General features: G+C 36.8%; 1 protein-coding gene across 1 annotated transcript; it reads right to left on the bottom strand.

Annotated features, from left to right (window-relative positions):
* Positions 1-41,680: 41,680 nt before the first annotated feature.
* On the bottom strand, positions 41,681-64,272 carry LOC140163736 (peroxisomal acyl-coenzyme A oxidase 3-like). The gene is given in 16 exon segments (XM_072187052.1): positions 41,681-41,806; positions 42,443-42,597; positions 44,416-44,494; positions 44,496-44,552; positions 44,752-44,906; positions 45,238-45,348; positions 46,791-46,913; positions 47,699-47,819; positions 50,943-51,065; positions 53,406-53,588; positions 54,733-54,829; positions 57,977-58,209; positions 60,816-60,905; positions 61,621-61,695; positions 63,454-63,684; positions 64,069-64,272. Coding segments are annotated over 16 exon segments (2,163 nt in total).
* Between the last annotated feature and the right edge of the window lie 7,817 nt (positions 64,273-72,089).

Below are 72,089 nucleotides of genomic sequence, written 5' to 3'. Positions count from 1 at the left end.
AGACTTTATTGTGTTTATAGCCCGAGCGGAGTTGAAATAAGCTCATGGTTAGTCAAGGGTTAAATTTTACTGCTCATGCATTACATTTGACATATTTTTTTACATCATATTGAAGATGCTAAGTGTAAGATGGGTGTAATACGAGGGGGAGTCAGTATGTTTTAAGAGTTGACTCGTGACGTCTTTTGTGTATCGTTTTCATGGCATTTCTCAATGATTACATAAACACTGTACCTTTGTCTTTCAAACAACACATGTAAAAATTCTATCACACACATGATTACGTAACAGCATTAGCATAAAATCGATGGTCTAGAGTCACCTGGTGAAATTGCGGCGTTTTTGTTCAGGGAAATAAGAGGCTGAAATGAGGTATTGTTGTATTTTCTATATTTTCTCGAGAATTAAAGAATGGAGAATGCTGCCTTTTGGAACAGTAATAGAAAACAAACTATCAGTTCATTAAACCATGTTTGTTGGGCTGTAAAGGTTAACATTTTTTTAAATGCGTGGTCAAATATGTCTTATTTTTGACAAAAACAGGGCTTTTCGTGCTTTAATAATCTTGATATTGCCAAAAATAGCAAACGTGGAAATTAAAATTTTGTTGCCAGCTATGTTGACTAATCTCCAAACATTTAAACGGGTGTTCTCCCTAGAAAATATTTGAATCCGTGAGTAAAATATAACTGTTATTGTACCATTGTTACATTTGTACAAAAAGTAGTGGTACAAAGAGAGAGGCTATCGTTTGAATGAGAAATTTATTTTTAAAACTTTTCTGTTCATTTCAGGTTGAGATCATCCATAAAAATTCATATGAATATTTAAATTACAATTTTCATAGCATTTTGTAATATTTTAGGCCCTATTTACATGGAATTTAGCAATTTTCGTGCATTTCCACCATGTTGTATCGGTCATCCCACCTGCGCATGCGCAGATTGTTGTTTCATTTGCACCAGTTATCATCGCACTGAGTACCAGCTCTCACACGGGACCAGTCATTATATTTTAGTCTGTTTCATTTTGGAGATCATTACTGTCATTTGTAATAACTGCTTTTTCATTTTCGCCATTTTTGCAGAATAATGTTGCTTCCATTCAAGCCCTAAAGTTTCCAGACGTCCCATTTCCACCAACGTTTAATGGCAAGTCTCATATTTTACCAAATGCAAACGGAGGACCTAGTGTTTATTCCTGCCCAAAACTAGCCATATGCACCTTGTACTTTTGCTGTTTTCGGACATTGTAAACACGTGTATTTTCTGTAATTTAAAAGGCCCGCCTTTTTGCGTGATTTGGCAGTGTCCCTAGTATATTGATTTTATGCTAATGCTGTTACGTAATCATGTGTATGATATAATTTTTACATGTGTTGTTTGAAAGACAAAGGTACAGTGTTTATGTAATCATTGAGGAATGCCATGAAAACAATCCACATATGACGTCACGATTCAACTCTTAAAACATACTGACTGCCCCTCGTATAAGTAGTTCATAAGTGAACAGCCATTTATGAATGATACATTACCTTTCTAACATGAAAAAAAATACTGTTTTTCTCTGAAACCTGCTTTCACCTCATCTCGCCTTTCTACATCTGATATAGAGGTTTGTTGGCCTGAGGGTATAACTTACAATGCTCGTTTGTCCTCACCAGACACTGGTATCAGCTTATCACCCAGTTCTATTTATCTATGAAGACAAGCCATGCTAACAGTCAATATAAAATGACAGGATTTTTGGAAAACCTTGAAGCAGACGATCAACTTCAAATTGAGTAACTATAATTATTATTTATAAGTGTATTACTATTACTATTACTATTTACTAATAGCAAATACAATAACAAGTAGTTGCGTGTTTGACTTGGGCAATGGGGAACAGGCTTGGATGCGAGGAAGTCAAGCTAGCGGAGGATCGTGTAAAGTTTTGACCACGTTCTAGTCCTTCCTCGGCTGACTCAGCCTGGTGTGGCTCTGAAGAGATAGCGTTTGGTTTTTAACTACGTCTGCAAAGAAATAAATTTGGATTCATCGTACGAGTATACACATACAGCAAGAGATATACAACGTGGCATAAAGAAGATAGGAAATAACTAAGATGCAGTAACGTTTTGTGACTGAATGAAGATATACAGGTGCAATCTGACAAAGGAGTGAGTACTGGCGCAAGTAACCATATGAGTTGAAAGCGCCATTCAAATCTACAAAAAACAAACAAACAAAACATCTAAACCGAGACTAGTATTTGTACAAATGTTATTACAATTTCAAATATGGTATTAAAATTGACCTGCCTAAAACTGTCGACATGCAAAATCATCCCTCCTTTCCTGGCCTGCCACAATTGCTTGCCCTCTCTCGGCCTACCAAAACATGCTCTTCCATTTGTATATCTCAGAACTTATACCACAATTTCATTCATTGCGCGTAAATATTCTATTCAGTATAAATATTTTTTGTGATAGTAGAATCTGTCTGTTGCGCAAAATTCAATGTAATCTTTGCTGTATAACTCTGATCGATCTGTGCACTATAATGTTTATTCATTTTGTACGATAGAAAAATATTAAGTTGAATAAATCGTAAATAATATGTGCTCATTTCAATTCAATATTCAACTGAATATGAAAGGGGTTTGTAAATTATGCTCAAAATGTTCTGGTTCAGAATAAGAAACAAGATAAAATCTTTATATTTGGCCTCGTATTTCAAAACTTTTATATCATCATTATTAATTTTGTTCCAGAATTCAGCATACTATCCAGACACTGCTCTTCCATAATTCAATGTACCCTGCACCGGAAGAAGGGAATCCAAACGACAATACATAATATGTCACATTAGCGTTATATTTACAAGCAACGTCTTCACGGAATTGCCAGCGATGTCTTCATCGTTGTACAATACTAAGAATCACACGAATCCGTTGTTGTTTGGTATAAATACGCATATAAATTGCATCTATTTATCTTTTTTGCTCTTCTGCTAGAAAGTGTACTTTGTCACACGTATATTGAGTTCAACACATTTAAGTTATTTTTAATTGGTGAAATAAATTCTGTACCTGTTTCCTCATGATGCGTAGACTCAATGATTGTTACTAGAAGTACACATCAAAATAAAAATATCTACTTATTATGTCAGGAATTCTGTTTACTAATGCTAATAAAGAAAACAATCTTGATAAGGATCTGGGAACAATAGAAGGATGAAGAAGCATACAAACTGGGCAGAGTTGAAAGACTACATAACCTGACGTTGTACATAAGTAAGGCAAAGTATCAAAATATAGCCTATTGATCATGCGCGTATTTTTTTTTGGGGGGGGGGACGCTTTGGGGGCGCCAGCCCCCCGGGGTCAAAGTAGGGTGCGGCAAAAACGAAGGGGCGGCGGAAGAAGAAGGGGGGGAAGGTGCGGCAAAAAGAAGGGCGCTGCAAAAAGAAGAAGGGGCGGCAAAAAGAATTAGTAAAGAAAAAGGGCGAAACAATTTGAAGAACTGTGAAAAAATGGTACTATACATTGCTTTTATTTTAGGGCGAAAAAAATTGGGTCAACCTTTTCGGGCTGTTGAGGAAGGGGCGGCAAAATGTGATATTCTTCAGCCCCCCGGGATAGGAGCGGCCACGGTACGCCACTGATTGATGGTGACGGTGATGCCAACCACAATCAAAGTTTTGTAAATTTTCCTTTAAAATATTTCAATATCACACTTTTGTATAATGTTGCAATATGCCGAGTTTAAAAAATGCATCTAAATAACAGGCTCCAAAAAAAGAGAACGAATGGTCCTGAGGGAAAATATCGACCACTTGTTTGTCTTGCCACGGAAGCGTTAAAACGTATATCTCTCTTATCAGCGGAAAACACCCGTAGAATACTGTTAGACGTGATTCGAAATCAGTGGATAATAAACCTTTAAGCAGACAATGCTCGATTTCTGTGGATGGGGTATACTTCATTTTAACGGTGATGTTCTCACGTCCGGGTTCGATGTTGGATTTTACGCCCCGTGCTCGCATATGAGAGGTTACGCACTCCCCAGAATAATGCATGATGGGATATGAGAAACAATCCTATTACAATTCGTATCGCAACAGAAGCAATGAAGTGTTTGCTACTAAACTAGCCTATATTTCTGTTGCTATTTCCCGAATTCCCCAGAATATTCTCAAATTACCAACAATGTTCTATGTTCTCTAATGTGTTCTATAAACAGTGTACTTCGGTTATATTTATAAATGCGCTTTTATAAATACGCACGTGACCCATGGGCACGACATACCAAGACCAGCAAGCGTGACCAAATCCTCGTACATTGACCACTATACAGAAAGGGATAGATAAATATCATCAAATTTAAATGTTAATTGAATTGCAAAATTATTACACATTTTGCAATTCCGAATTTGTAATTTATTATCAAAAACAACATTTTGAAAGTATTTGACGACGGAAAAAATATTCAACGACGGAAACGTATACAATCTAATCACAGAGTTGAACAAAATACAATTTTGCTACACAGCAGTCTCATGTTGTTCCGCCTTTGCATTCAAGTGTATACATAAAGACCACTCGCTATGTAGAAGGTTAAATGTCAAACATATCAAATTTTAATAACGCAAGTAGGTCGAATACGTTGTACATATGTAATGCAAATTACTAAAATATAGCCTATTGATGGTGGCCATAATTCTAGCCTCATTATTGTCCCGGAATTTTAGTTAATTTCCCTTTAACATATCTCAATATCACAATTGTGTGCAATGTTTCAATATGCAAAGTCAGAAAGATGCATCTAACAGCCTCCAAAAAATATATAGGACGAATGGACCTGAGGGAAAATATCGACCATTTGTTCGTCTTGCCACGGAAGCGTTAAAAAGTATCTCTCTCTCTTATCAGCGAAAAAAAACACCCGTAGAATACTGTTAGACGTGATTCGAAATCAGTGGATAATAAATCTTTAAGCAGACAATGCTCGATTTCTGTGGATGGGGTATACTTCATTCTAACGGTGATGTTCCCACGTCCGCGTTCGATGTTGGATTTTACGCCCCGTGCTCGCATATGAGAGGTTACGCACTCCCCAGAATAATGTATACTGGGACATGAGAAACAATCCTATTACAATTCGCACCGCGACAGAAACAATGAAGTTATTAACTAGCCTATATTTTTGTTCCTAATAACCAAATTCCCCAGAACATTCTCAAATTACCAACAACGTTCTACGTTCTTTAATGTGTTCTATAAACAAACATATTTTGACTATTGTGAGGCGACTTGTGAACGCCGAATATCATGAAGTAGTACATCAAATAGCTAGAAACACCCTTAATCCCAGACGAAAATAGGTATTTTCGTCTCAGCTCTTAATTGGGTATGTAGACAGTGTATGACATATGGCCTAGAAAACACAAGACAACATGGATAAATAGGTTTCAATACGTGTATGGTATACGAAAAGTTAAAACGACACTAAATACATTTTCATGAATAATCTGTGTACAAAATAGAGTTAAAATAGATTAAATCACGTGGAAAGTACTAATTAATGCATTTGATGAACGTTTATGGTTTTGAAGCGAAAATTATATGTACGCAAAAGGTACAAGCCTCAAAAGGTTTGAAACAAGCAAGGTGCACACAGGGCAAACTCATAAAACAATTCCCTTACCCTTTTACTATCATTGCGCAATGCTGCACTGCGATTGACTTAATATGAGATTATAAGTTCTAAACCCCCCGTTGTAGACAAGGCATCTTGTAGGTTCCAACTACTGAAGGCAAGCAACCTTCGGGGCATGATGTCTACTGAGATATTTGAGCCAGGTATACCAACTTGATGTGGGGATCAAGACAAATGCAAAGAAAGACTAAAAACCAATGCAGTGCGTCAACACAACCACTGCACAAGTAAAAATCCAAAACCACAGGGATAAAACAAAAGTTAACAAAAATACAACCGACGTTTCGAGCAGATAAACAGCTCTTCCTCAATACACAGGGACAAACAGCAAGTGATCGCAGCTAGCTACATGTAGGTAGCTAATTATCGTCCTGTTTCTATACTCAGCGTGGTGTCAAAAATTTTTGAAAGAATTATGTTTGACCTGTTGGATGGTTATTTGAAGAGTCAATCACTTATTTATGAATTTCAGTCCGGCTTTCGCCAATCTTTCTCAACTGAGACCTGTTTGATCCACCTGTCGGACCATATCAGAAAGGAGTGGGAAAAGGGTAATTACACCGGTATGGTTGTGTTAGACCTGCAAAAGGCGTTCGAAACGGTGGATCATGCAATATTGTTCGGTAGGTTGAGGGCCCTTGGTTTGACTGAAGGTTCGGTTAAGTGGTTCGACTCATATCTTTCAAATAGAACTCAGGTTGTTGACATAGATAAGGTGCACTCTAGCCCTAAGAAGATAACATGCTGAGTCCCACAGGGCTCAATACTAGGGCCGTTGTTGTTCTTGATCTATGTGAATGACATGGTTTCAGTGGTGAACTGTAAGCTATTACTTTATGCAGATGATTCAGCCCTGATGGTATCGCACAGTGATGCTAAAGCCATACAGGATAGACTCAGTTCCCAGCTCGAGGCTGTTAATGATTGGTTGATCGACAACAAAGTGTCGCTCCACTTGGGGAAAACTGAGTCTGTCCTGTTTGGCCCAAAGCGGAAACTTGCGAGACAGTCGGGGCTGAACATCAAGTGTGGGGATACAGATATTGCTTCAAAATCTGAAATCAAATATCTTGGTTTTGATTTAGACCAGTCTTTGAGTGGTGAAATAACTGGAAACAAGGTAATTAAAAAGGCTAACTCCAGGCTTAAGTTCCTGTATAGGAAAGGTCGGTACTTGAATGACTATACAAAAAAGCTGTTGGTTTCTGCTTTAATCCAATGTCATTATGACTATGGGTGCTGCATTTGGTACCCCGCGCTGACAAAACGAACGAAACAAAAACTTCAGGTTTCTCAAAATAAGATCATTAGGAACATTTTGAAATTGTCACCCAGATCTCATGTAGGTGCCAGTGAGTTTTGCAAGGTAAACTGGCTACCTATTAATTTCAGGGTCTCCCAGATCATGGTAAATCATATTTTTCGTATTTTAAATGGTTTTAGCCCACAGTATTTACAGGATGGCATTACAAAATCGCTCAATGTCCGTAGACATCCAACTAGATATGGGCCCATGTCCCTTATTAAACCTCGCATGGGTACACATGGGCAGAAATCTTTTGTTTACAAAGCCATCACTGTGTGGAACACATTACCAGGGTCAGTGCAATCTCAACAATGCAAGGATGTTTTTAAAAAGGAGGTGAAAAGTCACCTATTAGATAATCTCAAAGTAAGCGATCAAAGCAACTATATTTATTACTAGGCTGGTCCTGGTTTCTTTTAAAAATATCGTCACCCTCATAGCCGGGGTGCCTGAGTCATAGTTACGTGTTTCTTGTCTGCGGTTTTGAGTTTCTGAGTGATGAACCCATGATTGGTGGAGTTTCCGGCCGTGTTTTTTCGTTAGCCTGTGGGGTGCATCAAAAGAGATGAATTCCGCAGGTTATGAGGAGTGCGGCTGGGGGGTTTATCGGCTGTGGGTTTGTTGCTCGGGGGGTTGAGGATGCGGGTGGGAGGCATGTGATGGTGACTTGGGCACTTTGGTTGTGAGGCTAACGATACTCAAAAAGGTTATGACTGATTTTGATGTGTACTGTTTTTGATATTGTAATATTGTCTGTTGTTAATTTATTCTAAATGTAGAGTGCAATCCATATTTTACTATGTTATATCTTCACTATGGCTCAAGGACCACAATGGAATTAAGTGTACTATTATGTGTACTTTTGTGTTTTTATCCTTGGTATGTACCTAAATAAAGTGAAATGAAATGAAATGAAAAGTAGCAAGCTTTTAAAATAATAGGTAGCAAGTAAAATATCAAAAACTCTTTGTAATCACTCCCCATATCCACATTTATTACTGCAATAAATCTTCGAGACAATATACTACACAGACCAAAGGGTAAAACTTGACAGATTCGTTCAATCACTGGCTTCCTATGAATATCTTCTACAGGTTAAAACGTAATCCATGCCGCTTGATTTCTCAATGGTGTTTGCTGAGCTCTCCTCAACGTGGATTAATGTGATTCCACAGGGTTTTTGTAAAGTATATCTATCGTGTGTCAATCATGCAGACTGCGATACATATTGGATTTTACATATAAGTATAATATGACTAGAGAAGATCGGGAGGAAATGGGATAAAGTTTAATGAGGATAATGGGATTTATTTGTGACCTGGAGTCGTATTACCTATTCATGACATGATCAAGAAAATTACTAACCTTGTCGCTCAAAATCAATAGGATTCATTGCCCTACTCTTGCGTAGTTAATAGTCGACAAAATACTTACAAGTTCTATACAAAGTGGTGAATCGACTCTTAAAATACGATTACTGTCAAAGTGCTGAACATAATGATAAACAAAGAATTTGCTGCATTCTTTTGGTATAGATTTAGCGCCAAATGGTCAAATTTGGTTTGACTGCGTTTTATTCGTATGCATACATTTTGTATTAAGACGTGATTCATTGCAGGGAAAAATATTTATAATACAGGGTGTCGACACTGCGTGGTGGTGACCGTGATGCCAATCACATATTTGTCAAAGTTTTGTAAATTGTCCTTTAAACTTATGTACAATGTTGCAATATGCCGAGTCAGAAAGATACATCAAGATAACAGGCTCCAAAAAGAGGACGAATGGACCTAAAGGGGAAATATCGACCATTTGTTCGTCTTGCCACGGAAGCTCACGGAAGCGTTAAAACGTATCTGCCTCTTCAAAGCGGATATAATAGTAACACCTTTTTAGGATACTGGTTAGAAGCGATTTCAAATGAATGGATAATAAAACTGCTCGATTTCCGTGGATGGTATATACTTCAATCTGACGGTGATGTTCTCACGTCCGGGTTCAATAGAGAGTTTGCGAAATGAAGTTTGAAAATGTACTTCAACTGGAACGGCAACTTCAGAAATATCGATTGGATTTCTTGATCAAATTTACTCCAACGCGAACGTATGATTGGTTGCTGCACCAACAGCGTCTAGTCGCTTAAACTCGGAACATGTGTATCAATGTACGTTCAAAAGAAGGGCGTAGGGCGATTCTCAAAGGGAAACATTTTTACAAAAATGGGCAAAATATGGCAGAAAAAAGGCCTAAAAGCGTAAAATATCACGGCGGCAATCATCCAACAGGGGAGGGTCAAGAAGGAAGACAAGATGTCCCATAGGGGAGGGGGGCTGTCCCCCTTGGCTACCATCAATGCACCTCCAGGTCCACTTCCAATACCCTCCCTTTCCTCCTCCCTACCCCCTCTCTTACCAGGCACAACCTATGACATGTTATATTTAAAAATGCTATGCACCTGCTTTACTCTTCCAGAAGTATGGCACACTGCTTGCTGAAGTAAAACCAGGCCATTTTTACGGGAACTTAATCCCCTTGAAGTAGAAGTCACGACAGAACTTCGTTTCGCAAACTGATTTGGTGTACGTGATGAGCACACACAAAACTATATACCAAGCGTTATGTTTGGAACAAAAATTTATTTCAATCTAATTCATCAGTAATTTTCAGCAACATGTTTTTTACCGAAACCAAATTAGATTTCCAATAATTGGTCTATTAACTAGATAATACATAAGAGGTAATTATGTAGTCTATGAGGAAATATGCAAAACTATTGTTCTTAAATTGACGCATTTTCATCATAATTTACGGCACATTATCTACTTCAAGCGGCTTTAATGGCAAAGTGGTTTTGAATACATAATCCTCTATAATCCTCTAGACGTTAAAGTTTGTGGTTTCAAACTTCATTTCGCAAACTCTCTAATGTTGGATTTTACGCCCTGTGCGCGCATATGAAAGGTTACGCACTCCTCAGAATAATGCATGATGAGATATGAGAAACAATCCTATTACAATATTCGTATCACGACAGAAACAATGAAGTTATTAACTAACCTATATTAATGTTGTTATTACCCAAATTCCCCAGAAGTGGTGAATCGACTCTTAAAATACGATTACTGTCAAAGTGCTGAACATATAATAATAAACAAAAGAATTTGCTGAATTCTTTTGGTATAGATTTAGCGCCAAATGGTCAAGTTTTGTTTGACTGCGTTTTATTCGTATGCATACATTTTGTATACAACTTTTAAGTAAAAATAATGCTGATAAAATGTGGTTATGAGACATCATAGGAAGAAATTAGAAGAGTAGATTATATGTTTTCGTGAAACTTGGGCTTGCTCCATGTTGTAAATAATCATATAGGAGGTTATGTAATTAACCTCAAAATACACCACACACACCCCTATAAACCAACACTATACACAGCGGGTATTATGACATTTCATTTTCGCTAGGTTGCCCGGCGAACGGAAAACTTGCATTTGTCTGACAATTGTACATGTGGCTTCGTATGTACTGATATATTATCGCCAATATCAGTTATCAGTATGAATTAAATGATACAAATCATTTACATGCCAGCAACTGTGACTGCGCCGTCGTGTCATTCCTGCAACACAACCAAAAGAACTAACAAACAAATTAGAATGACCACATGTTGCAATTATGAATAGGTATAAAAGTAGTGAACTTTCTTCCTAAATTCATTCCCATTTTGATAAAAAAAATGTCCGAGATATGTATAAAATGATTCTACATCACTTAAGGAGGGGAACGGGGTAGTTTTTACTTATGAAGAGTTCACATAAAATGTGAAATTGTGTAACATTCTACGAGGGGAGAGTTTCTTTCTTGGAATAGCCCATTATACCTAATGGAGCTTATCAATATTTATAAATTGCTAGGGGGATATGAGATATATTGGAGCAATGGAGACAGAATAACATCAAGATGGATTTTAGTCGGGTTGCTTAAGTGTAGACGACAAAAGGATGTTTAAATATTAATACTTTTGATCAATCAAAGCTTCACAGATTTATAGTTGCTTTTAAACTAATTTGACAATGTTCAGATGACAAATGTTTCAAAAACCATTATCATTCATATGTTGGATCATATAAATTCACAATTATTTAAGTGCACAGCCTTAGGAATCGTGATCGATGCAACCTATTATGAAAATATTTATTTAAAAACCTGAAAAGAAAATGAATATTATCATAATAGGCGAAAAGCGTGGTAGCTTTCACGCTAATAAATTAATTTGAAATAGTGCACTAGATTTTATGCAAATTTTATTATTCATTTCATTTGGATTAAGAATCGTCTGTATTTTGGAGAGGTGTAATTCCAATCAATTAAATACACACATATGATCAATACTATTTTTGCAAATTCTGTTCCATATTTCGTGCACTAGTTGAGTTTTTAAAACATTTAACTTTCTCCCAAGATCGTTTGGAATTCAATATGGTAAAGAATAATTACATAATCATTTGTTCAGAGTTTTTGTTATCCCTATATCGTTGTTTGTGGTTGACTACTTCTCTTTCTGACTCGCTTTTATATGTCTGTTACTCTCTCTTTCTCCTCCTCCTCCTTCTCCTTCTCCTCCATAGATATCCTGTTGTTGACAAACCAACCAATGCCTTCAACAAACACGCGACTCCTATGGAGCTGAAACCGGAATACTCAAAGTCGAGCAAAATACACAATACGACTTACATCGATGAGACAAAACACATGCTACAGTTGCATGTGTAAAGATTGCTTGACATTTTACATTGAAAATATATCGAGGCTTTATTGTTAATGACAGTTATAAGACGAAATATGAGAAAGGTTAAACACGTTCTCTTCCGCCTCTAATTCAATGCTGTTTTTGAAGTCCTGCCAACATAGCTATACGGCAATGTCTCTAATGGGCCAATATTTTTTGAGTACTATACATTAATGGGAATCTTAAATACAATAAAAAGAGTCGTTCAAATCTGATCATCATGATCAAGTGCTCTTGTTAAAAATATAATCATGGAAATCTACCAAGCACATATCAGAATCCCTTCTATATTTTTCATTTAAAATTTTGCAGGTTTATGTAACTTTATTTACATTTACCACACCCTAATTTACACACGTTGATCAGAAAGTACATTCTGTGTTGCAAGCCGATCTGCTCGAAAATAAGAACCAACAATAATTAGGTAAAATGCGGATGTACTTTGCTTCCGTTATCTATTTAGACCTAAGTATACATAATTTTAATACAATGCTATGTCTAATATAGTATTCCATCAATCAACCAACAAGAGCGTGATCAAGTTGTCATGGTTACTGAAACCTTCACAGAATATTGTTTAGTTTTTCACATCGGTTTACAATGTATCGGTTTACAATGTTAGGCATGTTTTCATAAATCAAGGTATTGTACAACAATATTGTAAAATAATTTGTTAATATTTCACCAAATCGTGCTTCCTTCCATTATCCCATCAAACACAAACACGTTTTAAAAACGTTTTAAATAAGTTATATTTTGGCTTTTGCTTTAGGTAAAAACGTTTTAATAACATTAAAATGTCGGGTTATATAAAGATCATGATAACGTTTAAAACGTTTTGTATGAAAACACACTACAACAATATTTTAAAGGTTTTCAAAAAATGTTATTGTAAACTATTTTTGCAAACATTTTTGCCAAATATTTTGTCAATACTTAAATAACATTATGTTTAAATATTTGAACCCAGCAAACACAGAAATGTTTTTTTTTTTCAAAACATTTTAATAACATTTAAATGTCGGGTTATATAAAGGTCATGAAAACGTATTTAAAACGTTATTGCAAATATTTTGGGCAAACATTTTTCGCAAAATATTTTATCAACCCCAAAATAACATTCTGTTTAGAATGTTTTGTATCAAGTTTTCAAGAATGTTTTTGGAAAGTTATCAAAACGTTTTATACCCTTTATATAACCCATTTAAACGTTTTCTGACAACCTTTTATAACCTTTTGCGAATGATGTCGAAAACGTTTTGTGTTTGCTGGGATGTTCTTCCAATTTTATATTAAGTTCATTTTAATGGAATATGTGTGTCTACTTGGCATTATATTTCAACCACATAGCTTGTTTAGTGGATAATTTTCCTTTGCCTAAACATAAGGTTTGAGGTTTTTCTATCTGTTTCGCCATTTTTCCTTTTAGAGAACGGGGAAATGGGCCAAGACAAAGCAATTGAACTGGGTCATAGGTTTATACAGTCAGTTAGAAAGCCTGAGTCATGTCAGGACTGCTTAATTCACAGTTGAATAAAGGTAAAAGACATTAGTTAGAGTACTTGCCTCTTGTAAATATAGTCTCGTGGATGGATGCGTAAAATTAGAATAATGTTAAAATCTAAAATGTTGGAAAAATTAATAAGAAACATTTTGTTAAAGCATCTTTTTCTCCGATTTTCGAAGAATGCATGTACAAATCCCGATATGGGCTAAGCCGGTATTCTGTAATTTTGCAGGCGGTATAGGACACGCGACACGTGACGTTCGAGGCTGGCGAATATACAAGGCTGCCAGCCCCATTCAAAATAGACGGTTAGCAGATAAATGGAAAAACAACATACTTACAATAGGGCACTTTGTCATACCCCAACGGTTTTAAAGTAAGATAATTTTGCTTTGACACCACATAACAACTTTAGAATTGTTTGTGAAGATTTCATGATTATGTGTTAATCCAATGGCGACTTCAAAAATGACGATATTGCATCCGCCACCACCTATAATTTTGCAACACATAGCAGTCTATTCAGCTGTCCACTTCTGTACCGGCCTTTCCACACCGCCCAGTCCAGGTGTTATTCCCGACGCAACCTTGCAGCGGCTATGTCATTCACAAGGAAAATCTTATAGGCATTACCTTAATCAGCAATCTGCATGTTGTTCGCGGGCAGTTGTGTTGACCGTTTGTTCGATTCCCCGTCTGTTACCCACGTACCATCCCTGTGGTACATGGGGTTGAGCGAATGGTCAACGAGACCGCCTCTCCTCTGGAGGGGATATGAAGTCTTTGCTTTCATGTATACATAAATTGTAAGTACGCCACCTGGGACCCTTACACATCTAAGAACATCAAAAACCTTGAAAAGGATCAAAATGCAGGGGCGAGATACTTTACAAACACCTACGGCAAGGACACCAGCGTCACAGCTTCAAGACAGACCTGCTTCTATTAGATCCTCAACGGACAGATGGACATCGACTACACTAATAATATAACCCTTAAAATAAGCCGTTCCAGGAGAGGTTACAAAAACCAATTTCAAATAAACCAGACCAGGACTGACGCATACTCAAAGAACCGTCAAGGAATGGAACTCTCTTCTATCGACCAACCATTCATAGCTACCTTCAAAAATGCACTGACAAATGACTGTGCTCGACAACGCCTCAAACATTAGCTCCGCTCTCACCACACCTCCAGTTTAAACTCCCCGAGAGTATTTCGGAGGTTTTCCAATCCAAGATCCAAGAACGGTTTCTACTAAAAAAGCACAATTATGATTTGAATCCCCATTTAGAGATCCATAACTGTCGACCCACACTCTCCCCGTAAAATTTGGTTTTCGTGTCAAGAGAAACAACTGTCAGATATTGGGACAAGGGTTTGCGAGCCAAGAAGTTGAAAACCATACAACGGATAGCCAGCAATATTTGTGAACATCAAAAATACCTAGTTTTTTTAAACCATTATTGATGATTTTAATTATATATCCGTTTGGGTTCAAAGAAAGATTTGGAAACCACGTCCCCACATTATTGTCATAATTTGACTACATCCACCGCCTGATATCGTCGATTGACTTACATAAGTAAGTACTATTACTCGTATTTACTATGCTCTAAAAAGGCCACACAAATGCACTTGTAAATAGCTGAAGTAGATTTAAGTGGACAAACAGGAAACAGCAAACATAATATATAGGACAAAAGTCACAATCAAGACAACAAGGGCAAAAACCATATTCCATAATCGGTGACTATGTAAAAGGAGACTTCCCATTGATTGAACAGGGCTCACACAGGGGCGTAACCATGGTGATGGGGTGCTAAACTATCCCTTCTGAAAAGAGAAAGACATTTTTGGGTAAAATTGGGGGGCGATCCTAGTTGGAAAGAAAAGGATAATGACTATATAAGTGTTATTGTAATGGCAATTATGATTATATGAAATTTAAATTTAAAAACCGAAATGAAGTTTTTAACATTTTTCTGCAAGACCTATAAGCCACGTCGATTGACTTACATAAGTAAGTACCTACGTTACTCGTATTTAGTAAGCTCTAAAAAGGCCACACATATGCACTGCACTTGTAAATACCTGAAGTAGATTTAAGTGGACAAACAGGAAGCAGCAAACATAACATATAGGACAAAAGTCACAATCAAGTCAACAAGGGCAAAAACCATATTCCATAATAGGGGACTATGTAAAAGGAGACTTCCCATTGATTGAACAGGACTCACACAGGGGCGTAACCATTGTGATGGGGTGCTAAACTAGCCCTTCTGAAAAGAGAAAGACATTTTTGGGTAAAATTGGGGGAGCTGATCCTAGTTGGAAAGAAAAGGATAAATGACTATAAGTGTTATTGTAATGGCAATTATGATTATATGAAATTTAAATTTAAAAACCGAAATGAATTTTTAAACATTTTTTTATGCAAGAGCTATAAGCCATATAAGCCCTTTAAGACCTATAGCTTGTAGTCATAGAATCACTCAATATATTTGTATTTCTATTCTTGAGGTTTTATGATCGGCAAGGCTTAACCTGGAATACTCTGGCAAGTCAAAGTTCTTGTCCGGACAATGTGAACAATTAGCTTAAGTTAGATGGCGGTTTATTTATTAAGCCGAAAAGACTTTTAGCCCGTGCGGAGTTGAAATAAACTCCTGGTAAGTCAAGAGTTAAATTACACTGCTCATGCATTACATTATACACCATAATGGAGACGATTGAAAGGGTAATGATAAATATTGTAAGATGGGTGTAATATAAGTAATTCATAAGTGAACAGCCATTTTGGAGTGAAATATCACCTTTCTAACATGAAAAAGAATACTGTTTTTCTCGGAAATTTGCTTTACACCTCGTCTAACCTTTCAACATCTGATATAGAGGTTTGTTGGCCTGGGGATATAACTTACAATGCTCCTTTGTCCTCTCCAGACACTGGTATCAGGTTATCATCCAGTCTTATTCATATTTTATATGTTGCTGAAGACAAGCCACTGACCATGCTGACAGTAATAAATAAAATGACAGGTTGTTTTGTATACCTTGAAGCAGACGATCAACTGAATGCAATTAAGAGGGTTTATCCGATAGACTCAGATGGTAGGTGGAAGATGGGGGTCAGCAAATTTTGTTCATATTTTGTCAATCAAACATGTGTCCATGAGTATTTACAGTGGAGGTATTAAAAATTTTGAGGACCCCCACTGGGAGATACTGGACCCCCTCAAATTGACCCCCATGATTGTCTTCTCAGACACAAAAACTTTGAAATGTGCACTAACTTTTAATTAGAGCCACGTAATAACGCGCATCTGCAGACATTTTATTTATACTTCACAGTAATTATACACATTTTGTCTAGACATAACAAATAAAAATTCTTTGTACAACATTTGGGTTGTTCCATTTTCAGAGAGGGGTGTAATGGCCTTTTCAGCAATTGTGTAAATGTGAAAAATCCTAATTTTGAAGCAAAGTTTGCAAGATGATTGTGAGAGTTCCTCAATATTTTTGTCAAAGCTATTTACTTGTTGGATAAAGTAGATATAGGTTGATCAATTGAGCAAATAAAAATCGTGGAGGCTTTTTCCGTTTTAAAATCAGCACATCTTACTTTATGCACTTTTTCAGAAAAGTGCAAAATACTAATTTTGAAGCAAAGTTTGCAAGATGATTGTGAGAGTTCCTCAATATTTTTGTCAAAGTTATTTACTTGTTGGATAAAGTAGATATAGGTTGAACAATTGAGCAAATAAAAATCGTGGAGACTTTTTCCGTTTTAAAATGAGCACATCTTACTTTATGCTCTTTTTCAGAAAAGTGCAAAATTGCGATATTTTCATGCTAAACTCAGGTACGGTGATTTATCTAAGTTTAAAAATGAAATTTGATGAAAAGGAGCCTATCAGAAGTAAACAACATCAACATCAACAAAACTATTACATAATAAATTGGGGCCTAAATTGTGTTGGATAAATGCTTATAGAACAGGACTATTCTATAAAGGGGTTCAGTACCCCGGGTCAGTACTAAAATTCTGTCTGTGCTGATTTAAAAATAACCTTTTGCATCATGCTTTATGCACCCTCAAATGAATACTACCTTTTTTTCTTCCAAGGAACGCAGGTAGGGCCTACAATAATTATTTTCTATCACTATGTAGTTAACAACAAAGACAATAATATATTGGAACACTACATTGATCAAGTAGGGGTGTTATTGTGTTAAACATAAAAAACGCTTATGTATCTATGATTCTCGATTTTGAAATACCAAAATGCTGACACATTATATGGATTTTGGGGTTTGTATTGAGGATCCTTTGATGGTCAATATACTAGTAAACTGCTCTCTTTCATCTGAGTGACCTCTGTCTATTAAGGGGCGCAGACCACCAAATAACCTCTCCATCATAGTGAAAAGCATGTAAAAATCAACATTTTTAAGCGCCAATTCTACCACGCATGACAATAGTTTTCTTTATTTTTAGCTGTATTAAATAAAGCCTAAATTTTCACTTAAGCTCCAATTTTGTCCATCTTTACAGGTAAGGTTCAGTTTTTATTAACAAATGTTAGAAAGTGATGCTGCTATTTCAACATCGAAATTAGTACTAAAACGGGCTCTGTTAACAGTTATTCGGAGAGGGCCTATACTTTTCTTGTGAAATCGAATTTGCTTAATGTTACTGGGGAAATTCGCTTAAATATTAGTATAAATGACCATTGCCATGACAACTGCCTTCTCTTTGAAATCTCCAATACATGTAGCTTAAAATTAAAGAATCCATGTATATCAATAGTATACTTATAAAGTGTAATACAAACTTTTTTAATGCAACAAATTGCTCAAAATGAAGAAAATGGGTCAATTTGGGGTCAAACTGCCCAAAATTCAAAGATCATAGATTACTGGGGAAATTCGCTTAAATATTAGTATAAATGGCCATTGCCATGCAATTGCCTTCCCTTTGAAATCTCCTAATACATGTAACTTAAAATTAAAGAATCCATATATCAATAATATACTCATTAAGTGTAATACAAACTTTTTTAATGCAACAAATTGCTCAAAATTTGGGGTCAAACTGCCCAAAATTCAAAGGTCATAGGTCACAGAAAAATGTTGTTGCTGTCATCTGGGATGTCGATGAGGGAGGCAACAAAAGTTGGTATATTGGGTTTTACCTTGATGATAATGGGGATGAAATGAGGGAATTTGTCAAATGTTACTGGGAAAATTTGCTTTAAAATTAGTATATATGGCCGTTGCCATGGAAACTGCCTTCTCTTTGAATTATCCTAGCTCACAATTAAAGAAGCCTCATATAATCAGTAATATAAAGTGTAATACAAACTTTTGTAATGCAAGAAATTGCTAAAAATGTAAATACAATAAAATCCATTAAACTATCAAAATTGTATAAAAGTCTGCAGTGCAAAAATCTACATTTTTTACTTGATGTAACGTATGTTGTGTGTCTATTTCGTTTTTCCAATTTATATTGTTATGTAAGTTTTTACCTGTTGTCTAGCTTTTTCTGTAATTTAAATATGAGGTCTATGGGCCTGGTTCAAAATTTGGGTAAAAAAGGTGCATTGGGTCAGAAATGGTCGTAACTCAACACATGAAGATTTGAGACTACTTCTAACTGCATAAATAGATTGATTGACCAAAAAAACATAGACTAGACACCAGAACCTGGTAAAAAGACCCAAAAATGACTAAGTTATGGCTAAAAATGTGATTTTCAGGGGAAAATGTGGCCATTTTGGATTTTTGCTGTGCACATTCTTTTTTGAAACCCAGGCTTAACATTTTGTAATTTCATGTTGAGATAGGCCTAGGTTAAATAGAACATACAAAAAACCTTATCCCGAAGCAAAACAAAACAAGTCCCATTTATAGCCCACTCCTAGCATTAAGTTCCACCCCAGGTTATTAGGATTTAGTACTTTGGGGTATGGGGCCCTACTAGGCCTAGTTCCTATAGCGTAAGTACTGATGCATGTGAAATGATTAAGAATCAGAATAGGAGCTTGTGATTTTCATAATAATCATAATACCACTAACATGTATGAATACGAGCTTGTGACATGAGGTAGGGGCTCATATTCAAGGAGCATTATCTACTGGCGATTTTACCAATATGCTGCAAAAGAGAAACGCCTACCCCTGTACTTGATTTGCATTCTTAAATGTGGTTCTTAACTCCTCAATGGAATAACTGACTATTGGCTCAAGAAAAGGGACTGCTACAGTGAAAAGATCTTATATTTGATGTTGGCGTTATATACAGCATCATTATACCAATGTCACATATTGGGAAAATCCATGTTTGTGTTCTATGAAAAATAAAAAAGTCTCCATGATTTTTATTGCATTATATAAATGACCTATGTACAGAGGTTCTCTCCTGTAATGAACAATTTGAGAAAGATTGAGGAACTCCTACAATGACGTCACAAAGTAGAGGGATATTTCACTTTTTTTCAAAAGTTGTAAAATGTGAAATATGGGCCCCACCCTGTTCATAAATGGAACATCCCAATATAAACATTTGTTGTTTTATATTTTTGATAAAGACAAAGGATGAAAGAAGATGTGTAGAAAAATTTACTTTCATAGATGCTAGTCTTAGGTGCCAAAAATTTGTTCAAAATGGCATAAAACGGCATTTTACAAGTCAGGGAAATACGTGTTAGGGGGCATATTTTAGGGGGCCCATATTTCCCAGGAGGGGGCATAGCAGATTTTTTTATACTGATTATTATAAACACTTATCCAAACTTATTAAATTGCCAAAATATGGTTGAAATTTGCTGACCCCCATCTTCCACCTTTTTCCCATGGCATCAGTATTTCTCAGAAAATCTCTCTTAAAATGTTTCAAAGTGAATTAACGACTACTGCTCTACCACATTCCTATTGCTGCTGACCTGCTAATATTTTAGTAGAGTATAAATTGAACATCTATATGAGTTAAAATGAACATTGTCATTTTGCTCAACTAAATATGTGATCCCTGTTTTGAAATTCAACTATTGTAATCGACCTATCGGATCAAACATCAAAATATAGGTACCTTTAAAACTAGTGTGCAAAAGCTGCAGAAAGTATTTATCAATTTCATGTGGAAGGACACTTCATAGGCTTAGGAAGATTTTCAACATTGGGGGCTGAAACTTGAAAACATTTTTGTAGGGCCAGACTGGGGGTGCGCGAGGGGGGTTTTCCCCCGCGGAGTCAGAAAATTTTGCAAAATATAGGTCACAAAGACCCCTTTTCCCTCTATTTTATCACAAGTTTTTAAGTTCACCTAGAATTATTGGGGGGGGTGGGGTGTGGGGCTGAAAGGTATTCCAGCCCCGCACCAAAATTATTGAGGGGGCTGAGCCCCCTCAAGCCCCCGGTTCCTAAGCCTATGCACTTTAGACGAAAAATATTCGTGGGTAAAACCGCTTGTTACCACCGAACAAATCCTAAACTCGACCCTTAGCTGCAATCAAGAAATATAATAGTCCAACTATTTATAATCGCAACAAATCTTTAAATTTTGCTCGGTATAACAGAGCACTGACTCCAAAAAGTAGTACCATAGCAATTTGACGATATCCACGCCGACCTAGTTCCATAAATAAAATGTAACATTCTAAATTAAATTATGTCGTTTTAAGCGGAGTAGAACAGGTTTTTTAAACACATCATTGAAATAATCTATGCATGGCACGACAGCGGGTAGCATGAAACAAATTAAATTCAAATATACTACTACAGCAAAGTACATATATTTATCAGTGAATATGAAAAAAGATGACTAGCACCAGAAGTTTCAAGTCGTCACCATTGTCACTAGTATTGAATAAAAAGACAGAATGTAGAAGAACAAAATGTGGACGATCAGCTATTACCCAGCAAACACAAAACGTTCATTCGCAAAAGGTTAGAAAAGGTTGAAATGTCAGGTCAAATAAAGGACATACAAAGGGTATAAAACGTTTTCATAGCATTCAAAAACATTTGATGATAACCTACTGATAATATTCTAACATAATGTTATTTACGTGTTGACAAAATATTTGGTAAAAAATGTTTGCAGAATATTTTACAGTAACATTCTGTTAACATTTTAAAAATACTGTTGTAGTGTGTTTTCATACGAAACGTTTTAAAACGTTTTCATGACCTTTACATAACCCAACATGTAATGTTATTAATACGTTTTTATCTAAACCAAAACCCAAAGTATAACAGGTTTAAAATGTTTGTGTTTGCTGGGAATGATCGAAAAAGCGGTTTAAAATCCATATCCATAGTAAATCAATATTGCAGGTCAGCATTGAAATCTGTATTTACTCTTATATCACACAAGTTTTATCAAATCTCAGATTTTACCACAATTTCATACATTTTGGTGCGTAAACATACTATATAGTGTAAATACTTGTTGTGAGATTAGAATCAGTGTGTTGAACAAATGCAATTTTCTTAGCCTTACTGTGATTTGTTCATACAGTGTTTTGTATAACTCGGCTCCGTCAAGCAAATAAAGCGGCCCAGATCGTTCTGTGCCACATGTTTATTCATTTTGTACGATTGAAGGCTTTTTCATATTCTCCTTGTTAACATTGTTCCAGAATTCAGCATACTATCCAGCCACTGTTCTTCAATATTTTATTGTGCTACCCAGACACCGCTCTTCCATGATACCCACTTGAAGCAGGGAATACAAACGACCATACACCCATTATGTTACACCGGCGTAATATTTACAAGCAACGCTCTTCACTGAATTCGATATCGTAATCCAACGTCACTTCCTGCCGAGGTCACAACTACTTCCGTAGTGATGGATCAAGCGGTTGCATGACAACGCTATTTACGCTGTACACGTCGATGTTCTGCTGTTTGAAAGTTTTAGCCATTATGGGTTTCACTGTCTAGTAAGCTTTTGCAAGATGTTTTCCTTCTGAAATTCTGAGGTTTTAGGTCTTAAAAATTTGATATATAAATTCCATACATTGATATCGCCATTGAGGTTCTCATGAAAGCGTGATCCAGTCGCTATGGGGTCACCAATTTAACGTCATGTCTACGATAGCGAATTGACAGCGATGTCTTTATCGTTGTGTAATACTACAGTTTTGTCAGAGAAGCAAGGCACCTGTTAACATTTTGAGAGCGTGCAGAGCGTATACACGGAAGTGGGGTTCTGATTGGCTGAATCAATCGTCTGCAATCATAGCAACAGACCGATAGTCGGCCGATTGTGTGTCAAATCGGCGCAGATCGGCGCTCTTGAAGTGCAAAGCTCCGCGTATGTCGCTCATTAACCCTAACACCCAACCCTGCTTTTTTGATATCGGAAGTTAAAGAAGATACGAAAAAGTAGAGAAGATGAACAAAGAAGTGACTTGGCCAAGCACACGTTCACGGACCGGTAGCTACACGGGTAACGCTGCCTCGGGCAGCAATTCCGTGAGCATTTAACACTTAGGGTGATTGCGTCATCGCAGACCCTGGGAATCACGCATGCGCAGATTTTTTTCTTCGTGGTATTTTGTGGTATTTATGGGTGTTATGGTTAACAGGGCGCTCATGTCAATCTGAGCAAGGGACTGCCGTTCTTCTCTGAACTTGCCCAGTTTAGGAATCACACGATTCCTTTGTCCTTTGGTATAAATATGTAGATAAATTGTATCTTTGTATATGCATCTTTTTTGCTCTTCTTGTAAAAAGTTTACTTTGACACAAACAAAAGAAGTCCGATTCGAAGTTGTGTAAACATATTTTCGGCTAGCGTCCATAAGGTTGAGTTGAATAAATTAAAATTATTTCTAATTAGTGAAATTTGTTCTGTCTCAGGTTGAATAAGCTATACAATTTTCTACTTCAAACAAGCTCAGGATTTGATGATTGTTACTATGTAAATAAACTTTTGGACTTGTATATTTCTACAAAAATACACTCTTTGTAATCACTCGGACTTCACTCCCCATATCCGCATTTATTACTGCAATAAATCTTCGAGACAATATACTACACAGACCAGCGGTAAAAGCTTGACAGATTCGTTCAATCACTGGCGTCCTATGAATATCTTCTACAGGTTAAAACGTAATCCATGCCGCTTGATTTTTCAACGGTGTTTGTTGAGCCCTTCTCATCGTGGATTAATGTGATTCCGTCGGGTGTTTTTAAAGTATATCTATCGCGAGTAGACTACAACAATCGGGGGAAATGAGAAGAATTTAACGAAGAAACAGAGTGGGATTTATTTGTAATCTCGATACTGGAGTCGTATTACTGATTTGTGACATGATCAAGAAAATTACTCCCTTGTCGCGCAAAATCATTAGGAATCATTGTACTACTCATGCCTAGTTAGTAAGCGACAAAATACTTTTCATAAAAACTAACGAAACCACTTCTTTACAATTATGATAAAATATGATTTGTATTAAAGTGCTGAACACAGTGATAAACAAAGAATTTGGGCGTAACTTATCAATTTAGCGATAAATAATCGCATTTTGTTAGATTGCGTTGTATTTTTGCACATAAACTGAGCTCAAAAAGAAACTTATAATTGTTTCCAACTTGTGAATCACAAGGTCATAATCTTAAAATACTCTCAATCAAAATGAACCAAAATTACACAAAGGATTACTTTAATACTATACTCAAAACACATGTCAGTAACCAAGCAGTTGTCCAACTGACACAACAGCAAAATGCACTGTCATGGGACAGCTCCCTGGACTTCCTCCACTTTCACAGCCCAACATTTGGCACCCACTGATGATAAAACGGTGCTGCTTTCTGCTTTTCATACACTTTTTTTCATGAAACAGGGCTGGGCTGTGAATGTGGTCCAGGAAGCTGTTCCATGTCAGTGCATTTTGCTGTTGTGTCAGTTGGATAACTGTTTGGTTACTGACATGTGTTAAGAGTAGAGCATTGAAGTAAACCTGTGTGTAATTTTATAAGTTTCTTTTTGAGCTCAGTTTACATTTTATATATAACTTAGTGCTGGTAAAATGTATACATCAAGTTATGAATAGGTTAATGAAAGAGTATTTTTATTTCACATTTTGTTTATATCTCGCCAATCTTTTGTTTACTCAGTCAATAACCTAAAGCCAAGAATTTTCTGCTTTACAAATGCTAAATTCCGCTTTTCTCCGCTTTGTAATTTTAGCACATTTCTGACATAATAAAATTTCACAAGAATCTTACCAAGAATAAACTGATCGGGTATCATGGCTGCAATGGGAGGTAGGACAGGCGTTGTACGGTAAATCTATGACGGATTTTACTTTATTTTGATGAATTTTGAAGACCCATTTCATTTAGTATTTTATTTATTTCTTTTCAATTGTATTTTTCTAGGTAATTTTTTCTCAAAAATGCGTTTTCCGCTTTACCTCCGAATTCCGCGATTAACATGAAGCTGCACTACCCGACATTTTAATGTTATTAAAATGTTTTTACCTAAACCAAAACCCAAAATATAACTTATTTAAAACGTTTTAAAAACGTTTTTGTGTTTGCTGGATATGCGTGTAACATGAAGCTGCACTAACGACATTCCTGATCTTTACCTATTATTATAATTTTATACTATACAAAAATGCCACAGGTGCAAGTTAGATTCATATTTTTACGTAATTGTAATTAAATTATCACTTACACAATATATTGATAGCGCATACACTTGTTATTAAACTTTAAATTAAAGATTCTGTTTTGATTTACCAAAATAGCTCTGAGGCATTATTATAAGCTATTTCAAGCAGTGTACTAGTATGTCAAACACGCTGGGGTAAACTAATGGTTGAATACAATAAAATGAATATTAAATCTGTTCATCTGGACTTACTATTTTTGATAGCGACAGTATCGCGTCTCATCCAAGACGCATCATCAGGCTGACTGACCAGGTTGTTGACTATTGACCTGTGACGTACTTGATGGTCAGCCTGATGATGCGTCTTGGATGAGACGCGATACTGTCGCTATCAAAAATAGTAAGTCCAGATGAACAGATTTAATATTCATTTTATTATGTTTATCTACCTGGATGACTGAGAATATTCACAAATTTAATGGTTGAATACAATTTTGAGAAAATACATCTCTAAGGATACTCTTTTAAATTGGGCTAAAGATCGACAAATAGTACCCTCGACATTGGAACACCTGGAGTTTTTATGCTGTTTCCATACTCCTATTACTTGATTATTGATAAATGATATACCCTGCCGCTGTACTTCTTCTATATCCCTTCAGTTCAATTATCAAACAAGTACGAATTATTCGAATTGACATTGATATTGATGCAAAGTTTTTCGTCCAACTTGGGCTTGAACTATTTAATGTATCCCACACCATACACAAGGGTATGGTAAATAACAATTCCTTATACTAGGTTGCCCGTCGATCTGAAAGTTTACATTAGTCGGACAATTGTATGTGTATTAGTTCAATCGATAAGGCGTTCGACTATGGTGCGAATTAGTAGCTTGAAATTCCCTTGGACATGGAACTTACTGCTAATTGTCTCGTTGTAACCCGTACGAAAATCGGGGAGCTGATCCTGGTTGCGATGGTTATTTGTGGAATATCTAGAGTGTGCGCTCTTGAAGCTGCAAAGTCCCTGAGCTGTTGTTAAATGCTTTATGGAATGACGTGGGCCGTAGTGGTCAGCGACAACCTGTAAAGTGTGCTGAGGCTTGTAGATCAACGTCTAGGCGTTGTACCTGTGCGAAGCGCACTATAAATCACTGCCCCCTTTTTACCGGTTTATTATCTTCAAAGCCAGTTATCAGTATGAATTTAAGTTAATAGAGTAATTGGTAATTACATAATTCATTTGTTCATCTCTAAATCTCTCTCTCTCTCTCTCTTCTCGGATTATTTTAGCATCTGTGTGTGTGTGTGTTTGTCTCTTGCTCTGTTCTATATATTTCATCTCCCTGTATTATTTTCACTTTAAACTCGTTTTACATGTCTTTGACACACTCTCTCTCTTCTTCTCCTTCCCCTTCTCCTCCTCATCTTTTTTGAAATAAGATTATTCATAGCCGTCTTGTTGCGGACAAACCAACCAATGACTTCAACAAACACGCGACTTCTGTGGAGCCGAAACCGGAATACTCAAAGTCGAGCAAAATACGAAATATGACATTCACCAATGAGACAAAGCACATGCTAGTTGCCTGTCTAAAGATTGCTGGTCCCGCGAAATGAATAACTAGACATTTTACATTGAAAATATATCGAGGCTTTACTTTCAATGACAGTTATAAGAGGAAATATGAGAAAGGTTAAACGTTTTCTCTTCCGCCTCTAATTCTATGCTGTTTTTGAAGTCTTGCTAACATAGCTACACGGCAATGTCTCTAATGGGCCAACATTTTGGTGAGTACTATACATTAATGGAAAACTTAACCACAATAGTCATTTAAATTTCATCATCGTGATCACAGTTGGTTTAGGTAATATAGATCGGCCTTGAAAGCTCCATTTATGTTAAAAGCTCTATTCGTTTAGCTCATACGTTCTTCATTGACGGTAAGACGGTAATAACAGCGGTAATATATTTAATAGAAGTGACGTTAAGAAACCATGCATAAATACCCCCTTATTCTGTTATATAATTTACATAAATTATTGCCGATTGAAACTTAACTTGACATTAGGTTTTGTCCAATGAGTTGCTCAAAGGCTTATTTTCGGCCAATAATAACTACCGTAATATCTATCGCAAAAAGCAAACTCAAGCGGCTCATTTGTTATTGCTCATTATTTATTTCTTATTGATTAGTTAATACTCACCATTATCAACAGGACTTCAATAAACCATCCTACATCGTAGTGTTCACTTTACAGATCCGGTAGATTTTTTATAGGGTCAAGCAATACAACACAATAATTTCGTAAACTTAGGACTATATTTCATATCTATTTGCGGAAGAAATATAATTGAAGTTAAGCATGAAAGTTTACCATGAAAACAACGAATCTAAAACGATATTTGCACTAAAATGCTTAATATTAGCATTTTAATACATATTGTATATGTTGTACAAGTACATTGAGGGCAAATTCAGCAGAAGTATAGTGTAAACTTTTCACTGTCCCAGTTCGTACCATTTACGTCCGAACTCTTATTTAACTTGCTTTAAATGAACACACAGCCTGATGATGCAATTGTGTGTGATCAGTGTTGTTTGAACGAAGTAATGTGAAGATTGGACTAGCAGATACGATGATATTGTTTCAATAGCAACAAAATACAAACGGTTATTTATTATAACGAGTAAATATTGGTAGGTACATGGAGCTCATTCACATGAGGTGCAGTAATATTGGTTAACAGCAGGTACAAAGACATAGAGTTTTTAATTTCCCCTACTTTTAACGTCAAAAAGAAGCCTAAATTTGTTGCTCTGATAAGTTTGGTAAATGTATAAGCTTATGACTTCCTTTTCCTTTCAAATTGAATGAAATGTCGCGGTCACAATTACTGCGCATGCGTCGTCGATGACCACTGCTAATCATTGGTGTGAACGTTAAATTGAGACCGCTTACTTTTGATTGATTTATAATCATTACGTTTTTGAGTGTGAGGATACTGATATTCGTCAGATGATACACATTATAACATTAATTTGGCACGCTTAAAGGTACCTAACGCAACTATATGATTCCTAGAGCATGTAAAGCAAATTCGTAAGAAAAAAAACACACACTATTGATTAAGTATTACATTTAACGCAATAAGGGGTATTCTACACACCCCTGATAAATTTTATGACTAATTTTGCATTTTTCTCAAAAAAATAACTACACACTGGTAACAAAGGTTATGTATATTATAGGGGCTAGGTATCCAATTACTTCACTGAAAAGACAAGTGGTTCGTTATATATGTTAAAAATAAGGTACATTCTAGCGGTACCTTTTTTTTTATCATAATAACGTACCGCTTGTCTTGAGTAACTGAAATTCCTGTGTAGTAACTGGATTCCTTGTCCCTATAATATACATAACTTTTGTTACCAGTGTGTTATTATCTTTTTGTGAAAAAGGCAAATATATATAGTCACAAATTTATCAAGGGGTGTAGTACCACCTTAAATGCTTACCCGAGGCTCTCAACAGTTCTGACTTCCCCTTCATTTATTTACCTATTCAGTTATTGGATTTACTTACGCTGCAGGCATTTACCAAACGGTTGAGTATGGCCTGAGCATTCTTCAAGTTGACCAAGATCATATTCATATCGCTATCGATGGAAATGAAAAGGAAAATAGATATGGTATAGTTATACGTTTATTCGTTATCGCCAAGAGGAGCGAGCGAGATATTGATTTTACGCATGAATACATGCATCAATATTTGTAAATACCGAAGTATAAATATGTAATAACCGTAAAATCGTGTGAATAATATGCCAGCTAGTTTAAAAGAAAACGTTTTTGCCGCAGTCTTTGATTTATACCAGCGAGAGTTTATTGAACTAAGAATATTAACATTATATGTGACTGGACACTACGAATGAGCCGTCAAGTCGGCAAATTGTATTCTGAGTTACAGTGGGCCTCATGGAAGAACAGAGGATACCTTAAAACATCCAATGAATGAGTAACCCAGGCAAAAGAAGAAATAAAACAAACAAACAAACAAACAAGTGTAAAATGTGTGTGAAGGTCGCATTCAAAGGTGCCTCAATTTGGTGCGACAAGTATCTCATCAAACAAATAAATAATAGAATCCTTAAATAGTTCTTGTCTTTGTTTGCTTTGGCTAAATCCGGTTCTGGATATCGTTTGAAGTCAAAGGATATAACATTTTAAAGCTTATGATATATATTTTCTAAACACGAAATAAAACAAAATTGACCGGGCCGACTTTACGGCTGATTCGTGGTGTCCAGTCACATATACGGTATTAAATCTTTACATGATGTTAATGTTATAATTTCAAAACAGCAATATTATATGATGTTGCCTAGAAAAACCCACATGAATCTTGATCAGCAAAAACAGAACAACACAAGAACAAAACAACACAAAAACAAACAATTAGATTAGACTAATGGGTTTAAATTGACTTGCAAAATACTAAGTTTGTTTGTGAAAGTTAAATTGAAAGTGAATATTACCAAAACCAACCCCAGAGATTCAATAATGGAAAAATAAACACAAAGTCTAATTAACCCTAACTCCGCCGGAAGGGAAAGAAAGAAGGAAGGAAGAAGGTGAAGATAATTGTCAATTTCTCGGGTGCGGTTTTGAGCCCCCGATCCCTTGGCCGACCAAGCTTTCCGTGCACATAATGTGCTATCGAAGTTTTGCATGATGACGCAATCGCATCAGGTTGAATACTTCTTCTCGCAGTGTTTAGCTGCTGTAACTTTTAGTGGTTTTTTTGGTCACGTTAGGGTTAATGAATATATTTATCAAGTGCAAGTGATTATTTAGCAAAAAAACAGGCATTACTCTCTTCAGATTAAAATTGTGAACAAAGGCGATGGTTTGATCAACAATATATGCTGCATTATTTATTTACAGATAGCACTTTTTTCCGGGGAGGGGATGGATGTTTTTAAACCTACATTTACAAGAAGCAGTTTCCATTAATGTAAGAAGCAGCTGTGAACTGATTGGCTTATATACTTGGCTCAGAAGCATGTGCTATAAAACCAAGAGCGATTTAATAATGATAATAGAAACATTTAACCGTCGGGAATATGTAAGTCCGTGTGCATGATTAGAATTAGCAGGGAACTGCTTGGGGTAGGAACCGATCAATATACTCAGACCAAACATTTCGTAATCACAACATTCGTTTCCTCCTTCTTTTTGTTTGAAAAACAACTTTCCATCCTGTAAGAAAAAACACCATGGGTCCCCGTAATTTCACCACATCCCGTGACGTAAATATCGGTGGGTCGTGATTAAAATTGGGCGCACGCAACCAACACCATCGAATGATTTAATCATGACAATAAAAACACCAATGTTTATGTATACTAGTAATACTAAGCTTTGCTTACACGGGGTTATGAAGAGGTAGCGATGTACTTAGTGACGTTTGTAATTGGAAAAATGTGCTAACATTACACCAACAAGATATGTCCTATTTCTTCGACATTGGGCTGATTGGATTAAATGATGATGTCACTTCGATCATGTTAAGGGATGGGGTATGAACGTTTGGACAGTATTTATTGTGGGACATTAGAACACACCAGACATATCGAATTGCATTCTGAATACTTAAGAATATCCTTCTGATATCAAATGATTTTGAATTTTTTTAAATTCGCAATGTAATTTTATGGCAAATGATTAAAAATTGATATTTTTGACATTTAACAGTACTCGAAGTAAACTTTATAAATCTGGTGATTTATACTTTAAGTGTATGTAGGTGGGATGAAAAGCCGACGATCAATTGAAAATTTTGACCTTTCGTATTGAAGATGTGAATTTTTTTCCCAAAACACCAACAAAATTAGATCTTTTCAATCTCTTCAATATGAAAGGTCAAAATTTTCAATTGATTGTCGGCTTTTCCTCCCAGCTACATACACTTTAAGAATATGTCATAAGATTTATACAATTTATTTCGAGGACTGTTATATATCAAAAATGTGAAAAATATCAAATATTAATAATTTGTCATAAAATTTGTATTATATCGTGAATTTCAAAAAATGAAAATTATTTGATATCAGAAAGATATTCTTCGTATTCAGAATGCAATTCGATATGTCTGATGTGCTCTCATGTCCCACAAAAATACTGTCGAAACGCTCAAAACGCTTATTCCAGATCCCTTAATGCAAACCATTGATTGATTATATTTACTTATCACACGAATGCAGTTCACTTACGTTACGATTAGTGTAAAGCAAAGTAATATATGAATGAATTATACATCCCACTCATCAGCAATAAAATGACATGCAGGTGCAAAGAGGCTCGACATATTAAACATTCATGTCGAGACAGTGAAAATGAAGCAATTAAAACTAAGATTTTTTAGTTTATTAATTCTTGTTCTTGAAAACTTTCATTTAAATGTTAAGGAGAAACTCTACTGATCAGATATGATGGGCCTCTTCGGTAAATCCCATAATTCATTAGGCGGTTGACCTGTGATGTCGTCATTTGACGTCACGACGATTCGCAATGCGCAGTGACGATGTTCGCTAAACGATGAGCGCATCGGTGTGATGATGACATCTCGGGTCTCATCGTAATGAATTATACGATTTACCGAAAAGGTTTCAGAAAATGGCTCAGTTTAAATATTTGATTCATATTGTAATATTTCTTTCATTAATAAAATCTGTTATTTAAATCATCTCTTGGTCAACATCCACTGTACCCCTCAGAGTTTTCTATATCTGATTAGTATTTGCTCATTTTTGTAACGTAAATAAAAGATACGATTAGCCGTTTGGTTTCGTTAGTTGTCAATTTTGTCAATCAAATCAAAGCTGCTAATACACAACATTCAGGTAAAGATTCATCATCAGACTTTCAGAATAGTAGCACAGCAACTTGTTTCCTTAGACCAACGAGATACAATACTTGTGATTGAACAATAGGCATTTTACGAAAATTTTCGGATAAGCCATTGTCATGCATTACAATAAATTGGAACCAACTCACTAGGTCGTTTCAAGTATTGTAAATCATTCTGTTACTTCTTGGCACCATTGGTTGGAAGTATTAGTTAAAATGTACGTGTAGTGCTGGGTAACATTTCTTGAGTTATACCGTAATATAAAGGAAATTGCCAATGGATGCATGTTTTAAACACAATAATAGAACATAGTAATCCCATGATTGTTTGGTTCATTCCACTCGCGCACCGTTTTGCAGGTTGCATGGGGACGTTTACTTACTGTTATATAAAATGGAATTATACTATACTGCGCCAAGAAAGTACCCTTACACTTGGAAAAATAATCACAATTTTAAAACTGAACCATGTTGAGGTAAGTTTGTTTTTGTAATAGATGCACTATCTAATCCTTCACATTATGACACCACACATTAGATAGTTTATCTATTTAAAAAACCAAATTTACCCCAATATGGTTCAGTTTTGAAAGTGTAAGGAAGGGTACTTTCTTGGAGCAGTATATTAAATACGTTGTATAATGAGGTCCTTTTGGTAAAGTTAGAAACCGCAACGCAGATGCGCCTCGTACACAAAGTACCGTTGGTGGCGCTAAAATGTTTGACAAATTTGCTTTCCTCAAAGTGTTTGTTCAGATCTACGAGTAACATATCGTCATTTACCCCTGACCAATAAATGTAAATACTAGTACATGCAAAATAAACACTTATAGATGGAAAGGTGGTGATGTAAATGTACTTTACAAAGTAAATGAGTTGGTTTATTGGGCGTCCAAAATTGTGTGACGAGACGAAAAAACCGAAAGAAAGAAACGTTAGAATTTGGTGTTGTCAGAAATTACAATGGCGGAACGTATACAGAATATGGTATGAGGGGATCTTTTTACAAAGTTGCGAAGTCATTTAATGCGTAGCTGGTAGCAAGGGGCTTGAAAAACGGGAGATAAAAAAACTGTCCATAGCTTTCATGGACATGATATTTTCAAACTGCCCTAAGATTTTCGTAAAGTTCAGCCGTGGAAGATTGAACGGTGACAGATCGAATTTGTATGGTATTACGTTTAAATTATTAAGGGTGGATTTAGAAGTGAGCATGAGCTCAGTCTTGTCGTCCTCTGAAAGCTTTACTAATGGCTCAACCTGACCGAATCAGCGATTTGGCGTGGTTTATATTGTTCGGAACAATATATCGCGCTTATCGGCGGTTCAGCCAGGGCGCTGGTGGTCGACTGGTGGCTGAGTTTTTTACCCGTCCCTTAATAGTTACTAGTCAGCCTTCACTTTTTAATCCATATTCCTCAATATAGTTACGTAAATTGATAGCTTGAAGACGAATTCTGTTGACGACGAAGTCATATACGTGTTTGATAATATTCCCCGTGGATGTCTACTACTACGGTTATCAAATATGCTTGTTCGAATTGTATTCTTGTTGGTAACTATCGCCTTTCTTGTTTGTCTCTTTTGTCGTTTTTATGCCTTTTACCCATACTTGGATTTTCCACAGCCAGGTTTCTTCAAATATGACTTAAGTTTGACCTACCTTCAATATTTTATAATAAAGTCGGCTAGCTTATCGCTTATGTTAGCAGTAGAGGTGCTGTGAGTTGAATAAACATGTGGATCATCAGGCTTTGCCCGCGAAAAGATCGTCTTGAATTTTAAGATATTTCTTTGTATACAAAGGATTATTTATTTATATATCTTTATCACTGTGAGACACGAATAACATCTGCCCTCCTCAAGCAAAAACGCAGTATCTACCAACATGTTACAAAACAGATACTGACTTCTTACTTGGGAGACATGTGTTTTTGAATCAGTCTGTCCACAATGTAAAAACGATGCAAATATATAACATAGCAGGTACTTCCAATTCCATTTTAGAGGAACTTATTTTGTAAAAGGCTGTATATGTGGTGTGATCAAGCAAAATCCCAGTTTGAAGTCGGTCATATTCAATTTTCAGATTCTTATTGGATTGTAACAAGCATTTGCAAAAGGAATTTTTTCAGAAAACGCCATTAAAATTGGAAAACCAGTTCAAAACATATGAACAGTTAAAGAGTTTCCAATAAAAACAATAGAAAACAAAAGACAATATTTCCTTGCTTGACTATATCTTAAAATCAATATTTCCGACTTCCAACTGATTTTGTTTGATCACATCACATAATGTTAGTAGCAGAAAGTACGATTTCACATTACTTTGACAGAAATACGATCAAACGATTTATTATTTTGAAACTTTGATACCCAGCTCAAATTGGCTTCACATTACAAATATTTCTGATTTTTGTTGGGTGTGAAAGATATCGACAATAAAACATACACATACATAGTTCTCAAAGCCTATTATATCTAGTAATTTCATAAATGATTGTAAAGTTTAAATTGTGTATTAATTAACGACGTTTAGAGCACTCACGAAGTTGACGATACACGTGGTTATATTGTCTTAAACCATGTCCAGGGTCCAACGACCAAATCACGGGGCGTAAGATTTGAAAGTGGTTTTTTTTTGTACTTTTGAAGCATGTAAAAAGTATGAAATGGTCAAATGGTGGGAAACTCCAGATAGAGGGCGCTTTTCAAAATGGCCGCCAAAATGCCTAAAATAGTCAAAAATTGCCACAAATTGTGTGATTTACAGATCATAATGCTAATAAATATATCCTACTTGACATGGCATAATATAATTTCATATTTTGACATGTTTTTTTTTTTCCTTTGTTTTATATAGGTGTTTTATGTGTAAAAGTTCCGCGCAATCTCGTGCGCAATTTGCTGTTTTTTCTCCGGCAATTTGCTATTTTTTACCGCGCAATTGGCTATTTTTTTCCGCGCAAATCATTTGTCCCTCACCATGTCCAATTTGAAATGCTTATCCCATCGGCAAAGCCTTAAAATCAAGGATTTATATCGAAAATAGGATACTACGAGTATCGATTTCCTGTTTAAGCTTAACCTCGTTAGAATGACCTATATCTAGCGTATTAGGTCTATTGTGAAACGTTTATAATTGCTTTTTGGATACCTTAGTTGAATAATTTATGTACAAAGTGATAGAAACGTAATTGTAGGATTCAAAAGATGAAAGGAGATCATCTTGTGGTCTGTTTTCAGTTCTTTAAAGCATTAGGAATGGATATACAAATTTTTGTCAAGTACTTCCTGCTATTTTTTGAAGAGAAAAATAAACCTAAACTTTTGACAGTCGTTTATTTGAGTCTTGGAGCGTGTTTATAGTGGGAGCAGATGTGCGGTACATTGCGGTACAATTTCTACCCGGTTAGAGATTATCCGGATACTTTCCCACTATAAACACTAGCAGTATAATATTATGTATGTACGGTACATCGATATCCTTCTCAACCGAAGGATATTGTCGCGAGATATTCCCACTAGCACTTTAAACACACCAGTATAAATTGTGTGCGGTATTACCGGAAGTAGGAGCTTCTTCATGATGCGTAGGATGCTCGCAGGACATTCGGAACGATTCTCACCCCCATGAGTTATCAAAACAGAAGCTACATGTTCACCGCCAGATCATATTGTTGAATGGGCTGTTTATAGCTCGCGCCACAATATTTACACATTCCCCTCGGGGTCATTGCAAATGTACGATAATGTTAGTTGGTATATAATTTGTGCAGTAACTGTGTCTCACTATAAACAGCAAGAGTATCGGTACATATACAAGGATTATCGTGTACGGTATACTCAAAATGCGGTATATTCACTATAAACACGCTCATTGAAACAGTGAATTCACAAATTTGAAACATTAACACTTTATTCGATTTTTTTTGCACAAAAATAACACTATAGGCTGAATGTATTTTGATCTTTATGGTGCATTTTCTTCTGCAAAACCAGCTTACAATAGGGCTGACCGGATGTCGTATATGCAATATGGAATGAGTAATGGCCGCTTTGGATTTAAATCCATTATACTGCTCTCAAATCATCAATTTACCACCCAACTGAGTGGATAAAACTTTCACAGGACGTTGTCATCTCCAGATTATTGCAGATCAATGCTAACCCGACACAAGGTTGCCAGTACAATTGGGACCCCATACGGTATATATAGACAGGAAGCTTTTTATGTCCGTGCACCACGCATGTGCAGACCACCTGTTGCACAATGAAGTAAATTACTGCGCGCCCTGGCTCTCTACTAAACTATATTGCCCGCGACTGATTCTCTGGTCAGTTGATGTCTATTTTCCAGTGGGTGCCGGTGACGTACTCTTATCTCCGCACTGACTGTCAATTGCTCATTGAACATATAGAAAGGTTTCTATACAAAAACGATTCTCTTATAAACCATCATGAGCACAGTTTCTACCTCGATACACCTGGGCAGTTGGGCACACATTTTGAATATCTCCACCACAGTCTTTGATTAATACACTACATGGTTGAGTGCATAGCAATATAAGACATGTGGAGCTTCTATCTGAAAAATGGTCCTCTTTGATTGGTTTTGGTCGAAACCTCAAGTGTTCCCTTCATCTAATCAGAATTTTTTTAGATCAAATGAAAGCTAACACTTCCCCCTAAAAACACTATTCGTCACTAGGTCAACAGATAGCGCAATTCAATGTTATAGCAAGGCGAATGTGGAAAATCTGTTGAAAACTACCTATCCAAACACATTTTTTGACCAAAATGTAGGTTTTAAAAGTCAAAACCTCAAGTGTTCCATAAAATATTTTTCAAAATTTGATGTCGTTAAATGAAAAAGAACACTTATATTGTCCATATACTAGAGTCACTAGAATGAGCAATGACCAATTCTCTTTAAATTGCAAATCATGTGCAAAAAGTTACTATTTTCGCCTGTTTTGTCATACGGTTGTAAATTCAATGAACTATGACTTTTAAAAAGAGCGCTTACAGATTGATATGATTCACCTAACAACAGTTTTCTTTTCTCGTTTAGTCTGGAAATACTGAACTAATATGGAAATTCTTCATATTCTTATTTCCGTAGAACAACATCATTTGCAAAACTTTAGTTTACTTCCCTATATTAACTACATAACCATAATGCAGTGCTGAGCGTGATCGAATTTTCCCATAAAAACGCGCTTGTATTTCAGTACATACATACCATGATATTGTTTTTAAAAAAAAGGAAAAACATAATATTCAAAGTATTTCGAAAATGGTTCTCTCACTCTATCACCTTAGAATACCATTTCATAACAGAGTCAATTGATACCCTTCAATGTGCCCTACATATCTGTCTTCTTCGTCTAATTATTGTCCATGAATACGAGTCGGATTGACAGAATCTGATATGACATTTTTGGCACTTCGCTATTGACTATACAAGATACATTTCTTCAAATATTAGAGTCATACGCTTAATCGAATTTCCCCATATACAATTACCAAACGCCTTGTTTGTAGCCCTAGGAGTAAGATGATATTGAAGATTCATTGAACTTGAGTATACTCAATGATATCATTAAAGTAAAGGAAACGACATCATCTTCAAGGTAATGTTAAAGTCAATGATAGAATAGAAAATGGTTCTGTGAATATAATACTTTTGAAAACACTTTCATTATTAACAATATAATGTCAATTAATACCTTTCAACGTGGCCTACACATCTGTCTTCTTTGTCTAATAATTGTCTATAAACTAAGGAATCGATTGTGATGAAATAATTGGTTCCGTTATGTTGACAGGATTGGAATATTGCTATTCTGCTACCTCGATGATGTGTGTAATTACAAACATTATCTGTCATGTTTTCTTGTCAATTCTACTGCACTCCTCAGTGAAAACAAAATATTTGCTTTGTGTATAACCAGTAGTTACTGCCTTTTACTTCTGGAACTGTCAAGGGTCGTATGCAGTATCTGTTGTGTGGAATGAAAAAGAGCAAGGTACACCAACTTGACTTGGGCAAACAAGTAAAATACCAACAGATTGATTTTGTTTGTTTGCTTATGTACACAGTGACTTTCATCTTTTCCAGTGTAAATTTGTACTGTTTTCCTGACACTTCTGTGGGCTCTGGAATTGGCCATTTTTGGCCGTCGTACTTTGCTTGATTTTGTACATTGGTTGTTTGGGTCATCGTGTCTGCTTATGTGCACAGTGATTTTTACGCTTATGTGGGCCTTGGAATTGGTAATGTTTGGCTATCGAACTCTTCCAACTTTTGGTTTTTGCCCCCCTCTGCGTACCGTCTGGTCTGTATTTTACTTGTTTCCGCACGTCAAGATCGTGTACCTTGCCCGGGTACCTTGCTCTTTGTCTTTCCAGTTTTTCGTATTTTCAAGGTACCCCATTGTATCATATTGATCCTTGATGTGTTTTGTGTCCTCGCCCGTTAAGTATCTATTGTGTTATTTACTATCAATGCCGATTGATCAAAAAGTACAAAGCTATTTTTAAGATTTCTGCCACTTTTCTGCCACTACCATTATACCCCTTGTAAAGATGCAAACAAGATTTAAGATCAATAGCGCCATCATTGTTCTACCTTACTTAAAAATGACATAAAACTGAACTCTTGACACCCAGCAAACACAAAACGTTTTCGACATCATTCGCAAATGATTATAAAAGGTTGTCAGAAAACGTTTAAATGTCGGGTTGTATAAAGGGTATATTAAGAGTATAAAACGTTTTCATAACCTCAAAAACATTTTATGATAATTTTCTGCTCAGCAAACACAAATGTTTTACAGAAAACGTTTAAATGTCGGGTTATATAAAGGGTATAAAAACGTTTTAATAACATTCCAAAAATATTCTTGAAAACTTGATACAAAACATTCTAAACAGAATGTTATTTTGGGGTTGAAAAATATTTTGCGAAAAATATTTGCCCAAAATATTTTCAATAACGTTTTAAAAACATTTTCATGGCCTTTATATAACCCGACATTTAAATGTTATTAAAATGTTTTGAAAGAAACATTTTAAGAACATTTCTGTGTTTGCCGGGTTCAAATATTTTAACATAATGTTATTTAAGTATTGACAAAATATTTGGCAAAAATGTTTGCAACAATAGTTTAAAATAACATTTTTTGAAAACATTTAAAAAATAGTGTTGTAGTGTGTTTTCATACAAAACGTTTTAAAACGTTATCATGACCTTTACATAACCCGACATTTTAATGTTATTAAAACGTTTTTACCTAAACCAAAATCCAAAATATAACTTATTTAAAACGTTTTTAAAACGTTTTTGTGTTTGCTGGGCATACAACTGAACAAGTTTTATTCTCTGTTCATTAGAATAAAATACTGCATCTGTCATGCTACGATTGGGCCTATTCAAATGTCCCACCAAATGCACGATGGTAATGAACCCCGTATTATATGTCACGAAGACAGTTTGCCAAGAATGCGTGGAATGCGGACTTGCAAGTTGTGAACTTGAGTACTAGTAGAGGGGCCATAGATCATGTCATGAAAAAGACATTTATATTTGTTCACATTAACATAGATTTTTTTTTTAATCCACACGTAAAAGTTTTTTGGGACACCCGGTATATCGCGACAATGGTAAATCAGATAGTTTTACGAAACGATTTCCTCGACCCAAAAAGTCATTTCTTTCAACCTCGTTGCTTTTAAAAACAGAACATTGTGGCGGCAGACGCTAGACATAACCAAATGCTTAACAACACAGATGTCATTTCCACGTTATTTCATGATTTTAAGCTCCAATTAGTCGATTATTAGAGCCGGTTAAAACAACAGGAACAGGAGAAAACTGTTTCTTGTTGAATGAATGACAACCTTCACAAATGCTTCTTGTTGCGTTAAAACGATTTTCCCATAGTCCAATTTATACATAAATGTCACTTCTCTTTGCTGTATACTCGGTATGCTTACGACATTAAACTGAAATATGTGACCAGCTTCAACAAAATCCGGAACAACTCGCCAGGCACATTTTTGAGTTATAGGCCTTTAAAGATGACATTCCCATATAAAAATCAAATTTTGGAATTCCTAATTCCATGGTGTTTGACCTTGGGACTTTCAAATCCTTGAAAAAAAATACTGCGCCCAAAAAGTATCCTTACACTTGGAAAAATAATCACAATTTCAAAACGGAACCATATTGGAATTTTTTTTTTATTAGATGCACTATCTAATCCGGTACATTATGAGACCGCATTGAATCCAACGCGACTTCAAGAATCAAAGTTACAAACATTTGATTAGACTGCACGGACTAGACATCTGGTTTGAGAGTGCTGAATGGCTAATTTATGCGTGCCTTTAATTTAAAACAAAAGGAACAAATGAAAACTGAAACAAAAGAACTGACAAATAAAATGCAAGTTATGAAAAGTACAGAGAAGTAAAAACTGAAAAAAAAAACTGCTTTGATTAAAGCTTCATTGAAGAAACTGTGCTGTCTCTTTGTTGCGCTTGTTGGAATCTTTTAGCGCCTTGTATAGGTTAGTATATCATTTTAAAACTGGACTTCCGTCTATTCAATTGCTTGTAACTTTACTTCTTGCGGTCACAATGGATTCAATGTGGTGTCATAATGTCCAGGATTAGTGCGTGCATCTATTACAAAAATCAAATTTATTCTAATATGGTTCAGTTTTGAAATTGTGATAATTTTTCCAAGTGTAAAGATACTTTCTTGGCGAAGTATATGATAATACCTATTCAATCCCGTGTAAAGCAGGAAACTATTAGCCCAATTACTCAGAATATACGTCTAGCCCTCTTCTTTTGTTCCATTATCTATTGTATTTCTTTTGATCAAAGTCTGGTCAACTGTCGATTATATCAAGTAATGTGGTCAGGTCAAGATAATCTTGGTCAGGTCAAGATAATCTTGGTCAGGATAAGATAATCCTGGTCAGGTCAAGATAATCTTGGTCAGGTCAATAAATTTTGAACAAAATTGAATCGGGGTCTCGCCTTCCGAGCGACTAACATGCTCACCATACCTCAACAAGACACCGATTATCTATGGTAATGGTCTGTTTCTCACCCTTTATCTACTACATAGCAATTTCACGAACATGTCAAGATATCATTTACAAAATTATCCATATCTTGAAAAGTATTGATGCTATGTATATAACTTTGGCATCATTTTAAAGCCTATATTTTTATGCGAATTATGAAATGTCAGAAATGCGACTTGTTCCTGGTTTTGTCAGAACGGGTCACATATTACTACTAGTTATCTGCGGGTTAGAATTAATTTTTACTCCTCTTTCTGTTTAACGCGGCTGTCAATTCTGAATAGCAGCGTGAGCTGAGATATTTGATTAATTTTTTTCTCCAAGTTTTACCCCGTAATGTAAAAAAAAGTAAATTGACTGCAAACTTAATTTTTTGTTCTGAATAATAAGGGGCATATTAATATTTTATGAAATTATTTGATTAATCACCAAACCATAGCCCTACATCTAAAACATTTGAAAACGTGAAAAGGCACCAGTAGTGCAAACAGTCTGATTATTGCATTGAAAACGTGAAAAGGCACCAGTAGTGCAAACAGTCTGATTATTGGCAAGCATTTATACAGGAGCATAATGACCAGCTTGGACATCCCAAAGGGGCAAAAACATGGTAGTAGAGAAAGCTGCCCTAGAGGTGACACAAAAGGGCTGATTTTACATAACATGTTTGCCCCCACGGCTGGTTATTCGCATACTGTTTTTAATTCTGGTATCTACAACTTGGCTTCAGGAATGTCTCGAGACCCCATTTTAGGTTTGTCCATGAATTCCATCCACCAAGATGGCCGCTCCAGGCTGCCGGGATTCTGGAGGAAGGCACCATACAAACGCTGGTATACCTAGACATGTGAACAATATAATGAGAAAGTAGTTTCCAGTTAGTAGAGGAATTGAATCAACCATGTGGTTACTTATCCACCCAATTGGGTGATTTGATTCTATTACAACAGTTTTTTACACTGTTTTGGGCTACTTGAGAACCACCCAAACCTGCCTTGACATGATCGATGCTCCCTCTAAATACCACGTCAGTCTGAAAAATGTGGCTACCTTTGATCTGCAAAATTGGTGTTGCTTAAATTGGGTCAAGAAAATGGTGGCCACCATGGATATAAGATCCATCAATATTTTGTCTGCACTCAAAATTTATGAAAGAGTATGCTAATTACTCCTGTCCTATGAAGAAGTATGCTAACTACTCCTGTCATACAGCCTCTAATTCTTCTGAGAATAGTGCATCACATACACAGCAAAACACGGCTTGTGGATGGCAATCACTGAAATGTGTATCTCAAATCTTCTGAAATTACAAATCATTTCATGATTCTTTAATCTTTTTTTGTTGTTGTTCTTCTGGTACACACCTGAATTATGTCTTAATTCACATTACATCATGATTCTAGACCCTTGCAAATAGTTTGTGATCATCTGCTCTGAAGCCAAATGAAACAAATAAAATTATAAAATGTCATTACCTTTCCATCTGAGCTACCAATGGGTGAGTTCAGGATACCATCAGGAGGAGCAAAGACATCTATCAAAGAGACCGCTTGGTCTTTGAGTTGTCCACATAATGTTATGATGGCACTATGTAAAAGACGAGCTGACTCACTACCGCTGAAATAACCACCTGCGATAATCAAAATGAAAGGGGCGAAATGGATTTACCAAATTTCCAGGAAATCCCACACCATTTGTGCCGGGTCATGGGTTATAGAAGACCCCTACCAATTAGTGCTAACAAAATACCACAGTATTTTTTATTAAATCAGCCAGTTTATTCTCATTAATTACATATACAAAGACAAATAAAGATACATGAATAAAATAAATATAGCAACAATAAAATACATATAAAGTAATACAAACTGGCAGTGTAAAATCTAGGACACGGAGATACCCGACCAGCGAGTCTCCGGCAAGATAAAATATTTAAGAAAAAACAATTGTTAAAAGACATTATAGTTTAAACAGTGGTGGATCAATGGTTCGGATTTGGAACAATATATACTAAAAGATGTGCACAGGACGATTTTCATAAGACTATTCCGAACGTTCTTAAAAGTTTGAGATGTACCAGAGAGATGTATAAGTGACTTAAGAGTAGATGTATTTTCAGGAGATAGGTTACCTCTACTACCAATGTCAAAAGCATGAATATTGACTTTGAGCCTTTTTTCGGTAATATCATTAACAAGACTTGCATATTTGTCGAGTTTCCTCTGATGGGCATCAACAATGTTTGTTTCGAAGGGTATGGTTAACTCAATAATACAGATCTTGCTGAGATGAGGCCAATGAATGACAAGATCAGGGCGCTGGGAGGTAGGAAGAACATCAGGTGGAACTGTTGTGACTGTTTCTCCTTTTTTACCTCCGAGATCAGCATAAACATGATAGTCATTAGTATTGTCAGAATTCTTAAAAAGAGACACCAAATAGTTCAAAACCGAATCATGGCGCCATGTGTACCTTCCTTGATCAAGTTTTACATTATTAGCTGATCTTAGGTGCCATCTCCCCAAGTTGGTCAATGTAGGGAGGAGTCTGTGGCTGCGTTGAGCGCAAATTGTAAGACACCACGTGGAAGCGCATACATTATATGTTTCCAAGTAAAACAATTCTATTCTAAGTGAATGAGCTGGAGAAACCAGCCTTGAACCAGCAATTCTTTAACTTACATTTATGTTACATTTTCTATGCACACTTTATATCGTGCTAGCAAGCCTCCCCAAAGGTAAGTTTATAGGGAAGGCCAACAGCATGGTAAAGTGGTTAAGGTCACGGATTCTGGTGCAAGAGGTCCATGGTTTGATTCACGGTATAGCAATTACCCCTCTCTTCATTAATTAATTTGTGGGTCAGGTGCAGATGTAGTGGATGACAAAGATCTCACAGCCAGTTCCCATCAGTGTAATCCATCATCGTTTGTTGATAAAAGCATAGCATTATGGAATCAGAGGAACGACCCTGGAATGGATTTCGGACTTTCTCACGAATAGAACCCAACAAGTAGTGGTTGATGGCCTGTTCAGCACTAAAGCTGTAATGACTTCTTGTGTGCCCCAAGGCAGCGTACTGGGCCGTTATTGTATGTCAGATTTATAAATGACAACCTGCATCAAGAACTCCTCGGTTCGACTCTTTGCAGATGACTGCATTCTGTATAAAGAATTACATCACACGAGGACAGTCTGAAACTGCAAGTAGACTGGGGCAATCTGCAGGAGTGGGAGCAACAGTTGATGATGACATTCCATCCATCAAATTGTCAAGTCATCCATATCCAAGAAACCCTCTTCAGAGCTCATACTCATACTCCATTCATAGCCACATACTTGAGGAAGTTGATTCTGCCAGGTATCTGGGCGTCCAAATTGACACATCTCCCCAAATAATAACACATTCTCTATATTGCGCCCACATAAAAAAAAAACCTGTTCATTACCTTGGTATAGTGTGGAAGTGTGTTTCTCAAGACTCCACAGGCCATAGAGGGCGCACATCTGAGTCAGTACTGTTGCTAGCTACGGACGAAATGTCCTGGTTCTGACAGAAATTGTACAACTCCTGGAGAGCTGTATGCTACAAACCAAATAAACATGATTTACACAAAATGACATACCGGGTTACAAAATAAGAATTGTTCCACAAAACCAAGAATTAGCCTATCTGCTATATATTTAGAGAATAAAGGTATTATTAGGTGTTTAAGAATAATATTTATTAATACAGCATTTTGCTTGGGAAGGCAGAAACAGTTTCACAAATTTTAAAAACTCACCTCAATATACGCTAGTGATAGCGATCTACAGAAATAGACCTGACTATCGTTCTTTGCTGTGAATGGGTCTTTGCCATTCCCCAGCTGTGACTGAACCTTGTGAGCACTCTCTTGAAGAAGATACACTACCAACCACTTGTAGGCATCAAGGGATACTGGGTACAAAAAATTGAAATAATAAAGAAGTAAAGAGACAGAATAATACCCCTTTGCTCAGATTGACGTAATGAGCGATGAAGGATTATGGGCGCTTCACTAAATTCGAACTAATAGATGAATAAAGAAAATATTATAGTTTTATTACAATCTGAGGTGTGAGAGGCTTCAAATAAAAAAAACGAAAATTACTAAAATAGCTGAAAACAGCGTAAAATCAGTGTAAAACGCCAAATATGGGCTGCACAAAAGAAAACGCGTAAATTTTGGCAATAAAAATTGCTGAAATCAGCTAAAAAGCAAAACTATCACACCCCTGAATAATCTCACCTTTAGGGTTGAGCATATCTTGTTCCGTCCTGGCGCTAAACCTGTGCTTGATAATATTGAACATATCATCCAAGAAATCTATGGATCCCATCGGAGAGGATAAGGTCTGATCTATAGGAATAAATAAAAACAATCAATCACACATCTAGATATATATTGGACATATAAATTAAGAAATAAGCAACAAAACAAATAATCAACTAAACCTTTTAGAACCCATTATTTAATGCTATAAACCTTTTCAGGAGGACTTTTACGAAAATCACAAAACCATTCAAACATAATTCAACCTTTTGGTGATATGAATGCATATTCGACCATGCACATTCAATACACTGCATCAAGAGCAATGCAGTATTATTATTGCTGTGAACAATCATATCACGCCACACAAGCGCTGTCAAAAATTGCTGAAAGGTCTATTGACATTTTTTTAAATTGAAACCAAAAAATATTTGAAGAAAAAAATGATTAAGAAAATTAATGTTGAAAGACATGCTTTTGTTTGAAAGCTACATGGACACACAACCCTACTTGTAAAACGTGTACATCGGGGGCATCTGTGTGTAGCATCTGTCTGGGACTATCCAACCACAACTATGCTATGTTGAGGTGCAGGTGTTGATATGTGTGTATCCCCCGTCATATAGTATGGAATCAGATCATACTGCAGTTACTGTCCAATTTCCTATACACAATACACAGAGCTCTCACAATTGACGCGTGACCTCTACAAGTAGTGTATGTTAGAAGTATAGGCAATTGCCTAGTTAACGTCACTGTGTGAAAAATAACCGGCCAATATTTAAAGTATTCTCTGAAATTCTATATAGCCCCATTAGCATAGTAAGAAAATCAGGCACAGCGTCATCATCCCTATATCTTCGTGTCAAAAATTGCCGTGATAGTACGGCGAATCCTCTCGTTTTTCAATAGCTACGCATGGCGATTTTGTTCGAGATAGGCCGAGCGACTCAGGCTAAGCATAGTACGACTATCATGTGAGATACCACCAAGTTCTATTCTACAAATTATTACGATTTGCGCATGCTCTAGTATCCCATATGGTGTTGCTATTACAAGGAAATTCGATTTGTTTTGAGGTAAACCCCAGATTTTGTTTTTAATACACTAACTTGAAATTAAATACACTAATTAGCGACCATTGCTGTTGGCTCTGGATACATTTTTACTGCATTTTTGGCGTAACGATTTTTAAATCGTAAGTTAAAATTGTGATATATTACAATTATATAAAGGAACACAAATAACCCATTCACCTAAAATCCAGGTGCTTGTATTGAATATTCGATCACACGTGTATTTCACAATGCATATGTAAACGTTCTTTATCTTTATCAACAATAGAATATTGATTTCACCAACGGAGTATGGAACTGTATGAAAAAAAAATTATAATACAGGGTGTTGACACTGTGTCAGGGATATCCCCGTTGGCAGTTTATCTGGATGGAATGGAAATGTATCCCCGTTTTACAAACGCACCCCCACATAAACACACCCCACAAACACACACCGACCCCCACCCTTACCATCTCTTTTGCCCTGTGTTATTCCTAACAGATAGTTACTTGTCTGTTGCAACAGGACATTGTTGTCACCTTCAACAGTGCAGCAGGGATCATTGTCATCTCGGAGCTTACCAATCCCATTCACTGAAATGACAATAGTCAAATAGTCATCCATCATATGAATAATTATAAAAAACTAGATCGATTACCGAATAGGGTGCAACTCTACTAGTCTTATAAGAAGACTTCCATACCCTAAACCTAACCCTAAACTCCGTAAACGAGGACTGGACTCAAGTCTAGCACCCTATTCGGCAAGTATATCTTATTTGCTATATTTTTTATGTGTCCCTAATTATTTTCCACCTCGGTTACGCAAGGATTTTTGAATCAGCCCCTTGATGGTGCACATTTTATATATCCCTGATTGTTTTCCACCTCAATTATGCAATGATTTTGGTATCATTCCCTTATCGACAGTCACAGTGCATATTTGTTATATTTTTTGTATGTATATTTTTATGTGTCCATGGCCTCATACATACAGAATTGATTTTTTTACAGAAATCACTTTTGAGAGTCAAACAGCTAGCAGTCCCATTTCCTCCATCATTCATCATTGCATTGTTTGTGTTGGTTTGATTTATGAATAGAGGTAAGGAAAGTTTAATTCTATGTGTGCGATCTCATTTTTTTCTTTAAAGTAAATCCTTAGTTAAAATATACAGTAAATCAGTGTGTTGTACTCTGGTTCTTTGTAAATCTTTCTCGTCTTCTATTAGCCAAAACCGTCTCCGCCATCGCCGTTCGGTCCGCCGTCCATTGTGACCCTACGCTCAGGAAGCCTGTATTACCAAATTACTCTCAACTTGAGATGAGACAGACTATACCCCTATTGATGTGACTCTTGATCCAGATCTATTACCAACCTGCAAGATAGCCATGTCCACCACAAGCTTCTCTGCATTCTTGTATACCATCCCTAGCTGTCCATCCTGCTAATGGTTTGCTAGCGCTGGACATTGCATGTAGTTCTCGACCCAAAGAAGCCTACACCACATGAAGAAAATCATTATACACCATCAACTTTGAATTATCATAGTATAACCTTGCTTATACAGCTTATAGAGTAAGTATTCAACTTTATAGTGTTAGAGCTTGGTTTTACGATAATTGGTACTCTACCAAACGAGCTGCGCTTTATTCCGTGAGTATACGCCGTTCTCAAAATAATCACAAGTTACATGACAGGAGCGGCGTACATGATGCAGTCATGTCTACAGTAGAATTCACCACGACCTTTGCAGGACTTGAACCCCATTAAAAGCTATTAAACCAAGATAACACTCATTGAAAACAGCTCAAATGATTAAATCAGATCTTCTCTGGTTAAATCCACACAACACATGTTTCTGATTTACCTGTGCAATGAGCAATGAGCTGGTATTATAGTTTCAGTTGGGTGAACGATTATAAAGCGAACGCTAGGTTACAATTCTGTGTGGGCTTTTGTTTACGAAATGAGACAATGGTCTGCTTATTGTTAACCAGCGTTCTTGAAAATGAGAAGCATAGTGGTTTGCAGACTTAATACGGTTTGGAAATAATTTCTTCATATATTTTGGTGTTATCTGTCGTTTACATAACACAAAAGTGCGAATATTTCCAAACACCTCAATTAGCTAAAAATTTAGGACATGTTACAAAACTATATTTTCTAGAATTTCAGAGAATACTTTAAATATTGGCCGGTCATTTTTCACACAGTGACATTAACTAGGCAATTGCCTATACTTCTAACGTACACTACTTGTGGAGGTCACGCGTCAATTGTGAGAGCTCAGTGTATTGTGTATAGGAAAACGGACTGTAACTGCAGTATGAAAGGATTCTATAGTTGCACTGGCGTTACTCCCCATTCCAGAAAATACAGTACTCATTTTGTAGGGTTAAAAAGATCCAGTATTGATACTCACACAGAAATATTTCAATTCCTCAGGAATCTTGTTCATTATGGTACTAGATGTTCTTAGAACCGGCAATACGTCTGTCTGGTTTTGATGACGTTACCAAACTTTCATGTTGCCGAGTATTTATGACCTGGTCATACATTTTGTTCAGTCTATAAGCCCCCTCGTCCTTGTTCATGGTGTCTTTCCCCTGCTCCTGATCCAGAATAAGAGTAATAAATAACAAACTTGAGCACTTATATCGCCAAACTCTCAGCTAAATAAGGTTTTAAACTCCCGTGGTTTCTCTGACGACATCAAAACAAACATCACTGAACATCTCACGAGATCCAGTGAAAAGACATTCCAAGATGTCCGCGCCCGTAAACAAGGCAAGTTCGATCAATTGGTGGAAAAACAAGAAAGATCTCAGCTTAACAAGCCAAAGTTTCCGTCTAGCAGTGATGAATAATCTTAGCGGAACCACATCAAACGGTGGGTAGTTAATTTGTCCAAATACAAGGTTAATAATGCGCAAGAAAAGGTTCTTAGTCGTGGCCTCAATTATTCCGGACAGACTACAGTATAGATCGTTCCATAACAAGCGAGTATATACTAGTAACATGTGAAAGAGCCTGCCGGACGTTGTAAAGCGGAGTTGCGGCACAGATCGGAGGTTGTAGGTGCCATAAAATCAACCAAACCCCTCGAAGTCAAATATTCCTAAAGATGAAACACTTGAGAACGAGAAATCAGTTAAGATCTTAGGTGCAAACAATGGCCGCACCACTGTTATCATGGATAACAATGAGTATGAGGCAAAATTATCTGACATGTTAAATGATACCAACACTTATGTCATACTAGACAACGACCCTACACCAAAGTACAAAAAGTAATTGGTGAACATGCTCGGTAGACTTGACAAAGAAGGCAAAATAAGACCCAAGACCCGCATTTATGGAAATCCTAAAATACATAAGAAGGACACGCCTCTCCGTCCCATAGTAGACTATACATGTTCCATTGGTTACAATGTATCGCGTTCATTGGTAGACATCTTTTAAATCTTATTGTTGGCACAACCAGCCACCATGTGCTCAACTACAAACAGTTGACTGAGGTGAAATTACGATCAAAGAGGACGAGGGCCTCATTTCGCACGACGTGGTACCGCTGTTTACCAATACGCCCAATCGAACTCACGTTGGACATCATTCGTCGTAAACTAGAACAAGACCCCCATCCCAAACAAAGGACACTGCTCACCAGTGACGACCTCATGGAGTTGGTTAATTTCATCTTAACAACAACTTATTTCATGTCAAACGGAGTTATCTACAAACAAAAGAAAGGTATGGCTATGGGTAGCCCACTCAGTTCGATAGCAGTTAACCTATTCATGGAATGGCTTGAGGAGGAAGCGATCACCATAACCCCTCAATTGCAGGGCCGGATTTACCTTTTTGGGGCCCTGGGCCAGGCCAAAACTTGGAGGCCCAAACGCACAGTGGGCCATGGGGAAGGCATTTGTACTCAAGTGGCCAATTTTGTACCCTTTTTTGGCCTAAAACATGGTGTTTTTCATCCCATATGTGGCAAGACTCTGGGAGAGGGTTTTTAGAGTTTTTAAGAAACATGGCTTTCCAGCATGAAACCACAGGCCGAAGTCATCTACGATATTCCGTGCCAGAACTGCCCTAAAACGTACATCGGTGAAACAGGCATCTTGTTTGAGAGTAGACTAACAGAACACAAATCAGAAAGTGAAAAAAAATAAGCACAAAGAGCTTAACTAGGTCACAAAGAAAAGCGTCTGCCTCATAAATCAACAAATCAGCTATTGAAGAATACGTTGGACACCAAAAATTACGTGATTGAGAGGCTCAAGATATAGATCATGCATCCGACAAAACCACACGCCGGCTAAAGGTAGCTATCTGGATCAGGAGCAGGGGAAAGACACCATGAACAAGGACGAGGGGGTTTATAGACTGGACACAATTTATAACCAACATGAAAGTTTAGTGACGTCATCAAAACCAGACAGAAGTATTGCCGGTTCAAAAAACATCTAGAAACATGAATCTGTTTTAAGAGGTAAAAAATATTATCAATTTCGTGGTTTTTTTTTTTTTTGGGGGGTTCTGTGAAGACCGCAGAAGCAAAAGTAAACAAAAAATATCAAGAAATATAATCATGACTTGTTCATTCAAGGTCTTACCTGTCTGTCGTTCTTGTCTCCCATCATCCATGCAATCTGTGATTCAAAATAACTCTTGTATATGTATGTTGATAGATTGTGTAGAGCGTAAGCAGCAGCCAGGTACGGTATCAATCGCCATTGCTGACGATGAATAAAAAAAAAAAAGAGAAAATGCTTACAAAACACATTAAGATAATTTGCAATGTGTATGCAAAATGGTTATTTTTCATTCCTCATTTTATTTATCTTAATAATCACTCAATCTGAGCTACATACAACTGCAACAGTTGAGACCAAAATGTGTGAGGATTAGCCTAGGCCGATTCAATTCTTTTTTTTAAAGGAATTTCTTTTTTTTTTTGATTGCATGGTTAGATGTGATGAAACCAAAGAAATCATATGTAACAGCTAGAAATGGCCGAAGACTGCTCCGGCTGAAATATGAATATTAATTAAGCAAATAATGAATGGCAAGAATTGTTGTACCACATCGAAGTCCATAGTGCAGTTATTCTGTACAGCAAACATGATTCGACCTTTGCAGTACGTAAACCTGGTTAGCAGGAAATTACTCCAGCAAAATCAATCGATAAAGTCTAGCCCATTCTCCACATTGAAAGGTGGACTGTACTTATGCCCAAATATGGCACTTGCCAATCAATAATCACCAACTTGAAATCACCTGGCTCGCTCCCCTGACCAAAGTTATGGACATATATGGGAGTTGTTTTTGCTGTTATTTGTCACTTACATATCACGAATATTTGTAGATGCCCCACCTACTAAGTTTTTAGCCTACATGTAATATATATATTATTCTTGATTGTCATCAAGTACAGAAAATATCCGTCAAGTGGTTTAGCTTCAATGTCCTTCGGAAGAGAGCGGTCCACAAGTGAGTGATAGTCACTGAAAGTTGCATTCGATTTACACAGGGAATTTTGCAGACCATGCGTGCCCTTCCTTACTAAATCCCCAAAGTGCGAATATTTCCAAACATCTAAATTAGCTAAAAATTTAGGACATATTTTCTAGAATTACAGAGAGTACAAAACACATTGGCCGGTTATCTAGTCATTAACAGTGACGTTAACTAGGCAATGCCCTATACTTATAACATACTGTTTGTAGAGGTCACGCGTCAATGGTGAGAGCACTGTGTATTGTGTATAGGAAAATGAATAGTAACTGCAGTATGTCACCTTTCAATGTGCGAACTGTAGTTAGGATAATAAAAACGACTAGTAAGCAAGTCTACTAAATGACCTCCAAAGGTCAAGTCGTCTGAGAAAATAAAAATGGCGACAAGAAATTTTACCCTTTTTGTCGAAATTACAGCTTATTTAGTCATTGTCAACATAAATATTTTCCTAAATATTGGAATAACACCAAAGCTATATGGTACGTCACAATATAACAGTAATGGAAAGAAAAGCAAACTAATTCCGTTTTCCAAAATTGAAAATCTTTTAAAATCCCGATTGTATATTATTTATTGGAAGATAAATAATCTAATATTAAATGGTCCTCAGGATCGTGGGGACAATGCTGAGTCTATTCATTGCTTTGTTATGTTTTCCTGATGTCTCGAGACATTGATATCGCGTATTAATAATTAATTAGGTAAAGCCAAATTTGGTATTTGATACCTCCAAATTAGGTGGTATTAAAGTTAATTAGAAACTCAACAAATCAGAATACGATCCTGGTATCCAAAATTATGTCAAGTAGTTCGTCGGTCACAACACATAGTGGCGTACGTGAAGGACAAAATACGTTTCCGATCAAAGTTTTTGAAGGAAATGCAACTAATAACGGATTCGATACTCCTCCACTGTTATCTCTCAGTGGCCCGATTCCATTTGAAATTTAAGTTTAAGGTTCAAACTATTAAACTGTATCTTTGATAGTTAACTAGGAATAACTATATCCATATCAAAACGATGCACTTGTCGGCTGCTACATGTGTCTCATTTCACATAATAGCTAAGAATAAATACCAGACTCATCTCCGAAGTGGAGGTCACTTCAAATCATCCCAAGTCACATGGTTTAGGAATACAGAAAATATTTCTTATGCAATTTGACTTGGGGATGATTTGAAGTGACTTACACTTGATATGAGTCTGGTATTTATTCCTAGCTATTTTGTGAAATGAGACACATGTAGCAGCCGACAAGTGCATCGTTTTGATATGGATGTACACTTATAGGATAATAGCTAGCTCTAAACCTATACGACACTATGTGAAACGGACAATTTTGAAAATCAATCTACGCCACTATGTGTTGCGACCGACGAGTTGAAGGAGGTTACGTGAACATCAACAGCAGCTCGCTTCTCTAGTTGTTATTAGAAGCTCTTTGGATGCAACCAAATACAGAAACAAGAATGAATGTGAGGTTCAAAAGCAGAACACAAGATTTAATTAATGAGGTCGGTTTCCTGAAAATATCAAACGACCAGCAATTACCACCTACCTGCATTTGATACTCTATTACTGGTAACTCTTCCTTTGGGGTTGGTCCAAACTGTCTCCTGACACAAGAATACCTGATTGCAATAGTTAGTGCTGACTTCAAGTTACTTGTAACATTGCTAGTAATACCAACACGACCACCAGACAGAGCACCAAGGGAGGCTCCAAATCGCTTGTTGGGATCCTGAAAATTAGGAAATTATATGGTACATGATGAAGAAAGTTAAACAGTTACGCAAAGCTTATTTTTGCTCACCTGAGAGCTTTCGGAATGTATCACTATTCCTTGTTCACTCGGTTGATGGACTGGTGAATACGATGCTTGCTACTGGTCAGAAACCGTCCGACCGCTGACGCAGTAGGGAGTTGTAGGCTCCAGAAAGTCTATGGCGGCCCTGGTCCCGGTTCAGGTCACGTTTATTAGTCCTGATGTGTATGGACTCCTTCACGCCCCTCCGGAACCAGTCCGTTTCTTTATCGAGGATTTTTGCCCCGTTCCAATCAACAGTGTGACCTGCTTTCTGATGGTCTCCCACAGGCGAGGTGGTAGTGCTGGGTCTGCGGTGTTCAGCGATTCGGGTGTTCAACTGACGGGCTGTTTCACCGACATATGGTACATGGTTAAAAGCTGTGTGGATTGTGTACACTTGATCGATTATCAATGTCACTTACAGCTGAAATAATTGCAAGTTTATCAATTTCTGAAAGTTTAATAGATATGCATTTAACAAACAAGAAGTAGAAAGATTAAAACATTCAACTGCACTGCACTCACCAGGTTATTATTTCCCAGATGATTTCAGAACCAGAACATAATGTTTTGCTGAAATCAGTGAGACCAACTGGTAATAGAAACACTGATCTCAGCATCTCACACACCATTACCACTGGGAAAATATCTGGGAAAAATAATCTGGTGAGTAAAATTGAATGTTTTAATCCTTTTACTTCTTGAATAGATGTGTATTCATAATTAGGGGTGGTGTAGCAGTATGGGTTTTGATCCATGACTGGTAGGTTGTGGGTTCAAACCACAGCCGTGCCATTGTGTTGTATAATTAAACCAGGAAATTAACTTCTATTGTGTCTATCCATCCAAACTCTAACTATATTTTTGCATGAGTCTAATACAATAAAAATTAAAGGGCGACGAACCTGTGGTCACAGGTCGGAGTGCCCATCTTATCTCTCTTTCCACGCGATTGGTCCAGACTCATCCATGTAAATGGGGGGAGGGGGGCAATATAATATGGGGAGTTAATGCAATGCCAATGCTGATTTAAAACAAACAGATAACACCACTACACAAACAATACATCCCCTCATACCTTATAAGGAGTAACATATTGCCCATCTGGAGTGACATCACCAGTTCTATTGAGTAGAGCTTCCCTTGGAATACGATGCTGATTAAAGGACACAAATCTGTGAATAAAGAAAAATTACAATATTCTGTTTACTGCCCAAGGTACTTAAAAGCATCACTTGAAAACCAAATATGGAAGTGAGAGTCTAACTGACCAGATGCAGTCTGCATGTATTGGGTGGCTCAGGCACAGCGTCACCACCAGGTCAATAATTACATTTTGTACAGACGGAATCACGTAAACGCACCATCACTTGCTTGATAAACGCACGATCAAGCGCTAGATTACAAATAAATTACAAATCACCTCTAGAGATGTCTTTCCTATTCCATTTAAAAGAGTCATAATCCTGTTGACTAGAATAGTTGAAGCGTGCACTCTATCATTGTGTCTATAGAATTAACAGCTGCAGACCACACAAAGTTTAATTCATACAATATATACAAGAATTTATGATTTGAAAAGACAAAAAACATATTGTTAGACTTGCAGTTGAATATATGTGTTGAAAGAATATGAAAATCTCTTGTCTGTGCCCTGAACTTCCAGTCTGAGCCTTGAAAACAAAAACTGACAAACAATCGAATTTTCTTGAGTTAGAAACGTTAAAGAGGATAATGAGCATGCGCAATGGTAAAAATTTGTAATTTCAGATGATTATGGCAACACGGCCGTGTGCTTAGCCTGGGTCGCTCGGCCTATCTCGAACAAAATCGCCATACATGGCTGTTAAAGAACTAGTGGATTCGCCTAGCCTGAGTCCCTCGGCCCCGATCTCGAAACAATCAACATGGCGGAATAAAATGGCCGTTTCTCGATTCGGGGCCTGAGAACGAACCGTGCAAAAAAGTGGGGCGATTAATTCTTTTGTATTGTATTGTTTTCACGACGAAAACACGTCGGGCGTGCGCAGTAGGTTAATCAATGACGTAGAAACTAGCTCAAACTCATCAGCAGTATTATCGTTGACGCCTGCGCAATACTTGTTGTACGGCCAGTTAGGGCTTGTAAAAGAGATGATACGTGATTAATTATTCATGAAATTAATTTTTTTTGTGAAATCAGAGCAGAGAGATGCCATCAGCTTGTCTGTGTGAAAGTGCATAGAAAAAACAACAAAATATGTTTAATTTCAAACCTGATTGTCAATGCTGAAACTTTGGCTGGAGAAGTTGAAGGTGACGTTGCTGGTTATCTTTTAGACCGTTTATCTGAAGTCATGGGTTATTTTAGAGCAAAATAGGAGGCATTTTTGTGCCATGTAAACGGCGATCGGCATTTTCTAGTTTGCAATTCATGAATTGTATGTACACTGTCAACAAGCAGCCTGATAAATTCACCTATACGGATTGTACACACACCGTAATTTGTATGTTATTCATTGATCAGTGTAGCCTAGGCACCGGCTAAGCATGTAAGTAGGCCTACTACAGAAAGCTACTAAGTCATGCACGGTCTCAAGACGGACAAAGAAATTCATTGTCGTGATGGTCATGAATGATCATGAATTGAAGGAATGCACGCGCAGCTTGGGCAAATTTGTGTCATCAGCCTTCTATTCTATTTTGGGGTAAAAATTATAACCCCCTCTAGTATTTTTGGTCTAAAAATTCTATGATCCCCAGTATATTCATGACCCACCCCCTTTCGAAGAAAATGACAGCCCCCTAATATAAACAAACACACTGGTCATAGAAACAAAATACACGTGAATCAAGTTGAACAATTAATAAAATAAACAGTAAAAAAAGTGAAATATTGTACAATCAATATATTTTTTTTTTCAATTTCCCACGTGCGTATTAAATGATGAAAAAAAAAAGGAAAAACAATGCATATTTTGCAAGTCAAAGAGCTAAAGCATGAGGAGACGAGTGACAACTCAAAAATGCATGGAAAACGGCCTGGAAAATGATGTGTGAAATTAGAATGAATAAATATTCAGGCAGTACAAATTTGTTTATTTATTTATAATTTCATGTCAAATGTCATGATTATAGTAAACAATGCAAATATTTCATTCATAATAAATTATAACATCCTTAAAAGGAGATGCTGTGACCACGTGATAAGAACTAATTAATTATTCATGAGCTAATAAATGCTCCAATTTTCGAACGCAATCGTTACCAGTCCTCACCTGCAAGCACAACCCGATGACCGTGCGTAAGCAGTTGAAGGACTGGTGGATCAAAACTATGGATTCGCCCTACTATCACGGTAATTTTTGACGCGAAGATATAGAGTTGATGACGCTGTGCCTGGGAAAAAGCCTAATTGTAAGACTATATCCATGTGCGCGCCAAGTACAATTTACACATATGATACTGTCTGCATTTTTGTGATCTTTAGGCCCAGCCAATTAATTTGACATGCTTTTAGTGAATTTGGAGCATGTTTAATATTTGCCCCTGTATGTTTTTTTTTTTTTTTTTTTTTTTTGGGGGGTCTTTTTAGGCCCCTGGGTTCAAATACAGCTTGGCAGACAAAAGTTTTGAATTCATGATACCCGAATAAACCAAAATAATTGGGTTGCCAGCTTTAAAGCGAATTTGCAGTTTGATACTTGAATAATCGCATATTTCCAAAATAGAAACAGTCTATGTAAAAATTAAAGATAAATCAAGGTGATTTCCATTGAATTCTAACTGGTAAAAGAAATAGAAAGGTTTCTTTTTTTTAAAATCACAAAGAACATCAAAAGTATGCCAATGTAAATGATTATTAATTTAACCAAACCAACATTAATTGTCCATAATTAATGAAATTTAAAAAAAAATCTGGGTCGATCCTTCATGTAATTATTTCGTGTAATCTAATCCTAACTCTAATCCTAACCCTAAGCCTAAGCCTAATCATAATCATAACCCTAATCCTAACCCTAATCCTAATCCTAACTCTAAACTAACCCTAACCTTAACCCTAACCCTAACCCTAATTTCATGTAAAATTACATGAAGGAATAACCTAAATCTGTGATTTTTGTGAGAAAAATTACGTGATTTAAAACGTGAATTAAATCAATGTTTTTTCATATCAAGCAATCCTGAAGTTCATGTGTAAGTGAAGGATATTATACATTTTACTATAAGTCAAGGATATTATACATTTTACTATGGTTTCCCTCAGTGTACGGAAGAGAGGCAGTGCAAAGAGGAAAACAAAACTGCCCTAAAGCGTCCATAGATTTTGATTCATAACATACCCATTGTCTAGTCCATTTGCTCCCAGTTTCTTCCCCATATCACCAACAAGCACTCCCGGTAGTGCCTGTAGGGTGTTCGTATCCCGCACGGGCACCACAAAAGAGTGCAATCCATGTCGGGTTCCATCCTGCGTAACGAGTTGTGCGTATACTATTGCGTGAGTGGCGGATTTGCCTAACATACCAACCCAGCACTTGGTAGCCTCAAAGTCAGGAGTGTGTAAGATGAATTCCTGTAGATAATGCAGGAAATAGTACTGTAAACCAAATGAAGATGGAAGGGCTGGAGGGACATACTCAGAAGATCAACATAAACTGAAGAAATGTTATTTACTCAAAGAGTCATTCATGTATGACTACCAGGGGCCCGTTTTACAAAGATTCAAGATCAATCTTAGAATTGGGACACATCTACAATGTATATTAATGCAATGCACGCCTAATCCATGATGCAGTCATGTCTACAGTAGAATTCATTTCGACCTTTGCAGGACTTAAACCCCATTAAAAGCTATTAAACCAAGATAACACTCATTGAAGCAGCTCAACTGATTAAATCAGATCTTCTCTGGTTGTGCACAAGTGTCTGTTTTACATGTGCGACATCGCAATAAAGCTGGTATTATAGCTTCAGTTGGGTAACCGATTATAAAGGAAACGAAAGGAAACAATGGTATGTGTACCTTTATTCACGAAATGAGACAATGGCCTGCTTTTTGTTAACCAGCATTCTTCAAAATGAGCAACATAATGATTGTTGACTTAACACGGTTTGGAAATAATTTCTTCATATTTTTGGTGTTATCTGTCGTTTACATATCCTTCCTAAAACACAAAAGTGCGACCCTCTCCAAACATCTAAATTAGCTAAAAATTTAGGACATGTTACAAAACTATATTTTCTAGAACCTATTTAGAATAGTTTAAATGTAGCTTGTACCGTTTTTTGTGGCATCCTTCAGAACGGAGCGGTCCGTTACCAATATAGCTCAATATTTTCGGTCAAATCTCCATTCAATTAACACGGGGAGTTGGCTAGCTATGAGCTAGCTATGCTTTGCCCTCACTCATATTCTATCCTAGCTGTAATTTTAGGTCATGTTAGAGAAATATATTTGCTAGAAGTTTGGAGAATAGTTAAAATATTGGCCGGTTATTTTTCACACAGTGATGTTAACTAGGCAATGCCCATATACCTATAACATACACTGTTTGTAGAGGTCACGCGTCAATGGTGAGAGCACTGTGTATTGTGTATAGGAAAACGGACAGTAACTGCAGTATGCAACGAATTGCTTCAAGAAATGGCATTGCTCCCATCCTCTATATTGCTTTCCTACCGGACATACAGTCTGTCGGAACTCTAATCCACAGGTTGGAATTCTAATCCTGAACTAGAGATAGATGCCGTTGGTGGCGTCTGGCCAGATGAAGGGGGCTATACCCGGCTACCTGTACATGTATAGACCCGTGACGTCACGCAGACGTCACGTGTCTATTAGATCTGTCGATTAAATGCACTTTTTTGGCCCAGATCTATGCTGTTTCGTATATTTATAAGCGTTTGCAACCCTTTTGAAACCATTCTAAGGCATTCCATGCGCTACAATGTCAAGATCGTGGCTACATCATAGATATCTCGGGCATCTCAGAGCATTACCTGGTTTTTCCATATGAAAGTAATTAAAGGGGGGTAACCCTATCAGTTTAGGATATGCATTGTCTTCAAACTTATATACAATTTCAAATATTGTCCCCTTTATGCATCTATGTGAGAAAACGAGAACATTTTCAGCGTAAAAGTGAATAATTAGCACAATTAGCAAGCCAATACGTGGTACGCATGAATTGCATTGTGGTCCGGCATCCAGAAACAATACTCCCGTCGCCATACCACTACGCTCATCATTCTTGTGACAAAATATCTCATTCTTTTTTTTTTAATTTGACCCTGATACATTTCCTTTTCATTTTGTATATTATCATCACGTACATTTTACACTTATCTTTTATTTTAGGATTTGTTTTAATGAAAAAAATGGTGTTTTTTAAAATAATATTTCTAATTAATTAATTAATTAATTTTATAGTGGGGGACATTTTTTCTCATATTTTTTTTCATATTCCTCGTATCATACTTAACAAGATAAGGTCTTGTTTTGTATTTATTTCATCCCTTATGTATTTCTTTATTTTTGTTTTAAGCGTTTATCATTATAGCGCCCTCATTATTTCGGACCTATTTCCATTCGTGCGAATTAGCATGGGAGTAAAACGGCTCTTATTCACGGAATTATTTTTTCCTACCCAGAATGTCGAAGGTAGCTACCAGTATAGCCTGTTTGTTTCTTGATTTCTCCGAAAATACATCAAATTGGATCGTCAAATTTCAGGATGGTAATGAGAAAAATATAATCTATTAAATGATACCAAAAACTCATCAACAATGAGAAAAATCGGGGGGGATGATGCTGTCGATCGGGTCACGGACCTTTAAGGTGTTCCATCAAAGCTTTCGTCGTGTGGTGCCACCTAGCGGTGGTTCCGGGAACGTTGCGTCCAGTAATAAGCAGGATCTGATTTCGCAACTCCGCAAATTGTGGTGGCTGCTGCCAAACATTGTATGGGTGCAAATGTGTATTGTACAGTGTTGTTTGATTCTTTCGTTTGCCAGAGCATGCAGCTTTGCATGTCGCAATACATTGTCCCAGATGATCATGCTGGTCAATATCCATTTTTTTTTAATAAACTGGAAGGCATAATTCATGTACGTCAGAACTCCATGATGTGAACAGGGGCGTGGGGGTGTGTGTGTGTGGAGCGGGTGCATTAATGTTACCTCAGTAGATGGGTCATATGTAGCAGTGGTTCTCATTGCTCTTGTATTAGTTCCATGAGATAATTCAGTCAGGGCGAAGCAGCCACAGATCTGAAAGGAAAAAATATATTAAAATGGATAGGGCTATATGTTACACAGATTAAATGCATGATCTGATGACGCATTGTGCAGGTCACACGGTTGGTTGTTTGTACTGACTATAGACGAATCCAACGAGCCAAGTCATGGTCAGGATTTGGTCGGCCATCTTTGGGTCCCCGCAACACCAAAAAGCCGCTTAAAAATCGATGTTAGATTCTTTTGTGTTGTAAACAGTCATCATTCTTTTGTCTACGTGTAACACGGGTGATAGAATGCAGTTTAAAATACCCTCCAATGCCGCATTATTTCACATTTTAGGTGAGGTTGAGCCGACGGGGACCCAACTTTGGCAGCCATTGAGGTATAGGAATGCGTGAAATTGGATTTGTCTATAGCCCGACCATAGTAAGTTGGGCGCTAACAATGCTAATTAGCATCGTTGGGGAAAGATGGTACGACTATTATGATCTGATCATGGTCGCTTGCGGTCACACGCTACCCGTACCATGGTCCGACCATCTTCACTTGGTAAAAACATGCACATAGGTCGTCTAGGTCGTTTGTTTGATAAAAGAAATTACAGACATATGCTCATATTCATAACTTTAAGGGTTGCAAGCAATATAGGGTTGAGATTGCATCTTGCGTCTACTTCTTCATTTCAAAATAATTACCCAAGGCATATTGGAAATTACATTTCTTTAACTCGACATGTAGGACCTACCTGCAATGTCTCACACTGCACGGCAAAGTGATCGTGTCTCTCAGATCCACTGGCTCGTACTGTATTGCCAAACATCTGTCAACGAGAAAGTATAATGTACATGTCTTTCGTTTTCATAGTTACTTCTGGAGCAGTGTGGTTTTTGTTAAGGCGTTAGGGGGTTGAACCCCCACAAGTTGGTTTGCTAACTTACCCCCTCCCCCCAAAAAAACATATCAAACCCATTAAAAACCAACCCCCACAAGAAAATTGCAACCCCCTAACACCCCACATAGTGTGAAGTAGAAAGTTTGCCAGGTAAACACAACTTTATTCTGGGGAAAAATAATGCAAAATTTAAAATTGGCCTAGTAAAAGCACAATTGTACTTCAATTTTTGGCTAAAAATAGTATACAATTGAAAAAAATGCTTGCACCTTGCGCGCAATTATCAGAGTAACACAGGACCAAAATGATGCCCACCAGGAATTGTTTTGTCTGTGCTCCCTCAGACACGTAGCCTATACGCCACTGAACATGTACAATACTTGAACCCCTAAAAGAATTTTTACAAAAACCAAGCTGCTCTGGAGTTACTTTAAGGTGGGTGATCTGAATTAAATTTAGGGCTCAACCGATTATGGCATTTAACTACCGATCTGATATCTGAAATCGATGTTGTAATATCGGCCGATTTCCGATTCTATCCGATATCGGTAATTTTTTTGTTTTATTATCTATTTATTTTTAAGTTTTTGGCGACTTTAGAGAACCACTTCTTATCCTTATGTAAACCATTAACTAATGTTTACCTCTTCATGTATCACATATTGTAGATGCATTGGTTTTCCATGCTAGGGGCTAAAGTCCTAGTTACATCATGACACTATAAGGAAACATTAAATGCAGAAAAAAGTATTTGAATACCTGAGTGGAAGAAGGGCCCAACTCCAATTTTTTACAAAAATGAGTTAGACCCAGCATTTTATTGCCAGCAGACTGATCTTCCTTGTGTGTGAAAGATGAGCCAAAATCCACTTAATCATGGTTTTCATAAATAAATAGTCTTTCACGTACACTTAATCATGGTTTTCATGGAAGAAAGGCCCAACTCCATGGAGTTGGGCCCTTCTTCCACAAATATAGGGTTAAAGAGGAATTTTGTTCATCCATGAAATCTGCTTTTCACTACAATAAATTTTCTTGCTAACATATTACATGAGTTCTACTTGTGCAATTAATGGTGATTACGTAATTTCTGTAGCTATTTATAACACAGAACTGGCACTTGCAGTATATTAGTGGAAGAAGGGCCCAACTCCAACTCGTATTAAGACCTGTACCGCTGCCATGGAAATATCAAATATAATTTCGAATGTATGTACTATTGTATGTTCATGTATTAAAGGTCCCCTGAAGATGAAAACGTTCTGTCTATAAAACTTTTCCAAATATTAAGTTTTTTCTTAATATCTCAAAAACAGTTTTGATGAAGTTGGGCACTTCTTCCACTCAGGTATTCATTTGAAATTAAAAGAGATTATGCCCAAAGAGTACCGACTCCGTGGTTGCGGCAAAATAGTGTATCCGGATTATTTTCCAATACACACGGTAAATTCTGATTTGATTCGATTACGAGCTAAGTGGTGCTATGCACGTAAACTAAGTAGTAACGCTCATGTAAATTTGATATAATTGGGTTTTTGCTAATAGTAATAAATGCCAGAGGTACATCATTACGGTCTCCATCCCTGACATACCAATATGGCGGACACACCAGGTTTATGCACAGAGCGATCCCAAGTCGGTTCTCTTTGGGTCTTATCTCTTTGGTGAAATTGGACATGCCCTTACAGAGATATTCAGGTTCAGCTTGAGAGCCACTGAGCAATCATACATTCCCACAGCATCATTAAACCACTGAAGGATAAATGGACTCCCTGCCAAGAGATTGAAATTAAAGACATCATATTCCATCAAGCGTTTTACACGTCTCGCTGTCAGTTCCTTCTCTTGAGCTAATGTCAGCGACTCTTGACTACGATGGAAAACTGGATCTTGTGTAAGTATAGACCATACTTTTCCCTACAATATGAAAATGAATGACAAAACACAGCATGGTTTAGATGAATGAGTTTAGGAATAGAGGTTAGACATAGGGAGCTGTGACTCAACTATATTTGTATGGATTGGAGGGACAAATAGTGTACCTTTTAATTGCAATATGTGCCTGACAAATTTTGAACGATTTCAAGTGCAAGTTTGTTTGTTTATGATCTTAATGAGTTGTGTAGATATGCGAAAACCTTTGTAACGCTAATAGACCTCATGAATGCTTTGTATGCAAATTTGCACATTATCATTAAACTTAACATAATATATTCAAACATCACCATTGATCACGTCAACAACAACATAATTATAAATTATAATAAGTAGGCCTAAATATTACATGATTTAAGATCATACTTTGTAAATCAAACCCTCTTCTCCTTCCATAAGAAATCTCATTTCTTTCCAATCAAAGCTGGCCCTATTTCTGTACAGATCCAGGGGCCCTTTCGGCATGTCAGGAATCAGCTCATCGAGTCTTCTATCCCGTCGTCTGTGGGATGTCTGAGACATGATTGCAGGTGACGCAGCTGCTGTTTTAACAGGCTTCACACTCTCCATTCTGCAACCTTGTTACTGAAAAACCGATGGTACAAGTTTGAAGTCGAAATTTGTACAGCTTCACGTCGATTGCTGATACGCCGGCTGACCTTTGACCAGAAATGCACACGACTGCTCAATCGAAGGGCAAAGCTCACTTTAAATTTACACACAAGCGGTAAACGTCCAAAAAATTTCCAGTCGTCGTAATTTTAGGTTGTCATTATTTGTTGACAGAAATGACACATCAAAAAGCTGTTGTCTTCTTTTATATTTAAATACAAAAATACATTCATACATTTTGTTTTTACTAAAATGTAAATCAGGACCAGGTGTTACGTTATTAATGGGAATAAGAAGCAAGAGCTAATGACTTTCAAATTATTGAGGCAAAAATCACACTTTGACGTAAATGATGTGGTATATAATTGAAATAAAGTATGATAATGTAAATGGAATAATTAATCATGAAGCTTGTGAAGGGATATCAAAACAAAGTATTGCACAATGAAATAATCCACACCTTTGTTCTCTCTTCAAATGTCATATAAATGTGACCATCCACGGCGAAACGCTCGTTAAGTCGCCCCCTGGTCAAATTTGTTTTCTTCCGTGTTTAGAAAATATATATCATAAGCTTTACAATGATATATCATTTGACTTCAAACGATATCCAGAAGCGGCGTTATGACTTGTTAAACTTTGTTCCTTCAGTAAAAGGGTACATTATTTTGATGCTACATTATTTCTCTTTTTCTACATTGCTGGTATTAAATATCAAATGGTCATAATTGGCGGTCACTTCAAATCACCCCCACGTCAACGAGGTTCAGGAATGTCCTCTCATTGTTAATTGTTGGTTAACCCACCACTTGAACAGGATTTAGCCAAAGCAAACAAAGACTAAAGCTATTTACTAATTCTATACATAAGTACAAGCTTATCCCCTTCAACAATAGGATTAAAGATTGGTGTTTGATTGGACTAAAATGAGAAACATGTAGGACAAACATTAGGTTCATTATGAATACAACCTTTATGCACATTTTGTACTGTAACTTGAAATACAATTTGCCGACTTTACGAGCGGTTTGAGATGGATGGTCACAAATTGTAAAAGAGTAAATAACATGGATGTTACACTACAACCACATGTATCTTGTGAAAACACGGAGAAAGCCTAATTACGATGACATGTATACACTGGCGAAGTGATGAAATTATCGGATTAACTACCATAGCAATAGGTGAAAACAATTTGTGAATATACCGCGCTGCACTGGTACGTTTACGTGGTACCTCTATATTGAACCATATCATGCTGACCACTCGCACCTGTAAGATTAGTATCTTTGAAAAGACCGGTATTGTATTCAATTGATGATTGCAAACATAAACAGATGATGAGTGCAACCTGCTTGTAGTGCAGCGCGATGTATTCAAAAATTGTTTTCACCTATTGCTACGGTAGTTAATCCGATTATTACATCACATCGCCAGAGTATACTTTGTTTCTTTGACTTGAGATGTGGAATTATTTCACTCCTCTCATTTTGCAGTTTGCAATTGTGTGTGGCTTGGGGGTACCAGCATGCGCGTGTGAGAGAAACTGTTACATCTGTAGATGAGAATGTTGGTTATGTACACATTCCCTTTACACGCCTTTTTTCCGTCAGTGAACATTACGAATGCCGCAACTGATTTACTGTACAATCATAATTAAGTTTTTGTTAGCAATTAGAACAGTGGTAATTTAATCTTTCTGTTGTAGCAAGCGATTTTGTAAGTCTTAAGTAGTGTTCACACGGTCGGACTGAAGTCACTTAATACCGGTAATAAGTCACTATTACCGGTTATAAGTCGCCTATTACCGGTAATAACTCACTTATATCCGACCGTGTGAACACGACTTTAATGCAACCTAGTTCTTTTGTCCTGAGTGTGTGTGTATGTGCAAACATGTGAACGCATGCATACAGATCATACATTTCCAGTATTTCAGCTGATCACAGAATTACAATGCGGGTATTTATGGCCGTGCAGATAATAATAAAAAAGGATACCATCGCCCATCGGGAAACTTATCAAAACACAAGACACATTTCCATCAACAAACATAATACTTGTCTCCGAACTAGAACCACTTGTCACTTGTCAGACAATGATATTGATATATTCATAGGGATAGTTTGATGTCTTGTTATTCCAGATGGGAAGCCGAACATCGTTACTGCCATTCAATTGATGTATAGGCTACTTTTATTTTTGTTTTCAGCAAAAGATAGATGACACTCTGTCCCGGGGCGATAAGGCACTATGTAGCTGACAGACATCTATATTTACTATCACGTTTCTAGCGTCAAATATTATAGTCGTGTATTCTTTAAGTAAGACATAACTTAATCGAATCAAATCAAAAACGTATGGCATATCTAGACAATCTAGCAAAATGAACTCTAGAAACAAGCTTCATAATGTCGGGCTGTTGCTGTTTTTAAATATGTCGCTGAACTACGTTTGTATCCGTTGTCAAGCTAAATTACGGTAAAATTTGAATAGAAAAGACACCAACAAATATGTTGTTGATGTACACTATACTTTATCTATACTTCTGTGCCTGCATTTGTTGTTATTTGTACCCCTCTGTAAACCGCATGTGATTTACTAGGTTTCCCACATCAAGTTGGTATTATTACTTGCTCTTGGGCATTCTTTCAGATAATAAACAGCTTTGTTTCAAGACAATTCTTAAAAAGCTATTCAGTTTTCAATAAGACAATAAATTCGTAAGTCTATGTCCATTAAATGCATAAGGCTCAACTGTAGGCTCAACTAATAGTAACATATTTTTTTTCACCCCATTTCAACACGTTGATATTTCAAATTGATGTTTGATAACACACATAATAATATATATTGACATATTAATTCATACGTATTAATTCAGCAGCTTTTCATAGAACAGATTACAATATTTCTGTCGATAATTCGGCAATAGCTTTCTTTATACGCAGCACTGATGGAATCTAGTGATTAAACAATCACAACGCGCAAATATAACCTTAGAAATCAATTGATGATATCGATAATCTTTGTGACTGACTGGAGGTCAGTGATAACATCGCGAGATTTGCACCTGAAAATATATGACATTTTGATGTTTAAATTATTATTTCAGTACGACAATGAAACTGAAATCTATAGCCATTAATGCAAATCAAGCAAGGTAGCAAACAAACAACATTTAAATGAAAATAGCCTGGTGAGTGCAGTTGAAAGTTTTAATCTTTTTTACTTCTTAAACAACATTTTATTTCAGAGAATTCAGAAACCTAATAATTACACTGACAGATCAATTGAATAAATAGCATCTGTTGTTCTAATAATAAACAATTTACCACTAGTTACATTATGATCTGAATACAAAATCAATAGACCAATAAGCAAACAGAGGTATGATATAAGATGCACTGCGCAATGGTAAACTAGACATGTTAAATACAGGCAAAGAGCTTTTAATAGAAATAGAGTCGCAATAGATTATATAATCTTTTGTTCGTTTGATGCCGATTAGAAGTTGCGACAGGCTATTCATAAAAGTGGTACCATTGTTTCGAAGAAAGGGGTTCCTCTATTAAATTGGTCGCCGATCCGCGATCATTTCACCCTTCCCCTACACAGGCGAGTATCAATAAGTGACCACGCTACAGTCATGTGTAAGGGCAGTCATGTGTAAAGTGGTACCATTGTACTCATGTATTCCAAATGTGTGCTTGTGTGGGTCTGAAGACTATAAGGAGGCTTTAGCTGTCGATGCCATCATCTTTACCACCCACCTGACGATAGGCGTTTCATTTAAATAAATTGAATGCTCTTGGTGATCGATAACACATTAGAATGTATGAAGGCTACCATGTCCAGTCCATATATCTGTATTACACTATAATGGTAATCGCTATACGTATACATGTAAGTATAAGTATAGGCCTATGAAGGTTGTTTTTAAGAAATTTCCATTTAATCTTATTTTAAAAAGGAGATTGGTATAGAAATAGTGGCGTACCCAAAGAGGGGAGGGGGTTGGGGAGGGGCAGATTCACATCTGTGAGAAGTCTTGGGAGGGGAGGAGGGAGGAAGAGGGGAGGAGGGGATATGGAGAATGAGAGAGGGCTGGAGGAAGGAGAATTAAAAAATATAATAAAGACAAGTAGATAAATAGAAATATAAGGAAAATGATGTGAATGAGAGAGGGAGGGTGAGAGGGACAATGAGAGCGAGGGAGTGATAAAGTGTAGGTCTAGGAAAGAATAAGTACAGAGAAGGGAAAAGAAAGGAATGATGAATACATTTAATAATAATTATCAGGCCTATATAATAACTAAACACATAACAGCACTGGGCAGCCATTCGTCGATGTCAATGCCTTTATTCGTTACGTAATTAAAACGCCCAGTCAGATGTATTTCACACCTACCAAACACAACTCACCCAATTTCGCAAACTGGACGTTGAATGTACACTCTCATGAATATTGATTGGCAACATTTTCCAATATGTCAGCGCTCTAATCGGAAACAATAGAACAATAGACCCTGCAGAGCGTTGGTAACAGGCAGGTACCTGGTACAACGGTTGCCATGCTTACACGAAGTGAAATAATGAATCCAATGTGTTAAGGGGGTACTACACCCCTCGAAAAATGTGTGTCTATTTTTGCATATTTCTCAAAAACTAATAACACAGTGGTAACAAAAGTTATGTATATTATAGGAGCAAGGAATCTAATTACTGCACTGGAATTTCAGTTACCCAAGACAAGCGGTTTGTTATTTATGATAAGAAATAAGGTACCGCTAGGGTGTACCTTGTTTCCTATCATACTGAACCGCTTGTCTTGAGTCACTGAAATTTCAGTGTAGTAAATGGATTCCTTGCCCCAATAATATACATAAATTTTGTTACCAGTTTGTTAATAATTTTTGAGAAAAATGCAAAAATAGTCACAAATTTACCACAGGGGTGTAGTACCCCCTTTAACAAACAGTCATGGTTTGATTTACAATATAAAAATTAATGCGAACAGGTAAATCAAGAATATCATGAGTGTGAATTTGATACAAAGCGGAAAGCGGACAGCTGGTATCTGGTACAAGTGTTGCCATGTTTACACCATTGAAGAGAAATCTTGATTTTCGGGGTTTTGTTTAAAGTCTAGAGTTTGTATGCACAAAATTGAGGTCAGACTTAGGGAGGGATCCCTTGAATCTGTTAATTTCCTCTCAAAGTTCAAAAATGAAACAACAGGTTTCTAAAATCTAAGCTACGTGTATTTGCTCTTAATCTCTATAATTAGACCAACTCTTAAGTTAGAGCTGGGTACGAACCCATGACATGAAGCTACATCTACTTAAGAAATAAAGGGTAATGCATTATCCTTTACAGCCAAATAATGTAAAAACGTAAATAATGGGTGAGGCGCAGCCGAACCCATTATTTAAACGTTTTACTGGCGAGGACACATTATTTGCGTGTAAAGGATAATGCTGCATCTTTTATTTCTATTCTATTACTACAAAATAGTGTGATTTAAAGAGAAAATGTCGCTTTTTTGCCCAAATATTTGAAGTTGTTTACCTCAAGGTGGAGCGCGTATGCATAGCCAAAGCGTAAGTGACAGTGAGTATCGCGGAAATATTGAACGCATAAACAAAGCGTAATGCTTTGCATAGAATGTGTAACGGCACTAATATACTGCATCGCGCTTTGCTGTGCGCTGTTATGCGAGAAGAACATGAAGTTCGTTGCCCTGGCCACTTTATTGTTAATTAAAGGTCTTCCAGGTGATACGTTTCAACAAATCATAGTGCGCGATTTTGAATAATGGGTCGTGGAGGTAATAGAATTTGCGATATAAGGAAATTGATAGCGCCACCACCAACAAGACAACAACACGGAAGTAACTCTCCGTCTAAAAAATCTCATTTTCTGAAGATTAAAAAGACCAAGAAGAAACGTGAGTCATTATTTATGTACAGCAACTGTTCCGGTAAACACTGATGCTAAAATTGCTGATAAGAAGTGACTGAAAGATAATTTTCTGAGCAAGAACTTGTTTGTGCATTATCGTATTCTGCCAACACGTACTGATATAGTTTTGCTTAAGGCTGACATTGTGTGTATGTTGCAACCTGACACGGTATCCACGCTGACGTTTTATCTACTGAATGTCAGCCCTGTGTGTAACCATATAAACAACAGCAACGATAAGCTTACTGATAAAAACCTTGATCATGCCATCTCTACATAGTTGTGATGACTGTAAAACATCAAAGGAAGATGTCACCAGCCGTCAAAGTGATCTTTGGTTGTGTGATGATTGTGAACGTAAAAGACAATTAAACCCACCACTGCCAGGCTCTGCACCACCATATCTTTATAGCAATGCCGGTAAAGGTGGAGTTCATCCTCATCAGTCTGACACAAACTCGAGACTGGTATCTGAGGCACCTGATGCACCCCCTACAACAAATCCAGAAAATTCTTGTAGTAGTCACGAATGCACGCAGCCTAATAATATAAACATGTGCAAGTGCTACGTATGTCAAAGAGACTTTCACCCTGCTTGTGTTGGACTTAAAAGAAAACCGGCACAAAAGCCAGCATGGTCTTGTCCTGAATGTAAATCAGACACTCAGAATGCAATCAAAACTCTTTGCCAACAACTGAATTGCCTCCAGCAAACAGTATCCCAGATGAAAAAAGATTGCGAACTTGTGACCTCCTTACAACAAACTGTCAAAGTCCTACAGAAGGAGAACCAAGATCTGTCTGAACGCATAGTAACACTTGAAACAAAATCAAAACAAGACTCTACCCCAACTTCACCTAAGAAATGCAGAACACTTATTATAGGGGACTCTATGTTACGTGAAGTTCCCAAAGCTGACTTCTCAGATGTGTGTGTTAAACCAATAAGTGGTGCAACAGTCAAAGACATTTTTGATGAGATTTCTGGGATGACAGATGAGCTTCAAAGTTTCAGCGATATAATTATACATGCTGGAACAAACAATGTTTCCTGCGGAACAGATGTTAAAGAAGTCACAGAAACAATGGAAGCCATTCTAACAAGTCTTATGGTAAAAGTACCAACAGCGACTCTTCACATATCAGCTGTTTGTCCCCGGACATCTAAATGCGAGGAAGTAGGGACTTACAATGAAAGCTACAAAGATCTAGCCTCTCGCTTATCCTGCGGGTTCATCGACATCAGCCCCAAAGTCACATACCAGGATGGTACTATTGACTCGTGTAAATTCACAGATAACATCCATCTGAATGAAAGTGGTACCCGTATTCTCCTGAACTGTTTCGCTGCCGCTGTTCCCTCGCTAGGCCATATAGCTAATGAAACGTGGGCTACGGTTGTAAAGAAGAAAAAGCCCCAAAATGGCAATATCGGTAATCCTGAAATAAATTGCAGAAAAGGACAGTCGCCAATAAATAAGTCGCAAAACCGCAATATTGGTAATCCTGATTACGGAAAAGGACAGTCGCGAATAAACAAGTCACAAAGTATGCCAAACCAAGGGCAATCAAAGGGTCAGATTTACAGGTCCAGAAACCAGCAAAACTTTAGATATCGCGATAATCGCCGGGAAAATGTTGAGCAACACGGTCAACACCAAAACACCCAAAATAGAAATACACAAGTCCGCACACAGGCTGGACAGTATTCCGGATGCTGGAAATGTGGACTTTTAATCATAATGCAAGGTCATGTCATTACAAATCAAAGATTCAGTGTAATGAATGTAAGGGATTTGGTCACAAAGAAA

This window comes from Amphiura filiformis, chromosome 11 (genome assembly GCF_039555335.1).
Source record: "Amphiura filiformis chromosome 11, Afil_fr2py, whole genome shotgun sequence".
Taxonomy (NCBI): domain Eukaryota; kingdom Metazoa; phylum Echinodermata; class Ophiuroidea; order Amphilepidida; family Amphiuridae; genus Amphiura; species Amphiura filiformis.
The sequence above is the reverse complement of the archived record's forward strand: the minus strand, read 5'-3'. Positions and strand labels throughout refer to the sequence as shown.